Source organism: Labeo rohita, chromosome 19, assembly GCF_022985175.1.
Source record: "Labeo rohita strain BAU-BD-2019 chromosome 19, IGBB_LRoh.1.0, whole genome shotgun sequence".
In the NCBI taxonomy this organism is placed as follows: Eukaryota; Metazoa; Chordata; class Actinopteri; order Cypriniformes; family Cyprinidae; genus Labeo; species Labeo rohita.
The window spans coordinates 17,981,919-18,054,007 of NC_066887.1; the positions used below are offsets into that span (position 1 = coordinate 17,981,919).

The 72,089-nt window shown below is 36.1% G+C and overlaps 2 protein-coding genes and 1 long non-coding RNA gene across 3 annotated transcripts in view; 2 read left to right on the top strand and 1 right to left on the bottom strand.

Moving 5' to 3' along the window:
* The first annotated feature begins 673 nt into the window (after nucleotides 1-673).
* On the top strand, nucleotides 674-27,482 carry si:ch211-57n23.4 (immunoglobulin superfamily DCC subclass member 3). The gene is made up of 14 exons (XM_051136179.1): nucleotides 674-924; nucleotides 8,706-9,017; nucleotides 10,720-10,864; nucleotides 10,947-11,077; nucleotides 11,296-11,433; nucleotides 11,524-11,682; nucleotides 20,959-21,124; nucleotides 21,868-22,118; nucleotides 22,200-22,364; nucleotides 22,695-22,883; nucleotides 24,752-24,868; nucleotides 24,957-25,083; nucleotides 25,162-25,288; nucleotides 27,298-27,482. The coding sequence occupies exons 1-14, from the start codon at nucleotides 879-881 to the stop codon at nucleotides 27,391-27,393; spliced, it is 2,169 nt and encodes a 722-aa protein (XP_050992136.1). The 5' UTR covers nucleotides 674-878; the 3' UTR covers nucleotides 27,394-27,482.
* A 33,032-nt stretch (nucleotides 27,483-60,514) lies between these two features.
* The window catches only part of gnrhr1 (gonadotropin releasing hormone receptor 1), an 11,838-nt gene continuing 263 nt past the window's right edge, over nucleotides 60,515-72,089 (bottom strand). Inside the window, exons 1-4 of the mRNA XM_051136192.1 lie at nucleotides 71,799-72,089; nucleotides 66,118-66,649; nucleotides 62,015-62,222; nucleotides 60,515-61,658 (exon numbers count right to left, since the gene is read on the bottom strand). The exon at nucleotides 71,799-72,089 is cut by the window's right edge and continues 263 nt beyond it. Of these exons, the coding sequence (XP_050992149.1) occupies nucleotides 61,252-61,658; nucleotides 62,015-62,222; nucleotides 66,118-66,648 (1,146 nt within the window). The 5' untranslated portion in view covers nucleotide 66,649; nucleotides 71,799-72,089 and the 3' untranslated portion in view covers nucleotides 60,515-61,251. The remainder of the gene's footprint in view (nucleotides 61,659-62,014; nucleotides 62,223-66,117; nucleotides 66,650-71,798) is intronic.
* LOC127181443 (uncharacterized) lies at nucleotides 62,233-62,658 on the top strand. The gene is made up of 3 exons (XR_007829778.1): nucleotides 62,233-62,254; nucleotides 62,408-62,514; nucleotides 62,637-62,658. It is a non-coding gene; the product is annotated as an uncharacterized LOC127181443 (long non-coding RNA).

The following is a 72,089-nucleotide window of genomic DNA, read 5'->3' on the forward strand; positions in this document are numbered from 1 at the left end:
ACTCACTTTATTTAGCATGCAGATCCATTCATATACTGCTTCATATGCTAATCGCTACTAATTGAATCAGTTTGTTGGGTGTTTTCCTGGGTTTAATGGTCCTTTGGATCTGACCACACAGGGTGAGACTGGTTTACTCAAATAGCTGGACTTAAAATGCAGTGCTAATAAGGAGGGTTTGTTAATTCACACTGCCACAACAAACACTACCCACAAAGTTTCTGTGGATCTGTTTAATATAACAAACGAACCTGTGACCAACTGGATTGGGTATCTAAACAAATAATAGGCCTAGTATTAGAATCTGAATATTTAAATTCTGAATAATTAGTGACAACAGTTTGGCTAGAAAGAGCGACAGATGCAACTGTGATCATTATGAGCTAAACTTATGATGTTTCTGATTGTAACCCCTTGTGGTAAACCAATAAACCGGCAATTTGCTCAAATATATTGTCAGTCATAACGTACCTACCCAAAAACAGCGGTTGGTTTAACGATTGGCTCATCACAGAGCCACCTGTCACTGACGGCGAGAACGCGCGCGTCAACGTCCGTCCGTGCAGTGACCGCGCGTGTCACCGGCGACAACAATATCATGAATAATTAATGACCGCTGCTCTCACCGCTGTGCTGAAGACGCTCTCGGGATATTCTCAAAGTGGCCGTGGACGTGACCAGCAGCGCCCAGCTGGAGCGCCGTTAACGTGTAGAAATAACAATGTTATTCTAGGTTTACTTCGTTCAAGATTTGTATTTGAAAGCAAGACATTTGCACTAGAAAAGTAGCGTTTTTTCTTTAACTTTTTAAACTTTTTTTTACCCCAAAGAAGTAGCCTACCTGTTTTCATTTTTTAAAAAAGGATTTACACAGAAAAATGAAGCCACGGATTTTACTCACCTTCCTGACGTTTATTGGTTCATGTGAGTATAAACTTATTTGTTTTTACATGGTAAAGGTTTCATTTTTAGTCATTTTATTTTGTCATTGTCATTCATACGTTTTTATATAAGCATAATTAGACCAGAAAGATGTGAAGATCATATTTTGAGATGTGCTGTATCAAACTGTTTGTAAAGGAACTGGGGAACATATGTCGTAATATTAATATTTATTAATATTTTGGTAACACTTTACAATAAGGTTCATTAGTTAACTATATTAGTCTAGTTAACATGAGCTAATACTTGTAAAGCATTTATTAATATTAATGTGAATGTCAGCATTTACTAATGCATTATTAATTCATAAGTTGTGTTTGTTAACATTAGTTAATGCACTGTGAACTAACATGAACAATGAACGACTATTTTTTAACTAACATTAACAAAGATGAATAAATAGCGTAGTATTGTTCATTGTTCGTTCATGTTAGGTAACTAATGTTAAGAAATTACACCTTATTGAAAAGTGTTACTAATATTTTACTGCTTTGTCTTGAGTAACATCAAATACTCTTGTTGTAGAGTTTCTTTACCTTGACGCAGGATAAGCTATTGATACACAAAGATGTCATCTTAGACGTTAAACGTTCATAAAAAGTGATTTTACCTGTTACTACAAACCTTCCAGTCTTTGCTAATTGCTGATTTAAGTATTTGGTGTTTAAAGTTAAAAAAATAAGAAATAAATACAAATCAAACCCAAAAATGAGAAGAAATTAGAGAAATTATGACAAGTTAAATGGATGGTGACAAAGATGTTGCTATAATGTAAAAAAAAAAAAAATATATATATATATATATATATATATATAGGCCAAATATATAAGATATGAAATCTTGAAATTTTTGTTTGATATTATTAATTTATTCTTCCCATAAATGTTTAAGTTATCGAGGACATTTAAAAAAATAAGTCATCAGGGTAGAGGAATCATAAACTCAAACTATCCTGCATCAAATCCTTTTTATTCTCAATAATTTTTACTTTTCTCCTCAATAATTCTTATAAAACTCAAACATTTTCTTATCTACTTATAAAGAGATTAAACGGCTGGATTTGGGATCAAAACAGTTTGTTTTCAAACCAGATGTTATGGCTGTGAGTTTGGATCATGTGTGTTCTTTAGAATAAATCTCCAGTGGAATAATAAATAAACATAGTCAGAAAGTTGAACAGAAGGAGATGGTGAGTCTCAGGGAGGAGGGGGCTAGAAACAGATGACCTTATAGACAGAGGGACTGCGTTGACCTTGGGCGGTATTAACCTTTGGGGTCCCCCTCCTGGACAGCGGAGCGGTCCAAAGCGGGTGGAGCAAAAAGAGAGCGAGGGAGACAAAAGTGGCCACCTCTCCCCACCCCCTTTGACCTGACCCCAACACCCTGATCTCCATAACACTGCTCCTGCCTTATTGGGAAGCGGGGTAAATTTAAAATCGTCTTAAAGCTGTCGGAGGTTTATGAGTGTGCATGCCTGAATATGTTTATGCTGGAGTAATCCCTGCGCAGACTCCTCATCTGTGGAAAGTTCTTGCTCCAGAAGACATATCTGACAAGACACCCATCTAGCTAATCCACATACAGGGCACAGGCTGCAGTGGGTGGCCGATGTCTCAATCACTGCATGGATCTCCTTCTTGTTGACTTTGGCCATTTCTTATAATTATCAGTTAGGAAACCTTGATACATTTCCAATTTCAAATCCAAATTAAGCTTCAGTAGATGCTATTCAGTATATCCCCACAAAATGTTGTTGAGTGATCATGTTTACCTGATGCTATCAGGTTATAGCCACTTCAATCTAAACATTCATTGCTCTAACTGAAGCAGTACCCATTTTCCTCACTGTAATGAAGCTGCTGTAATAACCTGTAATACATTATACTGGCTAATCAGCCACAAAATGACTTTGTTTATAGAAGCCTTTAAATTTATAGTTAAAGAAAGTCATCAGGGTTCATAAAGCCAAAGAGGAACTAACAGTGGCATTAAAACTTACATGTTGCAGCAAAGGGACATTTTAACCCTTGGTTGCTCCATTAATGAGATTGGCTTAATGGAAGCCCTGGACCCCCTTCTGGTCCTTATCCCAATAATTAAAGACCTGAGGCCATAGTGATGGGGTGTCCTCCCCCTGCAATTGGAGCATATTGCTTATTGATTTTACCCAAAGGTTTTATGTCTGGAAAAGACTTTTTCATAAAAAGCTGTTGACCTACAGACACGATCTAATTAAATAGAAACACATATACCATTATAAGACTGGAAGTAGCGTCTTAAAACAAGTTTAAAGGTATTTTAGCTGAGTCAGATCTGAAAAGTGGTGGATGGATCAAAAGTAGAGCTTGGTGGGTGCTAATTGGTTAATGAGGAGGGTGGAGTGAATCAGCAGGGGATTGTTTCCTCTCTTAAGTGGAAATGCAAGTGTGTTTGCATGACTTTGAACTTGGCATATGCCACCTAATAACAATCAGTGTTTAAACAAAAGACAACTTTGCCTCAAATGACCCACACAAAGGAGTGTTTGTGCAGGCGGCTTGTGGCTGTTGTAGTCAGGAAGAATTTAACTCCCATTATGGAGTCAAAAGAAGCCCACCCGGAGCAGCGTGATCCCCCCGTTCCACCCAGCTTCTTTACAATTCCTCCCCCAAGTTTGCATTCAGCTATTGTTTATGTTAGATCTCCTGCTGCTGCCATGGATATAATGGGAGAAAAAGAGAGCGAGAGGAATTTGTGAATGTTCATATGCATTTAGAATTTCTTTCAAAGGCTTATATCACTTTTTCAAAGTGGCCAGTTTCAGTAATGCTAAAATCTCCTCTGGACAATGGAGAGACGCATATAGAAATTATATAATGAGCATTAAAATTTGAATATTTGGCCTAAGTCGTATAGCTCTGAGGTTTCAGTTCTTTTATTTTCCTTAGATTAGCCATAAAACATTGCAGATCTGTATACACTACTGTTCAAAAGTCTTTTCAAAAGTTCAAAAGGATGCATTCTGTTCTTTTGAATTTTCTATTCATCAAAGAATATGGATTGTAAAAAATACACATCATGGTTTGACATGCATCACAGGAATAATTACATTTTAAAATATTCTAAAATAGAAAACAGTTTTAAACTGTAATAATATTTCACAGTGTTGCTGTTTTCCCTCATTTTTTTTTTTAAACGCAGCCTTGCAGAGTATATATGTAAAGTAAGGTAAAGTGATGATGGTGGTTTTCGCCAATCTTAGCCACATTGACCATGAGACTCTGGTTGGAGATGAAGACCATTAGAATAATGTCTGGCTTCCGACAATAGTTTGTGAAGTTCAGGTCCAACCTTAGGTTTGGGACAATGGACCAAACTGGGGGCTGGGACTGTTTGTGTGACTGGACACAGGCTGTCTGCCTTAAGCCCCACGTTGTTCATCCACCCTTCACCAACTCTCTCATGACCCTTTAGGGACCGAGGTCACAGCTGAAGGGGTGGGGATGGGTGGGGGTCTCCTGCTGCTCAGAACACTATCTACAATCCCCCAAAACCCCATTTCTTTCCACCTCTCATCTGAATTATCAGAATTATCCTTAGACCTGAGCTCTTAATCACACTTCTGTTCGGGTCTCATGCAGGTTGGAATGGGTTATTAGCATAGACTTACTCTAATCGACGTACTTTATGCACCATCATCACTTTTGAAGCAACCATTGAGATCTGAGATTCTAGAGTGAAGTGGGCAGAAATAGAAAACCTCTTTGAGAAACCTTAGAAAACAGTATATTGATATGTTTAATTGTTCTCTACGATGGTTAGTGTTAAATATCCAGTCGATTGTTATCCCTGTCAACACATTCCATTATTTAATTGCATGTATCAAGCAAAAATTAACATTATATTGCTACAACCATACCTTTATTGCTTAGGCCCATGTGTTATTCTCTGTAGTTCTGAATCCAGCTTGTGTGACATAACCCCCCTTTCCCCTGGGACCTCTGAATTTCATTAACACTTCGGGTGGAGTAAGCCAGGAAAGGGTCAGATGTAAGCTAGCCCTCATAAAAATGAAAAAGGAAGAGACAGACTCGTCCCATCTACATTTGCTCAGTGTGTGACCTAACTGGGAGCAAAAGGTGCATCCCAGAAATTCCCTTTAGTGGAAGTATAGTTTATAGCGATGTATTTATGGACTGTGGTATTGATACTTTTCAACGTATATGAGTCTGAGAGTGAGACAATTGAGCTTATCTGGTCATATGTGACCCTGGACCACAAAACCAGTCATAAGTAGCACAGGTATATTTGTAGCAGTAGCCAACAATACATTGTATGGGTCAAAATTATTGATTTTTTCTTTTATCCCACAATTCATTAGTACATTAAGTAAAGATCATGTTCCATGAAGATATGTAAATATCCTACTGTAAATATATCAAAACTTGATTTTTTCACAACTTTAAAGGCAATTTGCTGAATATTTAGATTTTTTGCACCCTCAGATTCCAGATTTTCAAATAGTTTGTATCCTATCATAGCTTATTTATTCAACTTTGAGATAACGTATAAATATCAATATCAATATCAATTTCAAAAAAATTGACACTTATGACTGGTTTTGTGGCCATGGTCACATATTGTCATGTGTAATGTCAGATTTCGCAGCAGTGGTTTATGTGAAACAGATACCAATATTTTGTCTAAATAAATTTAAATTAACATCTAAAATCAGTTATTTTAAAATGTACAGTTAAAGTGTTCATCACATAATAATTACACAGTATGAAAAGTGTGTTCATTTTGAGATTTGCTAAAGGTAAATGTAACAGTGTCATTAAATTATTAGTGTTTCTTAATAACAAAATTTAAAAGAGCATTAGATGATGGTAAATGTTACCCAAATGCCCAATATTGGCATAACAATGAAAAAGTATCCCTACAAGTATAATACATTATCCACTGTTACTTCTCTAAATGGTCTATATGCAACTTAAAATGTCAGATAATGAGCAGCTGAATGCAGAGACCATAATTCTCTTTAAATGGATAATTCAAAAAATGAAACTCACCCTCAAGTCCAAACCTGTAAAAGTATCTTCTGCTGAACACAAAAGATATTATATTTTATATTTTGAAGAATGTTGGTAACCAAACAGCTGCTGGTAGCCACTGACATTTTGTTCCATATTATTGAAGTCAGCTACTACCAGCTAAAGTTTGGTTACCAACATGATTTAAAAATCTTCTGTATTTGAGTTCCCTCCTCATTTTTGTATACACAATGGGTGTCAGTATGTTCCAAAACAACACTGAACCCTTTGACTGTCATTCTATGGATAACAATACATTGAAACTTTTGTAATAACATCATATGTTGTGTTCCACAGAGTAAATGATGACACAATGTTTATTTTTTGGGTGGACTATACCTTTAAGACTCTTATTTACTCATGACTTTCATGCTACAGCTGTGACGATCAAATGCAGGTGGCATTTGAGGACCCCAATAGTCATGAGTATATTTTAGCAGCCAGATGAACAGAATTGCATATTAAAAGCGGGGTAGGTTATATCGGCCTAACAGATGCTAAAGGTATTTCACATCTCATCTAGTGCAAGTTCAAGAGCAGACTTAACATAACAGCTGCTGGAGACACCGGCCATCTCCAGAGGTCACATTAAGGGTGGCTTTAGGTCTGGAGTTCTCCATATGAAAAGCACAGAAGATGTATGGAACGGCCATGTAGCATGTTGACAATGAGAGAGGACCGGGGTGAACCAGTGGCATGGGAAAGTCACCCTGGAATCAGACTGAAAGGAAAATGTGACCGCTGGGGGGTTGGAATGGTGGGGGTTTGTATAAGTGGGGGGCAGATGGTCCAGACCGAGAGGGGTGCAGAAGGCTCCTGGTGGTTGCCGGGAGTTGTTTTTGGGAAAAGGGTGTCGTCACAAGGCTATTGTCATCAAGGGTGCGTTTACTCAAAAGAGATTCCTCTAACTTGACCCCATAACTCACCCTAATTCTCTATCCCTTCTACTCTGGCTTTGTCACGGCCCTCTATGGTTCACTGGCTGCGTTGCGTTTGTCTCTATTGTGACGACCCGGTTCGGTTTGGTGATATTGAGCAAATAGGCAGATATGCTTAGATGGTAAAGCTCACAATGACATCAGTAATGAGACACAAATGCAGTTTTGTGGATATGGAAAGTATGACCTCAGAGCTTTCATTTTCAAAGGCGTTTTCCTTTTGTTGGAGTCTTGAAACCAAGACATATGCAATAAACACAAAAACGTACATGTATATCATTACCTCAAAATCCATGAAAGTTGTGGATGAGACCAAAAAGGACTTTTAGCAATTTTAAAATGATTAATATTTCAAGGAAAGTAGCTATGTCTAATATCTTTTACAAGGCAAGTCACATTTATGTACATAGCGCTTTATACCAAAAAGATGTCAAATGAACATCACAGTAATAAATGAGAAAATAACAGTATTTTGAAAAGGACTTCAGTTATGAAATGAATCAAAAAAGATAATAGTGTCATTATTCAACTCACAGATTTTGTTCAGTGTTGAATACATTTAGTTCAGTAACAGTTCATAACAGAACAAAGTTCATCAATTATGAGACAAATTTAATTTAGTTATAAAGCAGCTCTACAGAAGACAGTTGTCATTATCCACTTCAAGTTTTGTTGTTCTTCAATAGCATCAGTGCAGTCAAATTAATTAAAAATAATATTAAAGGATTAGTTCACTGCCAGAAGTTTACAGAAAATGTACTCACCTCCTTGTTGTCCAAGATGTTTATGTCTTTCTTTCTTCAGTCATAAAGAAATTATGTTTTTTGAGGAAAACATTTCAGGATTCCTCTCCATATGATGGACTTCTGTGGTGCTTCTGAGTTTGAACTTACAAAATGTAGTTTAAATGCAGCTTCAAAAGGCTCTAAACAAGCCCAGCCAAGGAATAATGGTCTTATCTAGCGAAACAATCTGTTATTTTCTAAAAAAAATAACAATTTATAAACTTTTCAACCTCAAATGCTCATCTTGTCTATGTCTGCGTGAACTCTGTTTTTTCCGGTTCAATACAGTTAGGGTATGTCGAAAAACTCCCATCGCATTTTCTTTTCTCAAATCATCCTAAATCACTGCAGAAGAACCAACCCAGTGTTTACAAAGTGAACATGCAAAGAAGGCCAAACAGCCTTTACAAAAAAAGCTAAAACATTGAAGTTGGAGGAGAAAATAAGATGGGAGTTTTTCGACATACCCTAACTGTCTTGAACCAGAAAAAAACAGAGTTCACAAAGACCTAGACAAGACGAGTGTTTGAGGTTAAAAAGTATGTAAATTGTAATTTTCCAATCATTTCGCTAGATAAGACACTTCTTCCGCAGCTGTGATCATTTAGAGCCCTTTGAAACCTTATTTAAACTGCATTTTGGAAGTTCAAACTCAGGGGCACCATAGGTGTCCACTGTATGGACAGATATCCTGATATGTTTTCCTCAAAAAAACATAATTTCTTTACGACTGAAGAAAGAAAGACATGAACATCTTGGATGACAAAGGTAAATTATATGTAAATTTTTGTTCTGGGAGTGAACTACTCATCTTCATCACCATTCTTTTTACATATCATCATGTTTCATATGCATAACCTTTAATATAATCAGTTTGTATGGCAGACCATTAATTGTACACTAAGTCTTCACTTGTAGAGTTTGTTCCAGTTGTGTTCTGACCCATCTTCCATTTCTCTCACTATCAGGTTTGTGTAATGGATCTGAGCTGGCTTTCCTTACGGAGCCCAGTGATGTTATCGCAGTACGGGACAGGCCATTGATGCTGGACTGCAGAGTTGAAGGCGAGGGTCCCATTACGGTGACGTGGCATAAGAACGGCGCTCCTCTGCTTCCAGGAGTAGGCAGTCGGGCGAAGATCCTATCCAATGGCACGCTTCTGATCCGCAGCTTCCAGAAGAGACGAGATGGAGATGCTACGGATGCTGGAGAGTATTACTGCGCTGCACAGAACCACTACGGCATGCTGGTCAGCCGCAAGGCCCGTGTGCAGCTCGCATGTGAGTGACTGAAGAGAAAGCATTTCAAACGTGGTTGAAGTTATGAAATCGTATACTTTGCCTATAATCACCCGATTTGTTTATGTGGGAAATACAGTGATATTGTGGAGGAACCAATGTCTGTTTACTATCTGCTACTCTATCCTTTCCCATCTTGCTCTGGTTCTCCCTTTGGCCCAATAAAAGCAGTAGGGTGGGTGATAATCCTCTAGAATTATAGTTGTCACTACATGCTTCCCTAGAAGGTACTGTTACCATGGCAATGAACTCTCATTGGGAGCCCCCTTCTTCTAACACCCCTAACTATTGATTATATGAATGACCAGGCTATTTAGACCACAATACTCTTGGCACCTCATCCAACATCACCAATGAAAATCAACATTTTAGATGCCGATATCAATGTATCAGTAAATTCACATATGAGAAAGTACGAATAGTTGTTATAGTACATTAAGAGAGCCTGTTTCCACCATTGAATATAAATAAAAAAGGTAATTGTGAATTTTTATCTCACAATTCAGATTTTTTTTTCTTGCAGTTCCAAGTTTATATCTGACATATAAGATATAAGATATAAGATATATATCTTATATCTGACCTTTTTTCTCTGAATTAAGTGACACAAACTCACAATTCTGATTTTTTTTTTTAAATTGTAAGATATAAACTCACAGTTGTGAGATATAATGTCAGAATTACGGGATATAGACTCGCAGTTATCTATTTTTTTCTCAGAATTGTGAGATAAAAAGTCACAATTACCTTTTTTTAATTTTTATTCAATAGTGGAAATAGGCTTCCATACCACATAGTCCTTCTGCTAAAACATAATTTTCTTAATAAGTAAGTTTATCTTTTATTTCTGAATCTAGAAAACAATGTAATGTTATATCCAAATATTGTAACAAAACAGGATATATTTACTTGACATGCAAAATCATATAAAGATTATTTCTTGAAATAATCTTGAAATTAAACTTAAACTCAATAAGTTTGTTGATTTATGCTTAATATATGTGACCCTGGACCACAAAACCAGTCATAAGGGTCAGTTTTTTGAAACTAAACAACAATTTTTTGATTTATACATGAAGTTGAATAAATAAGCTTTCCACTGATGTATGGTTTGTTAGAATAGGACAAACTTTGGCTATTTGAAAATCTGGAATCTGAGGGTGCAAAAAAAAGAAAATCACCTTTAAAGTTGTCCAAATGTAGTTCTTAGCAATGCATATTACTAATCAAAAATTAAGTTTTGATATATTTACGGTAGGACATATCTTCATGGATAATCCTAATGATTTTTGGCATAAAAGAAAAATTGGTAATTTTGACCCATACAGTGTATTTTTGGCTATTACTACAAATATACCTGTGCGACTAAAGACTGGTTTTGTGGTCCAGGGTCACATATATTAATAAAAAGAAATGTATTAAATAGTTTTCAAGGAAGTCTCTTATGCTCAATCTGTTTATACAGTAAAATATATAATACTGTGCCGTTTTATTACAATTTTTATTACAATTTAAAATAACTGTTTTCTGTTTTAATAGATTTTAAAATGCACTTTATATTTGCTGAATTACAGCAGCCATTACTCCAGTCATCACTGTTAAAAAAAATCCTATAAAAATCATTATTATTATATTTGGTGTACAAATAACTACTAATTATATCTCAATTCTATATGTTCCACAGCTCTTCCTAAATTCCACACTCACCCAGAGTCCATGTCAGTAGATGAGGGAGGTGTTGCACGTTTCCAGTGTCAGGTCAGTGGTATTCCTGAGGCCAACATTACTTGGGAGAAGGACCGTGTTGTGCTCGGAACATCTGATGACAGGTAACACAGTTCTTACTGTCTTTTATACTCTTCCTCACAGTCTCCTCCAGAATTCTTCATTCGTGTTACTTGTTCTCCACAGGTACACACTTCTCCCAATGGGTATTCTGCAGATTACAGGAGTTAAGAAATCAGACGCTGGCGTCTATCGCTGTGTTGCCACCAATATCGCCAACACCCGCTACAGCCATGAAGCCTATCTGAACGTAACCGGTCAGTAGCCACCCTTGATCTGACAAACACCCTAGACTGCATGTACATAACCTTAACCTTAAACTCTATGCATCGTGTAAATAAGCAATGTGCTGTATTATGTTTGTATTGAACAACCACCGCATTGATTACCTCAAATGTCATGATGTTAAATGTCATTCTTATATTAGTGATTTAGCTCCAGTTTCATCATCTCTTTATTGGCCTTCTACTCTCAGGAGGTGTTCCCCGCACCTATAAGGAGCCAGTCATCCTGTCTGGCCCACAAAACCTCACCATCACGGTCCATCAGACTGCTATCCTGGAGTGTATCGCCACTGGAAACCCTCGCCCGATTGTGTCATGGAGCAGACTTGGTATGAATCATATACTTATATAACTGTCCAAGGATAACTAAATGTTCTCTATTAGTCATTTAATTCTGTCTCGTTTTTTTTTTCAATCAGACGGCAGATCTATCGGAGTGGAGGGCATACAAGTGCTTGGGACGGGGAACCTGATGATCTCAGATGTCTCCCTTCAGCACTCTGGAGTATATGTGTGTGCTGCCAACAGACCTGGTACCAGGATGAGGCGTACCGCATTGGGCAGGCTGGTAGTTCAAGGTAGGCCTAAACTTCCTGGATTTGTGCTGGAGATGGTTGGTGATATGTTCTAATTGATTTTCCACTCAAGTTTCAAAACAGTTTTTTCTATTTTTTCCCACATTTTGGCCTTTTGTCCCAGCTGACATTTGCAGTTTTTTGTAATATACAGTACCGTTCAAAAGTTTGCGGTTGGTATGATTTTTAAAATATTTTTGAAAAAAAAAAAAAAAAAGTTGTACACTCACCAAGGCTGCATTTTTCAAAGTCAAAACAGTAATATAATTAAATATTATTACAAGTTATTAAAAAAATGATTTCTGTTTTAATATATTTTAAAATGTAATTTATTCCTGTGGTGGTGAAGCTAAATTTTCAGCAGTCACTTTGACTTAAAATTCACAAAGCGTGTTATAACATCAGAAAAAAGTCAGAATTGTGAGTTTATTTCTCAAAATTGCAAGTTTATATTCCACAGTTCTGACTTTATTTCTCAGAATTGTGAGTTTGTCTCGAAATTCTCACTTTATAACTCACAATTGCAAGTTTATATCACACAATTCTGAGAAAAGTCAGAAATGCAAGTGTATTTCTTGCAGTTGTGAGTTAATGTTCTGCAGTTCTGGCTTTATTTCTCAGAATTGCACCAAGGCTGCATTTTTTTTTAAATCAAATACAGTCAAAACGGTAATATAATTAAATATTATTACTTTTTTTCTTTTTTTAAGTTTTCTCTTTTAATATATTTTAAAATGTGATTTATTCTGTGGTGGTGAAGCTAAATTTTCAGCAGTCATTTCTCCAATCATTCTGATTTGCTAGTCAGGAAACATTTCTTATCATTATCAATGTGGAAAACAGTTTGGCTGCTTAATATCTGTGGAAACTTTGACTTTTTTTAGGTTTCGTTTATTACTAAAAAACTCTCATTTATGTAACATTATAATTGTCTTTGTCACTTTTGATAAATTTATTGCATTATTGCTAAATAAAAGTATTATGTTTTGGAAAAGTAGTGTATTGAATCAGAAAATGATATTTTAGCTTCAGTATTTCGTAAATGGTCCTAACCCATGTGGCAAATAATAGCTGACCCCACACTGCTTAATCCTGATTTGTTGTGACAGACGTTCACAAAGCTGCACTATTACAGTAATTTTATTATTTGCACACTTCACTGAGCACAACAGAGCAAGTCTATTGTCTTGTGTCTGTGTGTGCTTGTAGCTGTGTATGTATTCATCAGGATATTAGGTATCTTTTGCCTGCTATGATGACCAGACATCAGGCAGAGCTGGTTTTGAACATGACCCTTGGAAGCTGACTGGTCAGCACAGCAGGAGAAGTCAATATTCAGGCCTTCCCTTCTCTCACCTTTGCCCTCCTTGTTTTTTTCCTCACTCTGAACTGGGTCTGATGGTGTGAGACTCTGACTAGCATTATGGTAATTAAGGCCTGCTGGTGCTGTCCAGCTGGGCTTGAGAGGAATAGCTTGGGTAATGAAGTCAGCTGTTAGGAGATATCCCCCCTTCAACACCCCAATGACACAACTCATCCATCACCCTGCTACTGTCCTTACATTCAACCTGATCATATATCCCTGAGGTATACATGCTACTTTCATTGGATTTCTTCAAAGTGGCTGCACAATGGGGGTCTTTAGGAAAGAACAACATGAGAACAAATGGGTAAATCATCCATGAGAGGTGTAGTACAAAAGTCATATTTAATATCACAGTTGGTCAGCTAAGCTTTTGATTCACATAAACATAATCCTAATCTTAAACTACACCTTAAACAGTAAAAGTGACGGCCAGGTGGCAAATATTTGATCAACTTATGCTGAATATAATGAAGATTATCCTCTTATCCCTTTTATGCATGCATTCATTTGTTAAATTGTTGTTGATATTGCACCCAGGTGTGCTTTCTCTATCTGTGTCCCAAATGTCCAGCTTAAGTCTGATCAATCAATAGTCACCCCTATCAGTCTTTTTACAACAGAATTGGCAGTGAAGCCATTTGGGGGAGGTAATCTTGAATGTATTGATTCATTTATTGATCCGCTTTTTGTGTAAGATGGGAACAAAGAGATTAGGTTAGGTTATTTCTCCAAAAAAGAAAGCAAAATCCTTCTGAGCAAACCCTGAGAAAAGCCTTATTAGGTAATTCAGTGCAGTGAAGCGAAATGAAATTTAGAGTAACACAGAAATGAAATTCATTATCAAGGAATTGCACAGGAATATGTTTGATTAGGAATACTTTATTGGTTTCTTTTGTTAACGTTAGTTAACACGTTCAGTATCATGATTTTACAATAAACAGCACAGTTACAGCATTTATTAATCTTGGTAAATGTTAATTTACTGTGTGAATTTCATATTGTTCATTATTTAGATTATGTATGATAAATTATGTTCATATACATTTGAACAGTAAGATTTTTAAAGGTAAAAGAAGTAAAACAGTACAATTTAATATGTTTACTATTACAGTACAATTAAATATGTTTACTATTCAAAACAACTGTTTTCTGTTTGAATTTATTTTAAAATGTAATTTATTCCTGTGATCGAAGCTGAATTTTTATCATCATTACTCCAGTCACATGATCCTTCAGGAATCATTATAATATTCTGATTACTATTACTCCTCAATTTTTTTATTATTATGAATATGTTGAAAACAGCTGAGTGTTTTTTTTTTCAGGTTTCTTTGATGAATAGAAAGTTCAGAAGAACAGCATTTATCTGAAATAGAAACCTCTTGTAACATATATGTCTTTATCATCATAATCATTATCTTTTGATCAATTTAAAATATCCTTGCTAAGTAGAAGTATTCATTTCTATAATAAAAAATAAAAAATACTGACTTCTAGATTTTGAATGATATAGTGTATAATGTTACAAAAGCCTTTTATTTCAGATAAATGCTGATCTTTGGATCTTGCTATTCCCTGAAAGTACTCAGCTGTTTTAAATATTGATAATAATAATAATACTAATAATAAATGTTTATTGAACAGCAAATCAGCATATAAGAATGATTTCTGAAGGATCATGTGACACTGAAGACAGGAGTAATAATGCTGAAAATTTGGCTTTGGTCACAGAAATAAATTACATTAAAAAAAATTCAAATAGAAAGCAGCTATTTTAAATAGTACAAACATTTCACAATATTACTGCTTTTGCTGTATTTTGGATCAAATAAATGCAGGCTTGGGAAGCAAAAGATCAAAACTCTTTAAAAAAACATTAAAAATCTTACTGTTTAAAACCTTTCGACTGGTAGTGTACACAACATAAAATTTTAAAATATATCAGTATACAGTACGGTTGTAAAGTTTGGGGTCAGTGAGATTTATAGTATTTTTTTAAGATATTAAAACTTGTATTTAGCAAGAATGCATTAAATCAATCAAAATTGACAATAAAGACATGTATTATGTTACAAAAGTTTTTTACACAAAGAAATATTAAGCAGCACAACTGTTTTCATTGATATTAATAAAAAAATATTATTGAGCACCAAATATTAGCATATTATTTCTGAAGGTTCATTCAGAAAGACACTCTAGACTGGAGTAATGACTGCTGAAAAGCTTAGCCATCAAAGTAATAAATGACATTTTAAAATATATTCAAATTGAAGAAGCAGTTATAGATGATAGCAGAAAGGGAAATTCTGATATTTAAGTCCTGGTGTGTGAACATTTGATAACTTCTAAGCTCAGTCTAAATCAGCACATCCCAGTCAAGTTCAAAGCTGAGGGGTTTGTTTAGGTCAGGTTATGTTCGTCCAGACTGCTCATTGTGGACGTGAGGTCTGCACTTTCACACAGTCATGAAGGTTCAGACAGATGCTGAGCCAAGATGTGGACAATAGAGAACAAAAAGGCAAGACAGACAGGCACAGAGCAGTTTTCCTAGTTGTGCATGTGTATGTTTTGGGAGGGGCGAGGTATCCCCTCTCACCTCTGCCCTCTCATTTCTCACCTTTGACATTGGCCTAGGAAGCTGTTTTTACGAGGGCAGGCAGCAGAGGGGGTGGAGCCTCCTCTGACAGACAGGTGATGAAGCAGAGAGGGAGGGGCCAGCAGAATTGATGGTCCTCAAATGAGGATGGCTGACAGGCCTTCATGACCCCTCCCCCATACTTTCCATAGCATTATGAGGTCAGTTGTTCTCGTCCCAGCTGGTGGTCAGGCAACGGGTGACGAAGTTAAAGAGGGGAGTCTGTGACGTTATAACAGCTTTGTGTTGAGAGTACCCCTTCTTTTAATTTCACCCTGGGCTGTTTTTAATATGAGAAATGAGAGGATATTGACATCTGGTTCAGCTGAAGTTAAATGTCCTCAATCTGAAAATGTATGCCTACACATCATAGCAGGTGCAGAAATAGCAATTCATATTAAAAATGTCATTGCATGTGACCAGTCTTATTCCAGATCAGGAGGCAGCCATGTTTTCCAATAATATTAATTGATTGCATAAGTCAAATAACAGAATTAATTGAATAAGGAATAGCCACCTGATCAGACTCAAGGTCAGGATCTGAGACCTTGCTAAAAGAATCACTGATCAATACATGAGATGGATTGGACACTGATGCTGTCAGTTGATCCTGGTTGTAAAGGCACAGCTGGTTAGTTGCTAAAGTGGAAAACAGACCTCCAAAAGCTGAAGCTGTTATTTAATTGTACTCTGTTTGCTTCCTGTTTGCAGGCAGGGGAAATTGCATGTCATGAAATTATAAATCCATCTGAATCAGTCACAGATCAACATGCGCATGTTTTTTAAATGTGCTTGTATTTATAGCTGAGCTTCACTGGGCCTTTACACTGAACTATTTAAGAAATTCTGTTTAAGTGATACTGAAACTTTTCTTTTTTTTTTTTACAATGCCATATAAATGCTTTTGTTTGACAGTAACAGAACCAATGCAGTTTTGATTAGTCTTTTTCAATAGTCTTTAATGATCAACATGATGAAAACATTTCACTAACGTTTCTAAAAGTGTAAATTGCATATAGAAATCAGGGCTAATATTAAATATTAACGGGTAAAAGTCGCAGTCCCACTTTAAATTAGTTAGCCCTAACTACTATGTACTTACATTTAAATTAATCATTTGATACAATGTACTTATTGTGTACATACATGTTTTACATTGTATTTATATTTTAAAAAAATACCTGCAGGTAATTACATTTGTGTTATTGTATTATTTTTACACTGTTGACCCATCCCTTACACCTTAACCCACTCTTAAACCTACCCATAACATCAAACCTGTCTTTAACTTACTTGTATCCCACCTCAATAGCAGCAAATGTGTTATGCAATATAATATGAACACAGTAGGTGCATTATATGATGTAAGTACATAGTAGTTAAGGCCACTTAGTATAAAGTGGGAACAAAGTTGATATAACATAGTAATACACAACCAGTCAACAGTTTAGAATTTTTAAAACGTTTTAGAAATAAGTCTCTTATTCTCACTGAATTAATTTGAAAAAATGCAGTAAAAACGGTAATATTGTGAAATATTATTACAATATAAAATAGCAGTTTTTATTTAAATATTTTTAAAAATGTAATTTATTCTTGTGGTGGCAAAGCTGAATTTTCAGCATCTTTACTCCAGTCCTAAATGTTGAAAACACTTGTGCTGCTTAATATTATTTACCATTCAAAAGTTTGGGAAAGTAAGTTTTTTGGTAACACTTTACAATAAGGGCACAAGTGGGTTAACATTAGTTAACCACATTAACATGACCTAAGAAAGAACAATACTTCTGCAGCATTTACAGTTTCAGCATTTACTAATGCGTTAATAAAATCACAAGTTGTTTGTTAACATTAGTTAATAAACTGTGAACTAACATGAACAAACAATAAACGACTATTTTTATTAACTGACATTAACAAAGATTAATAAAGAGTGTAATAAATGTAATGTTCATTGTTCAGTCATGTTAGTTAATACATCAACTAATGTTAACAAATAACAAATTGTAAATTTTTTTAGTAAAAGTAATTTTTTTAAAGAAATTAATATTTTATTCAGCAAGGATACATTAATGATTGATCAAAGGTATCATGGTTTACACAAAAATGTAAAGCAGAAAAAAAATGTTTTCAGCATTGCTAATAATTATGTCTGTCAAACAGTTAATCGCGATGAATCACATCCAAAATAAAAGTTTATGTTTACATGTTTACGCTGTATATTATATATATATATATATATATATATATATATAAAACATACATGGATATATTTGAAAAAAATATTTATATGTTTATATTTTTATAACTGTATACAATTTTGATTATAAATAAATGTAAATATTTTGCATACAAATCTAAAATGTTTTTTCTTAATATATACATGTATGTGTGTATTTATACATACATACATAAATATACACAGTACACACACATATAGTAACATTTATTTTGGATGCGATTAATCGCAATGAATCATTTGACATCTCTACTAATAATAAGAACCATTAATATTTAAGCACCAAATCATAGAGACTTCTTTGAAAACATTATAAAAATCTAAATATACACAGCCAGACATGCAGAATGTATCATCCATCAGCTCTTTCTCTCAGGGCCTTTATTTAGTCCCTCCTCAGTTTGAAACATTTCTATTCAAGGATGTCTATTCATCAGTAGTTCTACTCAGGTTCAAGTGTGAAGTGCTTCTTGGGAGAGAAGAGAACCACAATGACATGGCTGATGAATGACACCCCTCCTCATCCACACACGCACAAACACACACATTGTGTGACCGCCGTTCATTCAGATCGTGTCTGGAGGTCTGAAGTGACCTCTGTCCTATTGTGCCCTGCTATAGTTTCATTATACACACACCCCTCTAGCCCTTCCCAGTTTTCACTTTGACCCTAAAGCCTGAGCAGAACCCACTCAAGTGTTTTTAAAGGCTGTATTTTTCATTTCAGGCCTATGTGCACATATATGATGGATTTTGTGTTTTTATAGTGGTACTTGATGCCTTGTCATGGTATTGTAACCTCAGGTTATAAATATAAGCTGTTTGCTGTTTTAAAAAACTCAAATTAAAAAAAATTTAATACCAGTATACCATTTTATTCATATATACATATATACGTATATACATTTAAACTCACTTTGATTACAGAATTCATTCCGATGTACATTTTTAAAAAATCTTAGCATTTTTAATTCTCTTTAGAGATATTATTCAGGACACAATGATGAAAAACAGAACAATCAGCTGTGAAACCCAATTAAACAGCTTCTGTGCGGCTCATATTGATCTGGCAAATCTATATTTTTGTCCAACGGTTTAAAAAATTTTGACCTCATTTGAAGTGGAAGCTGCGCTGTTTTAAAGATCTGTGCCTGCATTGATTAATAGCTGTCTATTGAAATAGGGTTCCCTTTGACCTATGACCTCCCACACCTCCGCAGACCACTTCGGACCCTCTTCCCAGGGAGAAGGGGCTCTTTTGGGGGGTGTCTGGTAGTGGTGGGTGTCAGTAGATCAATGAGATGCATAGTCCTAGGGTCTGGAGAGCTCTACATATATGCATGGCCATTGTGTGGACACTGAAGGGGTGTCAAGCGGAACGGTGAACCTGCATCTGCGCTGCTGAGCCACAGGAGGGGCCGCAGGGGTCATTTAGGAAGACGTAGAGCGGTTAAAAAAGAGTTTAAGTTCAAGAACTGATGTTAGTGTTAGTGTAAATGAGTGTGTTTCAAAGAGCCATATGCTGGAAAACAAATGTATGTTTGGTTTTCATCTTACAGAAAAGTTAGCTTTGCCTCTCTATCATACTATCTGTACTGCGTAACTTTTTTATATAGTTACTGAAATGTAAATTTGGTAACACTTTAGATTAGGGAAGACATACTGTAAGAGTTTTCCCTCAGTAAACACCTAATTACCTAAATACTACTTATTGATAGTAAGTAAGATACATGTTGTAGTAGTTAAGTTTAGGTATGGGGATCTAAAATATAGTCATGTAGAATAAGGCTTTAATATGTGCTTGATGAGTATTAATAAAGTGCCAAAATATGCTAGTAATATGCTAAAGAGCAACTAATTAATAGTGAGTATGTGTTTCTTAATCAAAAGTGTTACCAAATTTTTTATTTTGGGAGATCAAAACAGGAGACACATTTAAAGTTATTAATATTAGTCAATTGGTTTTGATATATGTACATTGCTAAATTGTTTAAATAAATAAATAATGTGTTATTGTTATTTGTGTTTATTTTAGTCTCACTGAGACTGCATATATATATATATATATATAAAATAAGTTTTTTTGTAGTAAAATCTTATACAATAAGATTTTTAATGTTTTTAAAAGAAGTCTCTTATGCTCGTCAAAGTTCCATTTATTTGAAGAAAAAAATTTAGAAAAAAAATAGAAAAAAAATTAATCTTATAAAATTTTATTATAACAGTTTAAAATAACAGTTTTCTATTGTAATATACTTTAAAATACTATTTACTACTGTGATGCAAAGCTGAATTTTCATCAGCCATTACTTCAGTATTCAGTGTCACATGATCCTTCAGAAATCATTATAATATGCTGATTTATTATCATTATTTTTTTTGGAACCTGTGATTCTTTTTCAGGATTCTTTGATGAATAAAAAGTTAAAATGAACAGCATTTATTCAAAATAGAAATATATATATATATATATATATATATATATATATATATATATGCTGAATACAATTTTTTTTTTTTCAAAGAAAGAAAGAAAGGAAAAAAAAATACTGACCCCAAAATTTGAATGGTAGTGTATATTGTTACAAAGGATTTCTATTTTAAATAAATGCTGTTCTTTTTAATGTTTCATTCACCAAATTATCTTGAAAAAGTATCACAGAAAAACAAATTAAGCAGCACAGCTTTCCAACATTAATAATACATTTGCATATTATAATGATTTCTGAAGAATCATGTGACACTGAAGACTGAAGTAATGATGCTGAAAATTCAGCTTTGATCACAGGAAAAAATTCTATTTTAAAGTATATTAAAATAGAAAACCACGATTTTAATTAGCTGTTTTTTCAGTATTTTTTATCAAATAAACGCAGCCTTAATGAGCAGAAAAGACTTTTTAAGAAACATTAAAATCTTTCTAATCCCAAACTTTTGAACGGCAGTATATATTAAATGATTAACAAAACCGTTATGCCAGTTGTACATTTATTTAACTATAATAACCATGGTCTCACCCTGTTCCTTCTGTTTCCTCAGCTCCTCCAGAGTTCATCCAGTGGCCGCAGTCTGTGTCTAAACCAGCAGGAGGCAGTGCTGTGTTCACATGTGTGGCTCAGGGTGTTCCTGAACCTCATATCATTTGGCTGAAGAATGGAAAAATACTCACACCAGGCGATAATGTGAAGCTCACTAACAATAACAGGTACACACTTTTGCTATATGAGACTATATCAACAGAAATACACAAACGTACTGCTGAAATACACAGAGCTTAAATCCTTCAGGAAATTGTAGGCATCACAAAACCAGTCATAAGTAGCACGGGTATAGTTGTAGCAATAGCTAATAATTCATTGTATAGGTCAAAATTATTGATTTTTCTTTTAAAAATCAGTAGGATATTAAGTAAAGATAAGATATTTTGTAAATTTCCTGCTCTAAATATATCAAAACTTAATTTTTCATTAGTAATATGCATTGCTAAGGCGAAGGCAAAGGCGATTTTCTCAATATTTAGATTTTTTTGCACCCTCACATTACAGATTTTTAATTGTATCTTGGACAAATATTGTCCTATCCAAAAAAAACCAAACATACATCAACGGAAAGCTTATTTATTCAGCTTTTAGATAATGCATGAATCTCAATTTTAAAAAATCAACCCTTATGACTGGTTTTGTGGTCCATGGTCACAAATTAACAAATATTTTTGTAGTTTTAAAAATGTATATGTGTAAAATGTTTTAGCTGCTTTATTTACTTTCCATAATAATTCCTCTAGAGGCATTACCAACTTCTGTCCACCAGATGTCAGTGTTCACCTATTTAATATATTCAGTCATCCAACTTGTGAGATGTGCAATATCTGTGAATGCTGACAAGGTTATACCATCTTGCATTAAATTCAGAGCATAGATTTAAAATAATCATAATTAATGTTTTTAGCACCCTGGCCGTGACGCGCATCACGTCGGAGGATGAGGCCATATACCAGTGCATCGCTGAAAACTCTGCCGGCACTAACCAGGCCAGTGCTCGCCTGGCTGTGTCCCTAGCCAAAGAGCTGCCCGATTCGCCGCAGGGCCTGAAAGCCACAGCTCTGTCTAAAACCACCCTGCAGCTCTCCTGGACCCAGCCACCGGCTGAAATCACAGACGGGATCATCGGATACGTGCTGCATATCCGCAAATATGGCGGTCAGTGTCTCTGGAGTTCACTAAACTGGAACATATTGTGCTCTCTACTACACTTCATAACTGGTGCACTTTTGTTTTCAGAGCCTGAGAGTAAAGAACTACAGGAGGCCGTGAGTAAGACAACATTTCAGCATGACCTCACAAACCTTGAACCTGCGACCACCTACTCCATCTACCTGAAGGCTTACTCTCCACTGGGTGCTAGTGAACGGTCCAGTACTGTTGTTTCCACAACACTAGGGGGTGGTATGTATCTGTAAAACATCTAGATTACACATCACATGCTGTGTGCTTTTATGTTTTGCTTAGGTCACTACAATTTCAAACACTCCCTCTCTCTCCCTAACTGTCTCTTCTCTGTCCCCCATCAGCATTTTTGTGTCCCTTGTTCTTTAATACCAACCTTCCCTCTAATCAGACCTGCTTTGTCGCAGATGTTTGAGCATCTGTTTCTTTCTTTCTGTGGCTTCTCTGCCCATCAACCTTATGTTTTTTGCTTGAACAGAATGAACTCACAGTGTTCCTTGTTCCTCTGAGCTCATTATAATGGTTTTTCTCTCCTTGTACCTTTTCTAGTGCCCAGTCCACCTACATTTTTCACCAAAGCAATAAACACCACCGCAGTCCAGGTCCTGTGGGAGCTGCCCAATAAGCCTGGAAAAACTGAGGGTTTCCGATTGTCGTACCGCAGGGTCCCCCACGGAGAGATCCAGGGGCCGATTCAGTTGCCTTGCCATGTTAACGCTCACACGATTTCTCATCTCGGTGAGGGAAAATGGGTTTTTGATTGTATGAACTATATGAAACTATTGATGCAGCAATAGACTATAGATGCAATACATACACTACCAGTCAAAAGTTTTTGCACAGTAAGATTTTTTAATGTTTTGCTTACCAAACCTGTAAAAACAATGCATTTTTAAAATATTTTTACTATTTAAAATAACTGTTTTCTATATATTTAAAAATGTTTATTACGGTGATCAAAGCTGCATTTTCAGCATCATTACTCCAGTCTTCAGTGTCACATGATCCTTCAAAAATCATTCTAATATGATGATTTTCTGTTCAAGAAAAAATTTTTTATGCTTATTATTATCAATATTTAAAACAGTTGAGTACATGTTTTTAGGATTCTTTAATGAATAGAAAGATTCAAAGATCAGCATTTACATTATACACTATACCATTCAAAAGCTTGGAGTCAGTGTTTTTTTTTGGGGGGGGGATTATAGAAATTAATACTTTTAATTAGCAGGGATGCTTTAAATTGATCAAAAGTGATGACAAAGACATTTATAATGTTACAAAAGATTTATATTTTAGATAAATGTTGTTCTTCTGAACTTTCTATTCATCAAAGAAACCTGAAAAAATTCTACTCAGCTGTTTTCAACATAATAATAATAATAATTAGTTTTTTGAGCAGCAAATTAGAATATTAGATTGATTTTTGAAGGATCCTTTGACTAGAATAATGATAAAAATTAAACTTTGAAATAAATTACATTTATAAATATATTCAAATAGAAAACAGATATTTTTTTTATAAATAGTACCTAATATGTACTAATAAATGCAGGCTTGGTGAGCAGAAGAGACTTCTTTAAAAAAAATATTAAAAACCTTACTGTTCACAAACTTTTGACTGGTAGTGTATTTGCAGAAGGCAAATAGTTTGCTAATTTAGTGCAATTAAATGTTAATGTTAATACTTACAAATACATAGATTTTAAGTATATCTTAAGTTTGAGGTTTTTAAACTGGGTTCAAAGAATTGTATTTATTAAAAAATATGTTGTTAATGTGTCACTGCTTTGCAATGATATTTAGTGTGAAAAATGCAATACAATAGATCTAAAATTACTTTAATAGAAAAACATACATACATAGACATAAATGTTTAAATAATAATAATAAAAAGTAATTATATTTAAAATAATATTAATAAATTGCTGTAGATTCAGTATAGTTACAATACAAAACAGTTATTTATTTTAAAAAAAAAATGTTTCTTCACACATTTTTTGTTACGTTTTTTAGAAGGAGGCTTAAAAAGTTTAAAAATCTTTTATTTTGAACATATACTCTCAGTGCAAAAAGCCATCAGATTTCATCTAGCCCTGCTTATTTTAATGTTTTATGCTGAATACTCTCTCACTTCACTATTCTGTGGACAAGACCTGTTACAGCAGCTCTGAAAAAGCCATTATGTTTGTACATTGACAGCTGAAATGTTTTCTCGTTTGCCCACCTGAAACGCCGATCTGAAGTATACAATGAGCACTAGAAAACGAATGCTTCTCTAAGTATTTCCTAGTATTGTTATGTAACATGTGAATTCAGAGAACTCTGAAGAGAGTCTGAAAATTGAGATATTGACGAAAACGGATCCTACATCACGTAAAAAGAAAATTGCCCAAGTAACAGAACAGCCATAATAGCCAGGAGGTTTTAGACCGGACCTCAATCACCATGACTCAGCTGATCAATAGTTCTACTGTGACTGCAAAGTCAACAAAACCAGCTCGATGTATATGTATTAGATTGTGTATGTGTGAAGCGAATGCATGAGTAACTTTGATTGATTTGCAGCATGTGTGATACTGACTGTTTCCATTTTTTTTCTTAAGACCCTGGTGCTGTGTATGAAGTCAAACTGGTGGCATACAACGGCAATGGAGAGAGCGACTGCTCAAAGAAACTCGTGTCGCTGGCTGAGGACGGAACTAGTGCTAAAACCAGAGCTGGTAAATTAGCATTTGTTTTGTCATGCATAATTACATTGATTATTTATTATAAAAGTACAGTGTGTAATAATCATGTTTCTTGCTGCAGGAGAGGAAACTCAATGTAACTGTAGGGGTGTAGAGAGTTCGGTGAGCAGCATTGTGGTTGGCATCCACATTGGCATGGCCTGCATCATTTTCTGTGTGCTCTTCCTTATGTTTGGATATCGGCGCAGGTAATGGACCATTTGGAGAGATGTGCATAATATATGTGCAAATTGTACAAATTGTATAATAAATTCATTTTTCCCCAGTTTCCTTTGTAGGAAGGGGACTCAGGACAGCTGGTCTGTACCACAGGGCGAAGATGGAGGACATCCCAATGGCATCCCTAAAGCGGCAGTAACACGACCTGCTCAAGGCATTGAACTGGTTCCACAGGTAAGACTTACAGTCAGTCTTCTCAGCACTTTATAACTGAGAAAAAGCCATCTTTAGCAAACATAGCCCGCTCCCCCACCTTCATTTTTTTCTTCTACTGACAGAAAAAAACAATAGACACCATCACAGAATTTGTAATGGTTTTACTGGTTATAATGGGACTTGTATTGGTTGTAATGGAAACTGTGGGTTTCTACTGGTAATTGGTCACCTTCTATTGGTGACTTGTTAAAATCACTAAATCCTAATGAATTATGTCACAAAACACGCTACAGAAAACCATTTTTTATTGAATTTAATGGCTAAAAGTTGATGGTTTGTCACCTTCTATTGGTGGCTTGATAAAACCACTAAATCCTAATTGAAAATGTACAAAAACACACTACAGAAAAACATTTTTAATGGTTTTAATGGTTAAAAGTTGATGGTTTGTCACCTTCTATTGGTGGCTTGATAAAACCACTAAATCCTAATTGAAAATGTACAAAAACACACTACAGAAAACCATGTTTTGATGGTTTTAATGGTTAAAAGTTGGTGTTTTTTTGCCTTCTATTAGTGACTTGTTAAAACCACTAGATCCTAATTGAATGTCCCAAAATCTCACTACAGAAAAACATTTTAATGGTTAAAAGTTGATGGTTTGTCACCTTCTATTGGTGGCTTGCTAAAACCGCTAAATCCTAATTGAATATGTTCCAAAACATGCTACAGAAAACCATTTTTGAACAGTTTTAATGATTAAAAGTTGATAATTGTCACTTTCTATTGGTGGCTTGTTAAAACTATTAAATCCTAATTGAATGTGTCCATAAACACACTACAGAAAAACATTTTTTGATGGTTTTAATGGTTAAAAGTTGATGGTTTTTCACAGTCTATCGGTGGCTTATTAAAACCACTAGATCCTAATTGAATATGTCCCAAAATCTTACTACAGAAAAACATTTTGAATAGTTTTAATGGTTAAACATTTATGTTTTGTCGCCTTCTATTGGTGGCTTGTTAAAACCACTAAATCCTAATGAAATATGTCTAAAAACACACTACAGAAAACCATTTTTAATGGTTAAAAGTTGATGGGTTTTCGCCATCTTTTGGTAGCTTGTTAAAACAACTAAATCCTAATTGAATATGTCCCAAAATCTCACTACAGAAAAACATTTTTAATGGTTAAAAGTTGATAGTTTGTCACATTCTATTGGTGGCTTGTTAAAACCATTAAATTCTAATTGAATGTGTCCATAAACACACTACAGAAAAACATTTTTTGATGGTTTTAATGGTTAAAAGTTGATGGTTTTTCACAGTCTATCAGTGGCTTATTAAAACCACTAGATCCTAATTGAATATCTCCCAAAATCTCACTACAGAAAAACATTTTTAATGGTTAAAAGTTGATGGTTTGTCACATTCTATTGGTGGCTTGTTAAAACCATTAAATCCTAATTGAATGTGTCCAAAAACACACTACAGAAAAACATTTTTTGATGGTTTTAATGGTTAAAAGTTGGTGGTTTTTCACACTCTATCGGTGGCCTGTTAAAACCACTAAATCCTAATGAAATATGTCCAAAAACACACAACAGAAAACTATTTTTAATGGTTAAAAGTTGATGGGTTTTCGCCATCTTTTGGTAGCTTGTTAAAACCACTAAATCCTAATTGAATATGTCTAAAACACAATACAGAAAACCATTTTTAATGGTTTCAGTTGTTAAAAGTTGATGGTTTGTAATGTTTGTCATGGTATTTGTAGTGGAAACCACTGGAATTTCTGTGATGTTTCCATTGTTTTATTTTTCCAGCCGAGTTACTCTGCAGGATTGTTGCTTTACTCATTAGTCAATGCCAAAACATTTTTCTTTAAGCATTTTTCTCGTCTGCTAACAGAGTTTATGAACAGTTAGGAGATTTACAGAAACTGACATTGTGCTTTGATTATCAGGGTTTCGTAAAAAGGTAGCTTATCAAATTAACAGCAGTTTTTTTCTCTCTCTTTTTTTCAGGGTCATAATATAGATCGCCAGGCCCAGTGCCAGGTTCTTATCGAGCAGCACTCATCAAATCTGCCAGGCACAGGCCCAGGCACAGGCACTGGCTAGCATTAGCCTTTAGCTACCTTCTCCCTCCTTCTGGTTCCTCTGCCTAGCCTGCCCACCAAAGTCCCCTTTAGTCCATATTTATCACGCCCTGTCTGCCACCTAAACTGCTGCTACTGGTGTAAACGGGCCTGTTTTACCTACAAAAGTTTTGGTAACTGAAGATAACTGAGCTTTAGCCTATCCCATTTGTTTCCGTTCCCTCCTTTCCTTTAGAACCAAAGCTTGACTCCTTCTAAGTCAACGTGTCCACACAAAAACACCAAATGATAGCCTTAGGAGATACTATAGACATTTTATGCTAGAATGCTGAGTTACAAATAGTTACTGCACTCCTTCTGAGCATGAATACACAATGGAAAATGGAAGCAAAAACACTTTATATTTTGTTACCAAAGGGCTTTCTGCTAAAACCAAAACGTACTTTTGCAACGCGTCCTCTGGTAACAAAATGTAACCTTATGATGCCAAATATAAAGACCGACCTTTTTAATAACCTCTTATGTAAGATTTAGTGAACTACATGATTTACAAAACAAGCCATATTCTCAGCTGAAATGATTACAGGGAACAGAGGTCTGTTCCATTTGGTAGCCTTAGCCCGGATATACCGAGATGAATAACGTGGCCTTGCTTTTGCCTTCGCTTGTTGTTATGTGAGTTCAAATAAATTGATTGTTATATGTTTCACCGTACATGCCTCGAGGCAGGCTCTACCCCAGAGGAACCATAAAGGTGATGGATACTTCCCACCTTCCCCTCTTTCCTATTCTTTATAATACCCACCAAAAGCTGTATACCTCCAAAGATAGCTACCTCAGAATGTTATGTTGGGGTGACATTAGCCCCCTGCTAATAAAGCTTGCCTACCTCAGCCAAAAAAAAGCAGATACCTGCTACTCTTCCCACTGCCAGTGCCTGTGCCAGCTGCCTCCAGAACCTGCATTCAGGTGCCCATCTGGTCGACTGCCATGGAGAGTGTGACCGTGGCTGCCCATCCTCTGGCTCCAAATATTGCCTTAGCAGACAAAAAGCTGTATGGGAACCCCTCCCTAACTCCATTTAAGCCGTGGAGTACGTCAAAAACACCTTTGATGTGATTCCTTTCATCGTACATTTCTGATGTGATGATTAGGATCCTGCCAAGCCGCACTAAGGATTCCTTTCTGATGCTGCTAAACTCCAAAGAATAAGATGAAACAGCAGGTACAGAATGGGATTCGTTTTGTTCGGAGAATGTGATGTGAAAATTCCGCATGGAATGTTTTGGACCCTTGAGAATTGTACTGGGATATTTTTGGGCCTTTCCGTGCGGATAACACAAAAGCCTGTGAAACCAAAAGCTTAGGATTTTTTTGCTTTCCACCAAGGAATATGTGATGGCATCGAGAGGATGTTTATCCAAAGTGATTCTTTCCAGCCAAACCAACTGGTCTTTTCTCCAGATGCCAAATCGGTTGCCATGGGAACTTGAAGGAGCTGCGAGATGATGGTTGATTTTGGGTTTACAGAGAAACCGCTGCGTTCTCTCTTTCCCAAACAAACGGGCATGGCAGCAGGTTATCCAAAAATGTTTTTGATATGAAAACCAAGCTTTATGATATCCAAAGATGTAAAAATTTGAAAGGTTTTCATTTCCTCTTAAGCCATTGTGTTGACGTTTTCACAGTTCGTGTTAAAAAGGGAAGATGCAATAAACTGGATGTGTAACAAACCTTTTCACACAAATATCTGCAACAGTAATACTCTTCAACAGTCAAACATTTTCCATCTTCCCTCTTTTGATATTGAACTGCCAGATTTTTCTTTGAAAACCTTTTAACATTTAAATAATAACCAAATGAAAATGGGATATATTTTCAAGGAGATTTTATATGTTGATATAAGAGAAGGAACATTTGTGTCCTCTTTATGATGTTAGAGTTAAACTTGCCAAATAGTAGAATAATAATAAGAATAATACCAAATACCTCTTTCATATTTAACATTCATACCCTTTATCTTTTCTAACACTTCATTACCAAAGCACAGGAACATACGTTGAGTGTGTTTTGTGGTTGGCTAACAGTAGGTCCAACCTGGAGTCAGTAAACGTCAAAGATAACCTTTCAAAAAAAAAGTCAAGGGAACTATGTGTATACAGTAACATGAATGGAACCAAAGAACTTGATTTTTTATGTTGATCTCTCCTTTCTTGGATGATATCTTTGAAAACTGCTTTCCACGTTCTACTCTACTCCAGGTTGACCTTTTGAACGTGTGTTAAAGTGTTAAACGTTTACCCACAATCACTGCAGTTTGAACAGCCCCTCCATAACCTAAAACTCCCATCCTCATGTTAATTTGAAAGAACTAAAACGTTTGGAGAAAGAAAAAAGGGAGATTTTAGATTTGTAGCTGTGTAGAGTGATTCGTATAGAGGTAAACATTAGATTACTCATATTTTAAATACAATATTTGGTTCTTTTTGTAGAACTTCTTTTCTATTCTCTTTCACAAAGTTGTCATGGTACCTACCTTGGTTTGGAAAGATGGCATTTTGATGTTCATTTTGTAATGTTATTATTATTGATATTTTAATTATTGCTATTTTGCTTTTCGTCCATTTTGATACGTTTTTGTTTTTCATTTTTCAAGAAGAATGTGAAAGTGTTTGTTAGGAACCTAAAAAACAGTGGGTCGAATGCAGCAGGTTGGCAAAGATATGAGTTGGGATTCATGTTTATTTGCCTTTATATTCTACACTTCAATTTGTGTTGAAATAGTACGCATTAATGAGTGAATCCCCCATCTGTTTGGATTATGACCCACTGGTTAGAAAAAAAGAGAAAAAAAATAGTTGAGAACTAGAGTTTGAGGGCTAGAACCAATGAGGAAAAATGCTTTAATGTACTTCCTTTTGAGTTATTTTAACCTGAAAACCCAAAAGCTTTAAACATTTTGAGACTTTGATGTCTTCAACCAAAAAGATTAAAGATAGAGATTGGTGTCTAGTGAATGGACAGTTACAGAGCCACTATAAACAAAGCGACCAAGTAATGAATGCACTTTCACATTTATCATGTTGCTATTTAGATCTTACTGCATTTCTCTAATTGGCTTGTTGGTCTTTACCAGATCACAGAACAAAAATGTCAAGATCCTTCAACATGCTGCACGTTCCTTCCAGTATTGCATCATTAACTTGTGTAGTAATGAATTCTTGAGAATGAATTCCTTTCTTGTTTGAAGAGATAATGATGTCTGCCATTACCTAGCAGCCATTGGGAATGTGTTTAGAAATGCTCCAAGATTTCATTGCTGAGCTCTGTCTTGTTTAAGGGTGGTTGTAATAGCACAGTCACTGATCTCTGCTTTTCCTAATTTGTTCAAATTCCAGGGCGCCTGAAACCAAATAAAAACAAATAATGAGAATTTGTGTGATTACTTATTGCTTTTATTGAGGTATGGAACAATCAGACACACACAAATGCAATAGCCATCTGAATAAAAGACACTGAAATCATGTTATACTACCCTGTCAATGGAATGGAAACTCATCTATGATTAAGTGGCATGAAACAGTCATCTGGACAAGATTTACCTCCTCTTTCACATCTTTTAAGTCCTTCCTTACAAACTCTCTCCTTATCTCTGTTTACGTCATTGCCTAAAGCCTGCTATCATTCAGGTGTGTAGAAATGCTTGCTGTCATTCTAAATAACCTGCTTTCAATAGGCATCACATTAGAAAGCTGCTTGATCATTCACTGCCCTGTGCCTCATGAATAAAAGGAAATACAGCCCTTCCTCAGCCAGTACTCTACCGTTATCCATCTCCTTAAACAAGCTATAGTCATGCATCAGCAGTAACATCCTGCATTTCTATTAGTAGCAGAGTGTTGGCAAAAATAGAATTTTATTTGCTATTTTGAAGGGTTTAGCTATGTTTTTAAGCAAGACTAATTGACAACAGACCATTGAATTACTAAAAAATAATGCACATCCAAGGTGTTGATGCCTTATTATTCCACTTATACTATGGTTACCCCACCTCACATATTATTCAAATGTTGTATTTCAAGACAATTGGCAGGTTTTTATCCTTAAAACGCTCTTGTGAGTAGGATTCATTTCTTACTCATCTCATCTCGTTGCTAATTCCAAAGCTTCATTTTAGATCTAGTAACGAAGGCTTGAGCTGTTGATTAGCAAAATAATGCAGTTAATAATTCATTTATTATACAGAGAGAGAGGGAGAGAGAGATTGTTAATGTGAGTGAATTACCTGAGTATGCACGTCTCTCAACAAATTTCGGCTGCAGCGTTTCTACTAATAGCAAAACTTCAAGTTTATTACCTTCAAGAACAGCACTGTTATTAGTGAGACATGACATAGTTGCTAAGTTCTTTTGCTGTTGTAGGCTGTAAGGACCTTTAAAGAGAACCCGGGAATTAAGACTTGTATGGCTTAGTATAACATAAATGTCTCTTACTGTAGTAGAAAACCCATGCCAAAACCACGCCACCTGTTGTGACTTTTACCACAACACAACTCAGAAAATAAAACACTGATACAATGCAACATTGTGGGGCTTTTGATTGTAATTTTTAGTTGAAGGGCAACAAGATTAGCAAGTCTTCACTGCTTTTCCTAGCGATAAGAAGAGGTGAAAACAGACCTGTGGATGAATTAAATTTCCTAGACCCGCGTCTTTGCTCTGTCCACTTTAGCCCTGATCCCTTTGAGGCTTTTAGTAGATCACAGCTACTGAAAGAGCTTACAAAAAGCAGAGACAAGAAATGCTAGATGCCATTCTGGCAGGATGTAAACATGCCGACGCTTGTCATGACGCCGCAGCCACTGAAGAAGTTTCTCAGCGCAGATTTCACTCGATATCCGGGGGCATTTAGACTCCTTGTGGGGAAAATTAATATTTATATTAAGATATACAAGTTTTAAAGAAGAACTTCCAGAACAAAAATTGACAGATAATTTACTCACTCCCTTGTCATCCAAGATGTTCATGTCTTTCTTTCTTCAGTCGTAAAGAAATAGTTTTTTAAGGAAAATATTTCAGGATTTCTCTCCATATAGTGGACTTCTGTGGTGCCCACGAGTTTGAACTTCCAAAATGCAGTTTAAATGCAGCTTCAAATGGCTTTAAACAATCCCAACCAAGGAAGAAGGGTCTTATCTAACAAAATGATCGGTTATTTTCTAAAAAAATTATTATTTATATACTTTTTAACCTCAAATGCTCATCGTCTAGTTCTGCATGAACTCTGTGTATTCTGGTTCAAGACAGTTAGGGTAGGTTGGAAAACTTCCATCTCATTTTCTCCTGCAAGTCCTACATCGCTGCAGAAGTACCGACCCAGTGTTTACAAAGTGAACGTGCAAATCAGATTCAAGAATTCAACAGGGTAGTATAGTACAAAAATAATTTTGCAATATTTTACAGTAAAAATACATCATCAAAACGAGATTAATTTACTTGAAAAGCGATACCAACAATATCCAGCAGCTACTGAACTGTCCCTATAGCAATGCTTTCGATCAAACATTTTTGTATAACCACTGTCTTGTGGTTTCTATTGAATTTTATTTTATTTTATTTTATGATATTTTATTTATTCTATTTTAATTTATTAAACTAGGTATACAATTAAAAATGAAAATTAAATTTAAGAAACATTTGAGCGTTTAAAGTTTGCATGTGCTCGTGTGCAACGTTCGCGTGTGTACGAAATCTCTAAGCACGAAATGCCTTAAGGTAATTGTTCTTGTGCTCGTTTCCTTATAAAGTTTTTCCCCATGTGTATTTACAGTTTTCCCCTTCGCAAGCAAAACGTTTTCGTGTGTTGAAAAACGAAGATTATCATGTACGCGGGAAACTTTGGTCTGGTATGTACGCAAAAGTTTTAGCTGTTTCTGGTAAATGTTCCCTCAAGGGAACATTTACCTACAACAAGATTTACGACGAGGTAAGAAAATACACTTAAACATTTCCAAGATATATTCTTTGAAAACAAGTCTCATTATCATACATATTTTGTAGCATGCATAGATCAAGGTAAGTGCTATACTGCACAACAACCAGCTGTTGTATTATATTAGAACTTTGTCTAGGAGCCATAAATTGTTCTCTTTACAAATGTCCTTATTATGATAACGTTGGAGCAAGATAAAGAACCTCAATGAAAAATCTGACACCCATTTATCCAAATCCCAAGGCCATTCCCATTACAGCAAATCACCAAAGACTTGCCAAGTGCTCGAGCATACCTAGAGAGAATACCTAAAGGACATGCGCGCAGATCTTTAGGGCAGATAAATTGTACAAATCACTTACTCAGGATTAAATGGAGGCTTACGTTACGCTTGGGGAAAAGCTAATGATCCTCAGGTTTTAGGTGCTGTGCCCCGTTCTGGTTTTTAATTCACATAGAATAAGTTGGCACAGCAGAGTCAAAATTTCAAAATCATTTTTAATGCACTTTTTGTTTTTATCCGTATTTCTCTTGCTTGCTCTTATATGAGTGTTTTAGTCTCTTCTTTTCATGACTGAATGACCGATACAATGTCACATTCTTTTGAACCCGCCTGTACATACACACTCATACATGCAGACAAAGCCTCTCGACCCTTTTGCTGTTGCCATGGAAACCTCACCCTGCAAACCCTTCTTGTCTTCACCCTAGAGATGTCTCTTGATGTGACACCACATGTTTTAGTCCCGCCAAATACCTATTAGTAGAAGATTTACCTCCCGTATGTAGTTTATTTCCGGGTAATGCAATAAAGGGCAACGACTCATAATTTTCAGGATCTTGAATTGAAACAACAAATCATTAAGTGAATGGCTCGGTGACTCATACATTCATAACACATTTGTGTCTGCTTTACTGCTATTATTTTATTGTGTTTTATTATTGCTTCCAGTATTTGCGCAAACCGGTGTCTATTTCAGTATTTTGTAACAGTTTGTGTCTTCTCTCCTGTCTGCCAGGTCGACGCTGTCTGTGATTGGTGTGTTGTTTTGCCCTATACAGTTATAGAGCCACAACTGAATGACGAACAAGCTGTTCCTGCAGCTGTGAGGTGTAGATGCAACGTCAGACTGGTGAGAATCAAAAGCACAAACCTAAATTTAATTTAATTAGAAATGTGGTACATTTAGGTGCTTATAATAGGCACATTTACATGGCCTGATCACACATGTAGATAAAGGGGAAGTGTTAAGGATCATTTTGATTGATTGTGTAATGCACATGCCACCTTAAACTATTTAGAGGCTTTTGATGTTCACACAGTGAGCCTGATTCAGAGCAATAGAGCATCTAAAGAAGATTAGATTAATGGTAATTTAACCAAGACCCAATTAACATCTTATCAGATCATTTATAGCGGCTTGGCTTTTAAAGTGTAAACTAAACAACTCTGTGTATGTTTGTATCACAGCATTACTAAACTTTTATTCTGTAAATTCTGCTTTTATTCTTTTAAAATATATATCAGTATAAATATATATATATATATGCAAGTCACATTATCATATTCTCTCTATATATACATATGCATACTATATATATAACTGAACTGCTTCAAATTAGAAACGTAGAAGTTAGAAAAAATATTTTCATGATAGAAATATATTTATTTCTTCTTTATTTTGACTTTGTAAAGTCAGTTCAGCTTTCATTTTCTTACACTCTTTCAATACAATATGTTCCTGGTGGATTTATATCTGTCAGATATATGAATCAAAAGCTCAGCTCATACAAGTATAGTGTCTTGGTTTATTGCTTTATTACAGGCATTGAAGTAAATGTTATTTGTGATGTTGGTTTAATGGCGAAGGAATAGATTAGACTTTCCATTCTTGGCAGTCTTAATTTATTTTTGTGTGTAAACTTCCATCTGAAGTCAAGTAGTTTTTTTAAAATTCAATTTCATCTCAAGGGTCCCATTTTCTCTGTATGCATCTAAGAGAAAGAGAAATTGTTTTAGATTTTATGAAAGTGCAGTTGTACTGACTGGCAAACCTAAACAGTGCCGTTGTCATGGGTAGAACTGAGGAGATCTGTATGTTATCTTCTGCAGTCTCCTGGAAAGTCCATTGTGACTGTATTGCAGTGAACACATTAGCACACCTGCATTGCATTTGTCACTGGCAGATTAATGTTTGGAGCTCTGTTCCAAAATCTAGTGCCAAGTTAACAGTGCAATACTCTACCAAAAAAAAATAAATAATAAAATAATATATATATATATATATATATATATATATATATATATATATATAAAGAGTTCAGATGCAAAACCCCCTAAAGCCATCTTGGTCAAAAATGAGATGATGATACTGAGTGTATGCTCTCGACACATATTATACGTCCATCAAATACTTTTACTTCAAACTCGCTAAAATCCCAGCCTCAGCCCAATCAGAAGTACTGGTACTTAGGTAGAAACCTATACATCAGAGCCTGATAAAAAAGTATTTTTTAAAGGAAGACGTCAGATGGATTTAGAGGCTTTTGCATCTGAACTCTTTATATATATATATATATATATATATATATATATATAAATTTCTAAACTATTTTATTTTATATTGCAGAGGACAGATTGCAGTGCATTATGGGATTGCCTTTACCACAAATGATACAACTGAATGCATAAAGTGCATATGCAATAGCTACATTTGGCTGGATTCTTATTTCCCTTTCATGGTATTGTGGTGTTGAACTGATGAATGGGGCTGGTCTTCAGCTCCTGATGTATTGCTGGCTGTAGAGTTGCACTGCCCCAATCAATAACAACCCCTTTCTCCTCTTTTGTCTTCCCTTTGTTGTACTTGCATTGATTTAATACACTAAAATTCACACTGTTCATGAGCAGGATCAAGGACAGTGCAGCTGTCTTACATTGGTAATAGCAGCCTGCATCATTGTACATAATTTCTGTAATGATTAACAAGTGGCATTTATTTTTGCAAATAATTATACCTGACAATGTTAAATGAGAGACTTTCACACTGATTTTCTTTGCCTATTCTTTCTGAACACAGAAGTCTTGCCCGACTGGAATGATGCTTTACATTTCCGGTCTCTGGTATTTCTAGTCAAATTAATATATTTTCCAAGCTGATAATATAAAGTTAAACCTATGAAAATGCTTTTAAAAAGCACATGGTGTCATAGTCTTTACATCACTTTACTCATCACTTTACAGTGTTGCTGTTACTGTCATTTTGCAGTAACTCACCTGGCATAGTTTAAGTAGTGGGTAGATGACATGAAGTGACACAAAGTTAGAAGGACACATTATTATTTCACGCACAGTATTTTAACTTTAGTGTTGCAAGCCATGCTTGTTTTCTTTTGTCATCGCTTATGCAAGGCATACAGTGCCGGGCACGGACAGATTTGCTGGTAGGTAAAATGTCTCCGGATGTAACCTTGGGCTACTTTGCTGTCTGTGGCGCCTTTTCCCTGGACCTGGCCACACTTTCCTCCTTGCGTCTGGTTCCCGCAGAGGGTCCGTGGCAGTTGCTGTGGGTTTTTCCTCCCTCCTCTTGGGTGGGCGGGTCGTCGAAGAGGCTCTGGAACTGGACGGTGGCTGGAATGAGCACCTCGGCATGACATGACTCAAGGCTTTGCCATGCTTTCAAGCCTCCGAAAAACGCTCAGTGATTGACTTCACGGCCTCGCCAAAGAGTCCAGAAGGGAGTGATCGGTGCGTTCAAGAGCACCTTGCGGTCTGCGTCCCCGAGGTCAGCAAAGTTTAGCCATAGGTGCCTCTGCTGAACTACCATGAATCCCATTGCTCGGACAATCGCCTGGGCGGTGTGCTTCGTTGCCATCAGCATGAAGTCCGTTGCATGCCCAGATTGTTCACCGTGTCCGGTGTGACGGCACCGCCCTCTAGGGACTGCAGGAGCTTGGCCTGGAAGATTTGAAGCACGGACGTTCCCTCCCCAGCCAAGGAGTAAGCCTTGCTGGCCAGAAGAGCTGTCATCATGACTTGGAGGGCAGGCTGATAGCCTGCGTAGCTGAATGGACACGCACTGATTGGGGCACAGGCCACGTCTTGACAAGCTGATCGTGGACATCAGGAAAGAACGGCTCTGATGTTCTTGAGTCTACTTGGTGGCAGCTGGACCCGAAGAACCAGGAGTAACACTTGCTTTGGGCGGGCTACTCTGGAGGATTCTAAGAAAGCTTCAGCTCCTGGACAGCCTTACTCATGACACTTATGGGCTCCTCTTGGTCCACAGGTCCTTCGCTGTCGGGGTGATCCCGTTCCGATTTTGCCCAGTCCTCCTTCATCGAGTCCATCGAGTCCTCCTCACCTTCCTGGGTGAAGGAAAGTCTGCGGTGGAAACACTCGTCAGAGAAGGTGACTGGGGATCAAGGTGCCCGTTGAGAACAGTGGCTTCATGCCAAATCGTCGCTCACACCATCGGGTGGGGGAGAGGGGTCCACCACTGGCTCACTGGCGGCAGTGGGCCTCACCCCGAAGAGGCCACAAGCCACATCCTGGCTTGTCCTCAGCACGCACATGCATAGTTGCATATCTTGCAACAGTTGGCCGGTTAATTGGACTGGCGGGAGCCAATTAGCTTCTGACGTCAAGCGTCACCTCTTCCGTGACTTCCGGGTCCAAACGCTTTATCAGATGACACAAGTAAACAACAAACGGTACTTATTATACACGCACAATGTGATATAATACTACCAAAAAATTATAATCCTACCCTTTGACTCCATACCGAAATCCCAAATAGCCAGACAATGAAAATACAAATATAAATAAATAAATATAAAACTTATTTGTGTTTGGTATGCTGTGAGACTGTAGTGTACACCGTGAATTTGAAAACGTTTTGCTTACATGTTTAATATGAATGAACAGTGCTCATAAACGGCTGCTGAGATAGTATTCTCAAGTGAAATGAGTTGGGATTCGGACCCTTAAACATTGTTCCTTGGTGCGTTCATTGGACGCATTACGTCATCACTTAACAAGCCCATAGGACTTCAGGAAAGTTTGGAAGAAGACCAATTCCCATATACAGAGCCCTGCAATGTCGAGAGAAAGCTTAAAGTGGAACAAGTACTTTACAGGAATTCCTTAAGCTTGTTGCTGTTATTGTGGCAGGCACAGGTTAAGTCTGCATGCATTTTTATATTTGGTTATATTGAAAGTTTCAGTTGAATTAATTCAGTCGATCATTTTTACCTTGTTTTAACATGGATTTCTATGAAAAATGAAACAGCATCCAAGTAGAAGTTAGAATCCATCATGGTGGCGCTTTTTGCTTACTCAGGAAAAAGGTGGATATAAAAGCTAAAAAGTAAGGTACTAAATCCTACAGTTTCGTTCCACTAGACTGAATGCCTTTGATACTTTTGTTGTATTAGGATACTATAAGGACAACCACAGATCAGAGAATACACTCCAGTCCAGTGATCCATTCGGCCTACTTTAGCTGTCAGAATAAAAGGGAATGCAAGCTTATCTCTGAGGAATATATCAAGAATGCTCTCTAAACCTCAGTTCGAAGACCTCATAATAAATAACGCCAGAGACTTCAAGCTGATGAAGTATGTGTGGGAGTGTATTGTGTGTGAAGAGGAAGGGGAGGTTTGCATATGGCATGCTACCACCCCTTTTTTCCTAATTTATCCCTCCATCTGCATTTTTTTTTTTTTGCATTTTATGTCTGATTATGCATGCACTTTCCTTTCCCATTTAGTTCTCATTATCCTCTTCCAGACCTCCAGTGTGTGACGCAGAGCTCTAGTCCTGCTGTTTTGTGCCTTACCTAGGCACTATAAATCCTCGCTGCTCTCTCTACTCAGGGTCTTTGTCTTTGTACCTTTGCCCTTTCTCATCGTCTGACATCTATTCTGTCCTGCAGCGGTTGTTATCATCATCCTCTGTCTTCCTGAGACACACCTTCCTTCTTCATAATGAGCCCCTGAGCTGTAATTACACTCATGTTTATACAAAGATCAGGCAGACTGAGGCAAGCTTCTCCGGTAAGCTGTCTTAAGATGCAGCAAAGTGCCAAGTGTCTCTTTATTGTTGTCTTTTCTTTGTATTATTTACAAAGCTGCTGTCTTTATTTTTTTTTGCGTCCTATGAGCGCTCCTTCTCCACATGATTGCTCTCTCGCTGTTTGCACTCATGCTGTCTATCAAAGCACACAGTTTTCTCTCCACTCTCCTAAGTTCGATCATGTGGATTGGTTATTCGTGGAAAGTTGCAGTATTTTGACCTTCCATATACCCTTTGCTTTATTTCTTATTTTTATGTCTGTGCAATCCTGTATAATTTATGAAGCACTGTAAATACAGTACCAAATTTTAATTTGTTACACGCTTATAATCTCTTCCTCTTACTAGGTCTTGAATCTTTCATTAAAAAGTTAGCATATTAAAGTTTGCATGTCATCATAAGTGAGAAGACGCATAAGAAGCAGTGAAATTTGACCTGGATCCATGTTTGAATATATATTTTTAACATAAATATATATATTTATATATAATAAAAATCACATAGGCATCTCTCAAAATGTCATCATGTACTGTATGTCACTGATATATACATGGAAATGAATAAAATAATACAATTTTTATTTTCAAATAAAAATTAAATTAATTGGAGATTAGCAGTAGCACAAAATTGGAAATCTGAAAAGCTAAAAGTCATGAGACAGAGCTAAAACAGTAAATCAATGATCATTAAGTTATGTATTTAATTATTACTATCATTTTCATCTATCTGCGTAATTTCTGCTTGTCTCCAGGTGCTGGTTTGAAAGATGTTCTCAATATAAGGGCCAAGGATTGATGCGATTAAATTAACTTATCAGCATGTGTTTACATTTCACCCTACATGATACGTGTTCTCATTATTTGACTTCACATTATTCACATGAGCAATGTCAGCTCAATGTCATCATGTAGTACTATGAAGATTTTGTCCAAATAATGTGATGCACAAACAAGCCTGTATCTCAGGTACAGGTATGTCACTGTATTCCTTCCATGGGCTACACAGCTGTAAACTTGTGTGGCTTTGTTTTCCTCTCTTCCTTCAAAAGTTCAAAGCTGCTTTGTTTTTGAGCATTTATAGATTGAAATGCAATTATTTACCTCAGGAAGACTGATCTCTTGTCATAAAGCTGTTTTGCTAATGAGAACATTCTCTAGCAGTAGCAGTAGCTGGGGAATATAATATGGGAGGTGAAACTGTTTAAGTGCGCATGCCACTAAAGATACTCCCACATGCCTTCATTTGTGGTTATGGAGTTCCCTTGTGCTTTCTTTAGTCTCTTAAATACATGAGCCAATACTTGATGCTCTCTATCCACCTGATTTTTCAGTACGTAAGTAAGCAGTTTTCTGTGAATGTGCGAGACTTACACTTCATTAGCTGTGGTACCTGGAAGAATAATAAAGTGCAATAAATGGTAAGATTGTTTCTGCTGGAACCCAGTGTGTTTATAATTAAGACAATACATTTAAATAATATGGTAAGAAACACCATTTTATGATACCAGGCAGCAAAACGAGACACTTTGTCCAGCTAAAAATAGCTGGACGTGGATTAAGCCAAACCCTTTAAATTTAACAAATGGCTGTGCCGGTCTTATGTGAAAAATAAGGTGGAGGGGCTCAAATTAATGCAGTAGAACTGGGTTAGACAGCAGTTTTACACACCTAAAGTATACTCTAACAAATGAACATAAATGACTGAAATCGATTGAAATGCTGTAGTCAAAGTAATAGCGTTCGATCCTAAAATGCTGATACTGTATAGTAAAAATTTACTCTATTCTTGGATCTTTCTTCGGATTGCCTCATAAAGCCAGCAGATGGCGACAAGTGACTGTCTTTATGAATGAGTAGTTGACTTCTTGTATTCAGTGGATCTGATAAAATTCACTGATTCATTCAGGAACTAAATGAGTGATTGTTTTTATGATTGAGTCTTTGATTCATACAATCAATTTTTATTGAAACACTGATTTATTCAGGTGCTAAACAAGTTTATGAGTCTTTAAGAGTGAGCTGTTGACTCACTCTTAAAGTTGAGCTGTTACATCCAATCTATTTGTCCAATCACTGATTAATTCAGGAAAGAAGCAAATCTTTATTAGTGAGTCACTGAATCATTTACTCAACCGATTCATTCAAACACATCATTTAGAAACGAAACACTGCTAGTTTATTCAACTTTGACTTTGTTTTGGAATTGTATTCATTGGCAGAGTGAAAATAGACAAAGGAACTGTCAATATTATGTCTAAAATAAAGTTATTAAAAAGTAAGTTACGCAAGGTTCTTGTGGATTGAACAGTTGTATAAAAGCAGCATCTGCTGTGCCTTGAATATAGAGGGTTTGCACTTACGCCATGATTTGGTCAGTTATCCGGATGCACGGCCATATTGTCGATACTCGGATGTAAACGATAGCATTGATTGCATGGTCAATGTACCACTGAATATGTTGTTTTGCTAATTTATGCTGTCTAAACTACGGAAAAATTGTGTGGAAGCTGCTTAATCATATAGAGAAGGACTTCGTAGGACTCAGTATTAATTAAAATATTTGCCTAATATTTCATTTTTTGCACTCTTCTCCTTGATAAGTTATAACTTTTGGCAGTCTATAGTACTCCAAATGTTTTTCCCAGTCCAACCGATTAGTACAGCCCAAAACATGACAGTAATTGACCATTTTCAGTAGCAGTAATCAGCAAAATATGCAAGTTTCGTTCGGTTCAGTGGCGTTGTTTATGTTCAGTGCTGTCAGTATGGCCGATTGATGACACGTCGTGAAAACACTCTATTAGTTTGTGTACCTTACATGCGCCTCATGCATATGGCTGAATCACAATCTGCTGATATTCACATACTCTCTTGCTTGTGTAATATTGCTAATATACATCACAAATTTGCTTGCTTTTCTTAGCTGCAGGTTATCAGGGCAATGTTGCCTGGGGGCTTGTCTACATACATAAAAAATAATCAGTGCTGTGACCCATCTGCGTTAATTTCAGCCGTCACCCAACCTTTATTAGGAGCTATTTATAGATCCAATTATTTGCAGATGTGTTTAGTGGCCTTTCAAAGTCACATGGGAAAAAATATGCATCATCTGAGAGTGTGGCCACTGGCTGATTCATTTTCTGTCTGGCATTTCTCCCAAAGCTTGAGCTCAGCAGAAATGGCAGATGATATTTCTCTTCGGCTCATTAATAAATGCTCTGTTGTGTCATCAGTGCCGGTGACCCATTACTGCAGAGGACATATAAGACGGTCAAGATATCTGAATATCTTACTTCAAACACCAGAATGTCTACCTAAAACCCCACTGCAAGCCTCCAGCTTTCTCTTCAAGGGTAAGTAATTCATAAATCACTAATTAAGCCATAAGCCTGCTAAATTTAGGAAATAATGATTTCTCTTAAACCCTGAGGAATGCAACATTGACTAGACAATTAACCTTGGTGTTATTGCTGCACTGTAAAAGGTTGTTATCAGCTAACCTACAAAGGTGATTTTAAAAGACAAAAACATATTGAATTTGACTAAATCACTCTCCATTAGCTACCTCCAACTTTTTAAGGATCATTATAAATACCTTCTAAGGTAACGACAACCTATTTTCATTTTCTACAGTGTATTGTAGTAAAAAGAAATCTGATGCACTGGCTCTGGATATTAGCAAATGTTACATGTAAGTTGAAACACTATTTTATCTTTATCATAGATGTGTGAAGATTGTTTGTGAGATGATATTCATGTGTGAGACTCCAGTCATGTTGTGTTAAAAGTCACTGTTATTGACTTTTTTTATTGTTATTGAGTCATAATGTGCTTGTTCACTTAGTTTGAACTTGCTGTTTCTAGTTTTTATCTTGAGACCTGATGTTCGTATCTGAAAGAAGTCTTTTATGTTCACCAAGGAGGCATTTGTTTGATCAAATTAATAATATGGGGAAATATTATTACAATTTTAAATGACTGTCTGTTTTAATGTTTTAAAATGTAATTTATTCCTGTGATGGAAAAACATACAGCCATTTTTACCATTTATACTGTGTGTGTGTATATATGTATATGTATGCATAATCACTATTCTCTTTATTTTCCTATGTAATAAATGTCATATAATATATTACAGAGAGCAATATTGGACACAGCTTGTTCTACACTGGATATGTGTAGTGCGACATAGCAATGGTTGTAAAAAAAAACCAAAAAAAAAAAAACCTGTATTTGCTGTAACAACTCAACTGGCCCCCAGTGGAGAAAATCACCTGACTAGCAGCCCCCAGGTAATTTAAATTTAAACCCCCTGCTGACTGAGCTGAGCTGTTAAATGGACGGCTGAATGCTGCCTAATGTGCCATGCCTCCTTGTTTTCATTAAATCATGTTTGTTAATATCCTGAGAGAACAGAATTACATTGTCACACAATCAACTTTAGGCCAGCATGTTTATCAATTATGTGCAGGTAAACACATTGGTGAGATACATTGCACAGCCTAATTAATGTAATCACTTTGAAATAGCTGTAGAGCCCAACGCTACATCTCGCCTGAGTTATGTGATTTGTGCAGCTTCAACACATTTTGCTTCAGGAGAATATTTCAATTTGTATTCAGGCACTATGAGATAATTATGTTACATCATGCTAAAAATATTTACATTAGAAGCTGTTTTAAAATAAGGAAGCAAATAAGCAGCCATAATCATCTTTTTTCTATCCAGTAGCACAATATGCATTATATGACATTCATATAAAACTTTGAATTTGTGTGTACTGTGTGTGATTATTATGTATATATAAATACAAACACATTCATGTATATATTTAAGAAATATTTACAAGTATATGTAATATATAATTTTGTATATATAATATATGTAATTATCATTTTTATAAAATTTATATTATACATAACATATTTCTCTTAAATATACACATTCATTTGTGTTTATTTATATATACATAATAATTACACACATATATTAGGCAAACTCAAACTTTTATTTTGTATGCGATTAATTGCGATTAATTGTTTGACAGCCCTAATATATATATATATATATATATATATATATATCTCTCAGAAAACTCTTCCAATAGCAGATGTTTTGGTATTCACATGCTTATTGTTTTTGTTTGCACTGCAAAACACACACAAAAAAAAGTCAAACTTGATAAAATTTCAAACAGAACTCAAAAATGGACTGGACATAATTATTGGCACATTGTCAAAATTGTAAGAAATAATTGCTTTTCAAGCATGTGATGCTCCTGTAATTTGTATTTAGACACACCTGTGGCAAGTAACAGGTGTGGGCAATACGTAATCACACTTGCAACCAGTTAAAATGGAAAAAAGTTGACTCAACCTTTGTGTTGTGTGTCACACTGAGCATGGAGAAAAGAAAGAAGTGTGAAGAGGTTTACAGCCCATGGCACTGTAGCTAACCTCCCTGGACGTAGACGGAAGAGCAAAATTAATGAAAAATTACAACAAAGGATTGTTCGAATGGTGGATAAAGAACCCTAATTAACTTCCAAACAAATTCAAGCTGATCTGCAGACACAGGGTACAAAAGTGTCAACTCGCACTATCCGTCACCATCTGAATGAAAAGAGACGCTATGGTAGGAGACCCAGGAGGACACCACTGCTGACAAAGGCATAAACAAGCAAGACTGGAGTTTGCCAAAACTTGTATGACAAAACCACAATCCTTCTGGGAGAACATACTGTGGACAGATGAGACAAAAGTAGAGCTTTTTTGGTAAAGGACATCATGGCACTGTTTACAGAAAAAGAAATGAGGCCTTCAAAGAAAAGAACACAGTCCCTACAGTCAAACATGGTGGAGGTTCAAAGATGTTTTGGGGTTGTTTTGCTGCTTCTGGCACTGGATGCCTTGACTGTGTGAACAGTATCATGAAATCTGATGATTACCAAAGAATTTTGGGGCACAACGTAGTGGCCAGTGTCAGAAAGGTGCATCTCCACTAGAGGTCACGGGTGTTCCAGCAGGACAGTGCCCCGAAACACACCCGAAAAGCACTCAGAAATGGTTACAAACAAAGTGCTGGAGAGTTCTGAAATGGCAAGCAATGAGTTCAAATCTGAATCCCATAGAACACCTGTGGAGAGATCTCAAAACAGCAGTTGGGAGAAGGCATCCTTCAAATCTGAATGACCTGGAGCAGTTTGCAAAAGGTGTAAGAAACTTATTCATGGTTACAGGAAGCGACTAATTTCCGTTATTATTTCCAAAGGGGGTGCTACCAAATATTAAAGTCCACTTCCAAAACAAAGATTCACATATAATGTACTCACCCCCTTGTCATCCAAGATGTTCATGTCTTTCTTTCTTCAGTCATAAAGAAATTATGTTTTTTGAGGAAAACATTTCTGTATTTTTCCCCATATAATGGACTTATATGGTGCCCCGATTTTGAACTTCCAAAATGCAGCTTAAATGCGGCTTCAGATGATCCCAAACAATCCCAGCCGAGGAAGAAGGGTCTTATGTAGCGAAATGATTGGTTATTTTCATTAAAAAAAATACAATTTAAATACTTTTTAATCTCAAACGCTCGTCTTGCCTTTCTCTCCATGAACTCTGTGTATTCTGACTCAAGACAGTTAGGGTATGTCGAAAAACTCCAATCGTATTTTCTCCCTCAACTTCAAAAATCATTTCAAAATCATCCTACATCGCTGCAGAAGTTCCGACCCAGTCTTTGCAATGTGAGCATGCAAACAAGATCAAACACCCTCAACAAAAAAGGTAAAACAGCGATACAGGACGATTCTGAAGTTGAGGGAGAACATGAGATGGTATTTTTTTGTCATACCGTAACATAACTGTCACGAACCGGAACAAAAACAGTTTAAGCAGAGTAAGACAAGATGAGCTATGACATTAAAAAGTATATAAATTGTATTATTTTTTATTAAAATAACTTTTCTTCTCTGTTTTTTTGTATTGTTCCAATGCAAACCAAAAAAACAAAATAAACATAGGAGTACCAAAACATTTGCAACTCCAACAATTTTCTGAGAGAAGGGTTGCATTTTCTGACAGAATTGCAAGGGTGCCGATATTTTTGGCCATGACTGTGTGTACACAATATAAAATATATAATACATGTATATGTATATATATATATAAACACACACATTAATATGTATATTATATACTGGGCATATACTGTATGACACAAGTAACTTGCTATTCTGACTTGGTTACATGTAGTTTTTATGTGTCAGTGGAGCATATATGAAAGTGAAAGACTAACGCTAGAAAGCTTCTTACATTCTTCAGCTCAACTCCAAAATAGATCTGTGAAAACAGTGAGAGAAAAACAGAACAAGTAGAGAATGAAAGTGAGAAAGAGATGGCATGAATTGGGCTAGAGAGAGGTGAGAATTTTTATGAGGCAGGAGCAAACAAATGGTGAGAATTAATGACATGCAGAATCAATGGAGAGTGATAATCAGATCTGAATACAAATGAAAGCCGGAAAAAACACCAATCCAAATAGGATGCAGCTGGCAGAACACATTCTAGGCCAATTGCTTTCTCATGTAGTTTGGTTTCTGTCAATCAGGTGTGTGCGGTCCATCTTGTGAACGTAAATAGTCTGTCAGTTATGTCTGAATGTGCAGCCAGAGCATTCATTCACTCATCAATCATGGAGGCTGTTATAGTCTACCATGTGGAAAATCTTTCAATGAAATGCACTTTCTTTTTTTTTTAAATCTACATATGCAATAGATTTCTTTAAGGTAAATATATTTTAGGATGACTTATGCATTAGTCATTAGATGAATGCAAATGTTCATGTTACAGATAAATCTACTGCATATGTGAGGTGTATATTTCAGTTGAGTTGAGTGGGTGAAACATTTGCCTACTTTGTATTTCCTAAAAATTAAACTAAATAATAGCATCTCAGTTTTGTTGTTTTGAGCCACTGGATCCAAAAAAACTCTAATTAAATCATAATGTGTAGGCACTCACACCTGCATTGAATAATTGCTGTCTCCTAATGTTATAGTTGAGCTCATTTATGTCATTTGCGCCTTTGTTCGTTCTTAATTTCAAATAATTACGCTTGTCTGATTTTTAGTCTGTAAGCAGGTGGCTGATTGAACACACTGGGATCACAAATTATGAAGGCTTCCCCGGTACACTATGACATTTGTTGTAAATGTCAGCCCACTGTTATCACTGTAGATGGGGAAGCCCATCATAGAGGCGAAGTTAGGTACCAAATAGGCACCTTCTAAAGAATAACCTTTAGGTTCATATTATTCTGCATGATTTGTGTCATATTGATGATTACTGATAATTTGGTTTGTTATAGTATTTATCCCCTTTTTACATTTAGAGACATTTAAAATTCACAAACAAACTTTAGTATTACAATGCAAACTTTTTAGAAGTTGAAGAGATGAGCAGTACACCAAAACATCATTCTTGTTCTGTGTTTTTTTTTTTTTTTCTTCCTCCAGTGTCACTCTGCTATTGTGTTCATTTTGGAGGATTCCATTGCTGAATGGCAATTGTCATAGTTTGCTTGTTCCTTTGTTGTTTACTTTTCATTTTATATTTTCTGTGGGGCACAGAAAAGGTTTTTATTGTTTTGTAGTTGTAGTTTTGTAGACTAAAGTGCCATAAAAGCATCATAAATGTAGTTGTTTTTTGTCTTTGACACTCTTAAAGATTCCAATAGGGAGGTTGATGTCACAGAAGAATCGTTTTTGGTTCCCCAAGAACCTTTCAATGTACAGTTCTTAAAAGAGAGCTATTATTTTTTTAAGTGTGAAGAATGTTTTAAAAATTAAAAAATTTTCCAATACAAAGATGTTTTGTGTAATAGAAAGGTTGAATTTTAAAGAATTGTTAAAGGGATAGTTCACTCAAACATGAAAATTCTGTCATTAATTACTCTGCCTCATGTTGTTCCAAACCTGTAAGACCTTCGTTCATCTTCGGAGCACAAAGTAAGATATTTTTAATAAAATCCGACAGCTTTCTGACCCTGCATAGACAGCAACACAACTACCACATTCAAGGATGTTGTTAAAATAGTCCATGAGACATCCTTAATTTTTATGAAACTACAAGAATACTTTTTGTGCGCAAAGAAAACAAAAATAACAACTTTATTCACAATTTCTTCTCTTCTGTGTCAGTCTCTGCCATGCATTCACAAGAGTGCCATAACGCTTGCGTGTGGTGTTGCTGACGCAGGAGCCGGCGTTCTGAAATTGTTAAATAAAGTCGTAACTTTTGTTTTCTTTGCACACAAAAAGTATTCTCATAGCATCTAAAATGATCCACTAATGTCACATTTTATCGATGTCCTTACAAGCTTTCTGGGCCTTGAACGTGGTAGTTACTTTGCTGTCTGTGCAGGGTCAGAAAGCTCTCGGATTTCACCAAAAATACCTATATCATCCGAAGATGAAGGTCTTATAGGTCCGGAATGACATGAGGGTGAGTAATTAATAACAGAATGTTAAATTTTGGGTGCACCTGATCTAATGACGAAAACTTACCCGTGGGAACTTTTTCACAAGACGGAAAATGTCCACTGAGCGGCACTAAAAATGTGTTCATTTTTTTCTTCCGTAACAGATGAGCGTACATATGGTACATTTTATGTGACGTTGGTGTTGTACATGTCACCGCAGTTCTGACTAGAAATGTCAGTTGAGTGGTGCTATATAACTCTAATGCTCCATGACGTTTTAAAATAATGTACCATCTGCACTACACCTAAACTGTAAAAATGCAATCGAAAGCATGCCTTTTTAGTCACGAATCGTTCAGCTCTTTCATCATGTCATGTTTTTCATAGGATTCGTACCCAAGGATTCCACATCCTAAGTCCAGTTTTGTGCCGGCTGAGCTACCGAGCAAGCTTGTTGCATCCAGAAAGCGAAACATATGGAGCTGTAATCATAACTGTGTACAACTGTGCTCGCTGTTTTACCACCTCTAGTGTTCATTTCTGTTGGAAACTGCAGTGATGTGTATTTATTGGTACGTATTTTGCGTCTTGCAAAATAGTTCCCACAGGTACATTTTCGTCATGAGATCAGGTAGGAACTATCCCTTTAATGGAACCACTGATGCCTTTCTTTTTCTTTTTTTTTTTTTTGGTTAAGCTTTCAGCTTGTATGTTTATGTTCGATATCTGAATACAATATCCCTCTGGATTATGTAAGACGTTCCTTCCCCATACAGTACATCTATTTTTTAGCTGTGTACACTTGACCTCTATCAGATCTCACTCTGTGTATATGGTTATGTTTCCCTTAGGAAGGCCAGTCTGAGAAAAACAGCATAAGTAACTATGTTTTTCTGGTCCACTCACTGCTAATCTTTAGCATTCAAACCTGCTTCCTTAAATCTAAATGAAAGCTGGCTTTTTATGTTTCTCCTTTAGAAGGAGCAATAAAAGGATGTCTGTTTTAAGACCCTATAGACATGAGTGACCTTGCCTTTCCTTTTTTCTCTCAAGCTCTGTTTGTTCAGATGAAGACGTTACATATATTCAGGGTCATGTCTTGGCAAACCGAGACTGATTAACGTAGTCTGCACATGCTGAAAGACCACAGTGAGTGCGAATGATTCACTCAGCCGTTATGTTTAAAGCGTAGGAAAAACTGTAATCACACACTCCTAAATCAGACAAGCGTTGGTGAATTAATAAATAGTTACACCTCACGAATCTTGCAGGTATCTGCAGTTGCAGGGAATTTGCTAGTTTTGATTATACACTTAATGACAGTAGCTTTACAGTTTTCCTATTTTTATATTTAAAAATTCTAAACCTCACAATTAAATCATCAAACATTTGTCCAGTGCAAATTTGTTCACATTTATTTTAAAAAACGCCTTTTTTCTCTTTTTTATTCTATTTGCTTTTTATCTTTGTAATAAAAGTACTTGGTTCTCTGTCTCACAGGAAATAAAAGCCATGCTGTTCTCTTGCTTTGTTGTCCCACATCAAATTAGACTGATGAAAGAGGACGCAGTCAAAAAGAGCAGCACTCGAAACTCTTTGACACTTTATTTCAAAATTTACTCATTCCATTCAGATGCATATAGAGCATCCTGGAAACTAAAAAGTCCCTACTCAGTTTCTGTTAAAGGGACAGTTCACCCAAAAATTAAAATTCTGTCATTAATTACTCCTCCTTTTGCTCATCTTTGGAACACAAATTAAGATATTTTTGATGAAATCTTTCTGACCCTGCATAGACAGCAATGCAACTGACACATTCAAGGCCCAGAAAGGTAGTATAGATTTCAATAAAATAGTCCATGTGACATCGGTGGTTCAACTGTAATGTTATGAAGCTACAAGAATACTTTTTGTGCACAAAGAAAACTAAAATAATGACTTTATTCAACCATTTCTTCTCTTCCCTGTCAGTGTTTGACACATGAATATTCTTGTGAAATGAGTGTGTCATTTCTGAATAAAATATGTAATTTCTAATCAAAAATATTACAGACCACAAACTTTAGAATGATAGTGCATATGCAAATTGTATTACCCATGGTTTTACACACTTTTGTAAAACTTGCAGTTTTAGGTGTATTTTCCCTCTCTTTATTCTCTTGTGAGCTGAAACTTTAGTTCTTAGTTTCGTTGCCGAAACATGCCCACTCACCATCCTTAACAAAAACACAAGTTATGTGGCTATAAAAATAAACGTGCTGATATGCATTTTGTACAAATAGGGCTTTGGTTTCACTCTGCAAGATTTTTTTTCTTCAAAAATCTGCCTTGCATCTGCTCACAAAACTGGATGATGATTTTTGCGCCTCATTAAAATGAAGATATGATCTGTCAACGTAAATTGTTCTTTGCGGCTTGTTGCTCGTGTTATATCTGTTATCATGAACAGCAGTGTCATCGCCAGAGTTATTGAGACAGATTTACAGAAGAGAGGCGATAAATGACTCATTGCAGGAAGAGAAGTGAGAAGGGCAGGTACCGCTGGGAATGACATCACATCTCATATTCCCATAAACGTGTGCACACTCACACAGGCCATTCAGTGATCATTCATCGCGTGATTGGATGATCTTCACATACCGTTGACGCACAAGTCGGCATCGCAGTAGGCAGTGTATTTGTTCGCTGTCAGTAACATTTGCTTGTGTGGTGTCTATGACGGAATGACTCATTTTTGAGCAAGTACTGTTATGAAAAAACTTCCAGCTTTCCTGCTTTTTCTTCATTATTTTTTCTCACGTTGAAATGGAATCTCATATGGAGTCTAACGCAATTAAAACAGTGCTGCAAACATGTGTAACTTGCAGAAACACATACAGAGCTGCTGCATGTACGGCGCTTAAAGTTTTGTTTGGATTTGACAGTATTATAATAGACAATATGGCACTGAAAAGATGTTTTCTTGTCAAGAAAATTAGAAAAACATTTTTAAAGAAAATTGGACCACAAATTTAGATATTAATCTTCTGGTATGCTCGTGAACGAGCATCAAAGACTGACACTGAAAAGAAGAAATTGTTGAATAAAGTCATTTATAACAGTTATTAGTTATTTTTGTTTTCATGTACAAAAAGTATTCTCGTAGCTTCATTAAATCATGGTTGAACCACTGATGTTACATGAACTATTTTAATGATGTCCTTACTACTTTTCTGCTTCTTGAACATGTCAGTTGCGTTGCTGTCTATGCGGAATCAGAAAGCTCTTGGATTTCATCAAAAATATCTTAAATATAATCTGTGTTCGGAGAATGAACAAAGGTCTTGCGGGTTTGGAGCGACATGAGGGTGAGTAATAAATGACAGAATTTAAATTTTTGTGGGAATTATCCCTTTAAATTGTTAAATTATTTTACCCATTTACCTACTGTAATGCATTCGGTATTGTCTTTCTCATTTTTTTAATGATGCTTCTTTTTATTGCAGTGCACTCTTTTTTTTTTGACTATATTAGCGTAATTTAACTTTAATTTAATTAAATTTTTTTATTATTATAATAGTTTTATTTAATTTTATATTTGATTATTTATTCATTTATTTTTGATCCTTGTTGATCTTTTATTCGGGGTTCAAGCACGTAGTTTGAATGGTCACGGATCAGGGATCTCTGTTTAAAACTGATTGTAAAGACCAAACTGTAAGTTGTAGAGATGTGAATCTTGGAGGGATGGTAATACTCACATGGCTGACAATGTGACCCAGACTCGCCCAATCGGCCTGACGGGGTCGCTACAGCGATCAAAAGTACAAAATCACTCATAACTCCTAAACTGTCAAAGGCTTGAGTGTCTTATTTCATTTGAATCCTCACCCCGGACAAAACGCATGCCTCAGATTTGATCGTGACCTAGTGAAATTTTTGTGTATTTCGCATTTTCTGAAAAACCTTTTGCGAACTAGTCCTAGGTTTTTCGCCCGATCGGATCCAAACCGGTGCAGTACGGATTCTCTGGAGAGTGAATATAAATAATTATCAAAAACATGTTGACATTTCGACCGACCCCCGTAAATGGAAGCCAAAACGTTTGAAAAGGGCAGGGCTCTGTTACTAAAATGCCTATAACTCCTGAACAGAATGAGATATCTGCGCCAAACTCGAAACATTTAAGCAAGAGCTCAATCTGAGGCCACAATGGGAAAAAAATTGCAGAGCTTGGCATAAAAATGGCTATAACTGCGCAACCATTTGTCCTATCAACATGAAAAACGGTGTACACAGTCTTGGTCCAAAGTGCCACAAGTGTCTACAAGGAAATTTGCATATTTGCAATGGGCCGACGAAGTTTGAGCACCTGTTAGATAAGGTTAACGGAGGCCGATCAGAATGAAACTCAGCGGGCTTATTCGACTCTCCCCAAAGGTCTGAGAGAAATTTGGAAGAAATCAGCCACTGAGGGGGTGATATGGCATTTTCCAAGGGTGCAAACGATTATACGTTGCAGTTTTTCGCACATACTCGCGATATTCGTATCATACAACAGAACACCTCATTCTAGACAACTTTGCCTCTAGAACCACTGCTGTCAATCAAACTGTTTCTTAAATGATTGAGAAGATGTAAAAAACCTACTTTTGTGAAGTAGTCCTTGATTTTTCGCTCAGTCAGGAAAAACACACTGCATTACAATTCTCTTGACTCTCTAGACCAATAATTATCAAAAAAAGCTTAAATTTACCCTTTGGGAAGCTATAATGGGGTCGTTTAGAAAGGGGACCTGTCCAAATTTACCCCAGATCTTATAAAGCCTAAAGGAAAACTCAAAACTTCACAAAACCTGCTGAGCACATGCGACAGGTGATTCTAAAAAACAAGCTTGCTAAATAATATCTTTTTTCATGTGCTTAATTGCCTTAAAGTGCTTGAACCCTGATAATCACTGCTTGCAGCTACATTTTGATTTATTTTTTGATAATTCTTTCAATTTTGCAGTAGTGGAAAGTAAAAATTGGACATTAATGAGAATTGGGATAGTAAAATTGTTGTAAAAATCATGTCACAGAGTTATGCATTTTTTTCCCCTTTGATTTATGGAGTAAAATGTGACCTAGGCATCTCTTTGTAAAATTCACTTTATGTTGCTCCTTCATTTTCACCTAACCGTTCCTGGATAAAAGTTAAATTCCATTTCATCTGAAGCACCTTGTACCTTATTTACAGGGCTGATCCTCTGGAGCTTTAACGCGTTGCTCAAAGGCTCAGTGGTAATAAAGCAGTGCTGTGATTGCGAGTGGGACTCAACCTGCAACTATTCTATTAGTAGTCTAAATCCTAAACCATTAATCGCTACCTGACTCCCATCATGTTTTAATAAATATGCATGAGAATCAATTCAAATGTAAAACTTAATTTTAACATTGCCATCTGATTTTAAGAGAACTGCAATCCTCAGATGAATGCATTTTAGGCCACAGATAGGAATTTTCAGTGACTTCGATGAATTATTAATAGAGGCTGCAGCTTATTGTGGGGCTGTCTAGGACTTTCCTCAAGCAAACTCAATTTAGCACATATCTTGAGGGAAGAGAGCTATTTTTTGCAAGAGAGAAATGTGTTAGTATGTGAATCTCTTGCAGCTCACTGAATTCAGATAATGGCTTAGTCAGGCATTTCAAGGATTTATTGTCTGAATATTGGAAATCTTTTGGAAAGGAATCAGAATTTGGAGTGTTCCATTGAAGGCTGATTTATTGATTTTCAACCCAGACACAGATGTGACTAAAAACATGAGGACCAAGAGCTTTTCTATTTTTAATAGCCAATAGTGTTTTGTTTTCGTCACAGCTCTGACAAAGTCACACTTGACAGCTTGTGACAGCTACAGCTGTAATTAAACGGATCTACATGCTAGTCATTATTTTGATTTCACAGACAATGAGAATAACGTTCTTTAAAACCAGAGTGATTAAAAATAAAGCTAGCAATAACAAACAATTCATTAAAGAACCCATGGGAACTCATTCTACGGTTATTAGAAATTGGTTTTCATCAAACTAAAGCCCTGAAGGATTAAGAATGTAAGCAAATCTCATGAGCTCACGAGTCGCTTTCAAACTTTCCTTTTATTGTTTGTTTGCTTTTGTTTGGTTTATTTTAATTATTCAAACAGTACTCTAAGACACATACAAATAGATGCCAATTATATAGTCATCAAATGTAATCAGATTACTTTAATAAAGTAATTGAAAATTACATTACTTATTGCATTTTTAATAGGGTAACTTGTAATCTGTAACCTATTACATTTCCGAAGTAACCTTCCTAACACTAAAAATAAATTACTGCAATGTCACAGGTGGTAATGTTTAGCATGTTCTATACGCTTTAACAACGTATCTACAGTAATTAGCCTGGGATATGTTGCCATAATTACACTTACAGTTGAGGTCCTAAGTTTACATACACCTTACAGAATCTGCAAATTGTTTAATTATTTTACTAAAATAAGAGGGATCATACAAAATGCATGTTATTTTTATTTAGTACTGACCTGAATAAGATATTTCACATAAAAGACATTTACATATAGTCCATAACAGAAAATAATAGAATTTTTAAAAAATGACCCGTTCAAAAGTTTACATGCACTTGATTTTTAATACTGTGTTGCTACCTGAATGATCTAAAGATGTGGTTTTGGTTTAGTGATAGTTGTTCATAAGTCCCTTGTTTGTCCTGAACAGTTAAACTGACCGCTGCTCTTCAGAAAAATCCTTCAGGTCCCACAAATACTTTGGTTTTTCAGTATTTTTGAGGATTTGAACCCTTTCCAACAATGACTGTATGATTTTGAGACCCATTTTTTGACACTGAGGACAACTGAGGGACTCATATGCAACTATTACAGAAGGTTCAAACACTCACCGATGCTTCAGAAGGAAAAACGATGCATTAAGAGCCGGGGGGTGAAAACTTTTAAATTTAACTTTTTTGGTCTTCTGGGAAACATGTAAGCATCTTCTGGAGCTCCAGAAGGGCAGAATTAAATTACAAAAATATGATATTTAAGCAAAATAAGAGAAATGTACACATCTTCATTCTGTTCAAAAGTTTTCACCCCCGGCTCTTAATGCATTGTTTTTCCTTCTGGAGCATCAGTGAGCGTTTGAACCTTCTGTAATAGTTGCATATGAGTCCCTCAGTTATTCTCAGTATGAACAGACGGATCTCCAAATCATACAGTCATTGTTGGAAAGGGTTCAAATATACAAAAATGCTGAAAAACCAAAGAATTTGTGGGGAATGTGTGAAGGATTTTTCTGAAGAACAACAGGCAGTTTAACTGTTCAACAAAGGACTCATGAACAACTATCACTAAACAAAAAAACACATCTGTGGATCATTCAGGTAACAACGTGGTATTAAAAATCAAGCGTATGTAAATTTTTGAACGGGGTCATTGTTATAAATTCAACTATTATTTTCTCTATATGTAAATGTCTTTTATTTGAAATATCTTATTCAGGTCAGTACTAAATAGAAAAATAACATGCATTTTGTATAGTCCCTTATATTTTGCTAAAATAGTTAGCATTTTGGAGATTCTGCAAGGTGTGCGTAAACTTGTGGCCTCAACTGTAAAGTCTTTTTAATGTTGTTGGATGAGGCTGTGTCCTGTATCAAGTGTGCAGTTAAAGAACGGCCTGTGTGGGCAGACGACTGAAAACTGTTTTCGTTTGCGGTTTTCTTTTAAGTTAATTAAACACTGTCTAATCACTCTGAGGAACACATGCAACTGTTTTTGTCTAACAGTGGGTCATGGCAGAGACAAAAGCTGTGACGTGTGAGCATTGTGCTTGTGCTCTCGTTCTCACAGAGACAATAGTGTGAAGGACTCTCTTGCAGAGATAAGGCTGGGATCGCTGTAGTGATGTGATTAGGGTGGGTTTACTGCAGAGCCACCTGTCAGAGCTGTCAGCGGAGAGAACATATCACACACACTGCAACACAAGTCACACTGATTTATGTGCACACCTACAAACAGCACCACTGCACTGCATCCATTTTGAGTTTTTGTCAAATTATGTTTGAAATTGATGCTCTCCCCTGGCAGTCACTTCTCAGTGTCAAAATGTTAAAACTACTTAAAAATAGCAGACCTGTTTATAGTGAATACATTTTCTCATTCTTGTTACTTTCTTCTCACACTTTACAGCTTAAAATGGTTTAATCAATATGCGCTCTTCATATTCATTATTTTTCTGTCTGGATGCCAGATTTATTTAGATGTTAGATGCTTAGCAAAGGGTTATTCTACAGTGACACCACTTGCAGAAAACCGGAATCACAATTATGGTCTCAGTAACCCTTTTTTTTTCTCGATCACCATAATTTATCACTTAATTTGCACCATTGTGTAGAGAGCTTGGGTGTTCTAGCTCCTCAGAAACCTCTCAGTTAATGAAAATCTTACTAAAAGAACTTTTTAAAGGTGCTGTAATCAGTGGAATAACATGAATGAAATCTGTCTACAACCTGAAAAATATCACTAAAATAGAGAAGGGAGGAATCCCGTTTGTGCTTGTGACAGCGCTGGGCTCTGTAAACACCACTGATAGAATTTACATTAATCTCAATGGCAGTTGCTCGGCTGGAAACAGGACCCCTATTAATCATTTGTATTGCTAAATGGATGACAATGTAAAGATATTACAGTCTGTTGTGTTGTTTTTGCCATCCAGGTGCTGTGCTACATGGATTTGGAGTTAGCAGCTAATTTTATGGCGGATTGAAAAGTAAGTTGAATACAAAAAGCTTCATAAAATTATAATGATGTCCTTACTACTTTTCTGGACCTTGAACGTGGTAGTTGCTTTGCTGTGTATGCAGCATCAGAAAGCTCTTGTATTTCATTAAAAGGTATCTTAATTTTTGTTCCGAAGATGAATGAAAGTCTTACAGGTTTGGAACGACATGAGGGTGAGTAATTAATGACAGAATTTTCATTTTTGGGTGAGCTATTCCTTCAAGATGAATTGTGAGTATGAGTAGTTTCATCCCCACAACATCTGAAGACAGAGCCCTTTTTAAACGTCACTCTTTTTAACAAGAATCCCCAGTACTGCTTTTCAAAAGATGAAGGACACACAACATAATTGTCTGGTGAATTGCCTAGACACAGTCCAGCTCCTCATAGAAACTTACTTCATGAATCAATCTCTTCAAGCACATGTGAACAGCCATCGATGACTTCCATTTGATTTTCCTTCTCTGTATTTTGAGTTTACCTTTCGTAATTATTATGACCTCTGATGATGGGTCAATTCAATAAGGGACACACAAGGTGTTTTGTTTTTCTGTACTTATATACTCTAGACGTGCACATTGAAACAGCAATCACATTCATACAGATCCTTATTTCAATGGATGTGTTCACCCAAAAAGGTTCATTATCCACATTTTCCCCCATAAGACTTCCGGTCTCATCCATGTCCAGCTATTTTTAACTGTACAAAACTGCTCATTTTGCTGCTTGATATTGCAAGTTGGTGTCCTACCATGTTATTTTAACGTATTGTCTTAATTAGGAACACAGTGGTTTTACCATTTACTGCACGTTGTTATTCTTCTCTTTATTTCCCTATAGTGGATAATGATCTGGAAGTCTTACCCATTGGGATTACTTATGCACTGAAGATAAAGGTGAATATATGGATATTGTTAAGTTGTTCCAAACCTGTATGCTGTTGTTGGAACAAAAAATGAGAATTTTGAAGATAAATAATGACTTAATTTCATTGTTCTTATGTGGAAAACATAAAACAAAATTGAAATTAGAGCATTATTGTCTTGAATGAAAAACATCCAATGACAATAAATAGTGCTGTTATTTATTCTTAAATTTATTCTGTTCCTTACACAAAGCTATTGCAAGGCTCAGTCCACACCGAAACGGCGTTTTTGTCAATGAAAATGAAGCTTTTTTTTAAAAAAAAGTTCTTCAAAGAGGATAAATTTGAAAATGCTGTTTTCGCATTGTAGTGTAGACTGTGAAAAGGGAGGTATTTGAAAACGATGATGCATGTTTAGTCATGTGACACGCATTATACTGATATATATCTATGTTTGTACCTGTTATTTGCTGTTCACTTTCACACTGTTGCTACAGATTTGTTACTTTGTACACTCTTAATATCACAATCCTGCAAAAAATTACTTGCGATCAATTCGTGAGGTTGTATTTTAGATCAACATAAACCTGGACCTGGATAGAAAAAACTATAGAAACCATCACAGAAATTCTAACAAACATTTTTTACCACTACCAAATTTTTACAAAACCATTAAAAATGATTTCCTGTAGTGTGTTTTGGGTTTTAACAAGACACCAATAGAAGGCGTCTGATTACCAGTAGAGACCAATAGGCACCATTACAGTTTCCATTAAAACCAATACAATTCTAATAAAACAATTACAAAATCTGTGATAGTTTCTGTTGTTCTTTGTTTGTTTTTTTTTCAGTAGAGAACTTATGTCTGTTCCATCTGTATTCTCTCAGTGAGCTTTCACGAGATTTTACACGTGCGCAATAAAGTTAATTTAACGTTTTCCGATGTTTCGGTGTGGATGAGAAAATTTTGTAAAACACTAATGTGGTTGCGTTTCCAAACAAAAATGCGTTTTCAAAACAAAAATGCGTTTTCAAAAAAACGTTGTCAAATGTACCCAGATTTAAGTCCACTTCCAGAACAAAAATTGACAGTTATATACTCACCCCTTGTCATCTGAGATGTTCATGTCTTTCTTTCTTCAGTCGTAAAGAAATTATGTTTTTTGAGGAAAACATTTCAGCATTTTTCTCCATATAGTGGACTTCTATGGTGCCCTGAGTTTGAACTTTCAAAATGCAGTTTAAATGCGGCTTCAAATGATCCCAGATGCGGTTGTAAATAATCCCAGCCGAGGAAGATGGATCTTATCTAGCAAAACGATCAGTTATTTTTATAAAAATAATACAGTTTATATACTTTTTATCAAATGCTGGTCTTGTCTTATTCTGCCTAAACTGTTTTTTTTCCGGTTCATGACAGTTAGGGTATGTCGAAAAATTCCCATCTCATATTCTCCCTCAACTTGAAAATTGAGATTAAAAAGTATTTAAATAGTATTTTATTAAATGAAAATAACCAATTGTTTCGCTAGTTAAGACCCTTCTTCTTCAGTTGGGATCGTTTACAACCGCATTTGGGATTGTTTGAAGCCGCATTTAAACTGCATTTTGGAAGTTCAAAATCGGGGCACCATATCAGTCCATTATATGGACTTATATGGACTAATATGGACTTAAAAAACATAATTTCTTTACGACTGAGGAAAGAAAGACATGAACATCTTGGATGACAAGGGGGTGAGTACATTATTTATAAATTGTAGTTCTGGAAGTGGACTTCTCCTTTAATGTTAACATAGCCACAAACTGTAAGCCTTTTTGGAGCTTGACAGCTTGTGACTGAGTTGAATATTTGTTAAAAATTCTCTCAATTTTTCCTCAAAGAATAACAACATATGAATGCAACAATATGGGTAAGTAGGCTAAATAATAACATTTTTATTTTTAAGTGAACTATCCCTTTAAGGCTGGATTGTCCATCCACATTAATTTTTAATCACAAGCACACACCACAGAGATGGCATATCATGCATATCATCATAAACACAATATACTGCAAACACGACTGAATGAATTCTGTGAAGAATATTTATGGTGATTCCACAGATAAACACAGTGTGAAAAGCCTGAACATTCACGACAGCATTTCATTTAAATGAATGACTCATGTGCTAAGGCCATTGTAAAACATTAAGTGGCATTCCTAATCAGGATGTAGAGAGGAAATGTTAGATAAGCAACGCGTCAGTGAAGCTTTTAGCTGGGGTTGTCGCTCTGAACTCTGAAATATAATTAATTAGAGATCCTCATTAACTGATTCCAGACACGTAAGCTGTTATACACGAGGCACTGTATATTTATAACCCTGTTCCAGACAGGCAAACATCTCACGTTCAAGGTATTGCCTGAGGCATTGTGCTGTCATTTGGTCCTTTACATTCATATTTACCTGTAGATACGTCTTTCCAGAAGCTTGAAACCACAATGTGATACTGCAAATGTGATTCAAGCAAACGGATACTTGCTCATACTATAAATACCAAGACACCATCAGCAGCATATACATGTAGATGTCTGGACATGGGGTAAAAGTTCTGTATTTCATGTTTACAAGGCAAAACCACACCCCAAATAGTATCTCTATCTCATTGAGGTGTCTTGACCCTCTACGCTTGTTGTCCGCTAGGCTGGTCGCCGCTTCCTAGATCCGACTCGGCTTCTCCGCTTGCGCCCCCTCTCCTTGCGGAGAGTCGGTCCAGTGATTTGGGAGAAGAGTTTTGATTCCTTCTGCAGAAGCAGCTGGCTATGTCCGCTCTAAACGAGGGTGTGAAGAAACCATAGATCACCGGATCGCAGCACGTGTTGAGGTTACCGAAGACGAAGAGAGCGTGATGGATGTATTCCGGCATCACCTGCAGCATACGAGGCTGGAACCAGTACCAGATGCCGAGCAGGTAGTACGGCGTCCAGCACACCACAAATGATGCCACAATGATGATGGTCATCTTGAGGGTCTTCATGCGTGCTTTGGGAATCATGTCGGTTCCACTGCGTCTCAGACAAGGTTCCCCACCTACAAAAGCCAGTGCAAGTTAGAAAGAGATTAGAGAATAGTGCTCTGTGACCTGCTTTATCATTTTGACCCAGAAACCATTTGTAAGGAAATCTCTGCTTTCTAGTGATGTAACACTGGAACACTTAAACTCTGTACTGAGGTTTGAATTTGAATCTGTCATATAACAGGAGAGGGCCTCAAATGTTTTGATCAAATATAACACATTAAAAGTTCACATTCAAGGCAGGCCTAAAACATGTATCATCAACTGTGGAGAAGCAAGTTCTTCATCAGACTCAGTATGGAAATTTGGATGCACCCATGCTGTTTATCAATGACAGGTACCATGTCAGAAGAGAGCAAAAGTCAATTACCCTTCCCTTTACCACGAGGCATCTGGCGGTTGATTTCCACGAGGATTCGCGTATAGCAGAAGCTCATTACCAGCAGAGGGAACACATACAGGGTGACAAAGTGGAACATGTTGTAGGCTGTTTCCTGCCAGCGCTGCTGGAAGCTTCCATGAGTTACACACTGTACAAAGTCAACTCCTTCAGCCTTAATTGCCCTGAAAATAAATAACTGAAAAGATAAAAAGCAATTTATAAAGAAAAGTAAGAAACAGGATTTTTTTCCTGGTTATCTGAGCATTTGCATTATCTTTCCTACAGTAGACAAAAAGATCATTTTTGGTTTCTCATGCAGAGCTATTGTGTGGCATGAAGAATGCTTTTAAAATGTTCATGATGCTTTTGTGTCTTTTATAGAAACTTGAAAGCGCCAGTCTTCATTTATTGTAATTGCATGGAAAAGAGCAACCAGCACAAATGTCATCTTTTATGTGAGGAAAAAAGTCATACATGTTGACATGAGGGTGAGTAAATGATTTTTTTTTAAAGGATTAGTTCACTTCCAGAATAAAAATTTAATAAAAAAATTAATAAAAAGTTATTCCCCCTCATGTTATACAAGATGTTCATGTCTTTCTTTCCTCAGTTGAAAAGAAACTAAGGTTTTTGAAGAAAACATTCCAGGATTTGTCTCCATATAGTGGTCCACACTGCAGTTTCAGTGCAGCTTCAAAGGGCTCTACATGATCCCTGCAGAGGAATAAGTATCTGTCATTTTCTCTAAAAAAAAAAAAAAAAAGTATACTTTTTAACTACAAATGCTGGTCTTGCGCTAACCTGACCTCATGTATTACGTAGTCATGTTGGGAAGGTCACGCGTGGCGTTATCTTTTACTAAAAAGATAAAATGGCATTGGATGTTTTTGAAGTTGGAGGAGAAAGTAAGATGGCCCTACCCTGCCTTTTTGAACCAAAGTAAACAGACGAAGAACTAACCATGTGACCTTTCCAAAGTGATTACGAGTGAAGTTGTGGGTGTGCATAACAGAGCTGCTGCAAGATAAGCATTTACGGTTTCTTTCTTTTTTTCCCATTTTTCTTTGATAGGACAGGGGGGGTGAGACAGGAAGTGAGTGGGAGAGAGAGGGGGGGTGGGATCCGGAAAGGTCCACAAGATGGGATTCGAACTCGGGACACCCAAGGCGTAACTGCACCATATGTCGGCACACTGTCACTAAAGCCACCGGCACTGACATGTAGAGTCTTTTGAAGCTGCACTGAAACTGCAGATTGGCCCCTTAACTTGTTGACTCCCATTTACTGTCCACTATATGAAGAAAAATCATAGAATGTTTTCCTCAAAAATGAATTTCTTTTCGACTGAAGAAAGAAAGAAATGAACATCTTGGATGACATGGGGGTGAGTAAATTATCAGAAAATTTTTATTCTGGAAGTGAACTAATCTTTAATCACTGTAATACCAACACAGGCTCATGAAAATCTCTCTATATATTTCTGCAACATCGCAATTATGTACCTTACTGCACGTTTCATGGCAGTTTCAAAGTAAAATGTCCAGAGATTGGTGCTTAAACACGCATTCAATACGTGAGCATGGCACGATTTTATTATGTTGGTACAAGCATGTATTGCTGCGTTTTTATTACATTGCTTGAGGTACATATTGCAGCTGTTCAAAACTCAGATATATAGGTAGTGTCACTAAAGATTAATGCTCTGTTGTATTGGAAATATCCCTATACTGAACCCAACCCTAAACCTACCTTATAGTGTTAACAAATGCAAAAGTGATATAAAAATACATTACTGGAGCTCCTCATCACTTAAATGCAACGGCATATTGTGTGAGCTACCGAGAAAACCTAATTAATTAGAAAACTCATGCATATGAAGCTGTATATGTGATGACGACATTCAAAAGTATCAGTTTTGAAATCGTGCAAGGTGTTAAAATTGTAAAGTCATAACATAATATTATAACTGTGTGAAAATTAGGCTTTATTAATGAAAACTCTGTACCTGTAACAGTGTTAATTTCATTGCCAAATAATTTTCGTCAACATTTTTTTCAGTCTGGTTTTCTGAGCACACAAGTACTCTTTCGCGTTTCATGAACAGAGGAATACACACAAAATTATGTAGAATTGTTCGTATTGACGAGTATTCACATAAACACACTCGGTTACATCTTGGGTGAACAGTTGGGAGAATATGAGATGTGTATCAGCAATGTTACACTACATCCGTGCATTCAGTTTTAATGGGACAGCAGCCTAATTTATTTGTTATTGTCTGTGGTGTTGATGTTAGTGAAGCAACAAATGAAAGACAGAAAATAACTCACTGCTGTTGACTGAATCCCTTTAGTAGCCCTAATACAGATTAATCTAAATTTATTTATATAAAAAAATACATCTGCTAGAAAGAATGAAGAATGTGGTAAACAAGTGGTTATAAAAAAAATCCATAATTAGGTATTTAATTGAAAAGTAGACCGTTTCTATATGAGAAATGGTTAAATCTGTGGCTATCATGATAAAACCTTAATATCAATGCTATACAATAAGTTATTTTAGAGAAATGCTTAATAAATGCTTTACAGTAGATTTTAGCCGACTAAATCTACTGTAGATTTAGTCGACTAAAATCTTACAATATTTAGTCGACTAAAACTAGACTAAAACCAAAAACAATTCAGATGACTAAAATATGACTAAAACTAAATGGCATTTTAGTCAGAAGACTATGACTAAGAATAAATCAAAATTTGCTGTCAAAATTAACACCGACCTCTCAATCACACTTTGTGTGAAAAGGAATAAAAGTTTTTTAAGTTTTACTGCCTCTAGTGTTCTTTTCAGCTGGAAACTGCAGGGATTCATACAGGTTCGTATAGGTACGTTTTTTTCAATTTTGCAGAAATGTATATAAAGGCACGTATTTTTAATGAGCCTATGTTGCGTAATACACTTACACTTTTAGCTGCAAGCCAAAAGGTTTTCATGTCATGAATACTTGCATTGTGATGTCAAAGCGCTCCATAGTGTGGCTGTTGCTCTATTGTAGGTGTTTACTTCTATTACTTCTATCTATTTTTAGGTCACTATATGACTTTAGAGATGGGGAAGAAGCACATTTTACTATCTCTGTTGACCTTGAATAAAATATTGTACTTTCTGATTAAAAAAAAAAAAATCCATTTGACACACTTCTCTATTTTGTGCTACATAATATATCAGACAGCACACAGTGTGACAGAGGAAAACCCTTTTTCTTCCTCTGGGGGAGGTGCGTGTGCAGAATACAGGTGCTGAAAATAAAGATGTATTGATATCTACAATTCACCACCCACTATCTTGTCTTCAGAATTGTATCTCTTTCCCATTATCCATGGCTGCCTAACTGACCTTGTCTTAGACAGGCTTCTTTATCTCTCTTTTAATGATTTTAAAAGCCATGGTCACATCCACAAGCTGTTAAAAAAACAACATTACTGGAATTAAGTGTGTGGAGAGAAACAGCTCTATAAGAGGGAAAGATGGGCACACTGACAAGATTCAGTCAGGCATTTCAAAGGTTACAGAAAATGCCCTGGGACTAGTGTAGCTTGACAAATAGAATCTATAATCAATGCCGCAAGTGCTCACTGATCCAGGGTCAGTTACTGCACCACTTTAAGCCACAACTAATTACTTAAAAGAAATGCTCAAGCTTAGATGGCTTTCAGGAAATTTGTGTGTAGACAGAAAGTGGGATTTCCCTGACGCTTTCACCGTTTTAATTTAAATTCTATTTGAAACTTTGAAACAAAGCTAAACTCTGTTCAGTTTGGCTGTGTGCCACTTTTCTTCCTCAGAGAAAACAAGTTTCCAAAACACTTTTTCCATCTTCAGGAGTTTTTTAGTATGGTGATCTGTTTATAGTTCCTCTCCTCATATTAAGCTGAAATAGGACACAGTATTTTAATGAAAACCGACACATATTTCCTTCAAACATCAACATTATCATTCATCTATAAATCCTCAGAGGCAATTTTGTGCTATTTCATAACAAGTCAAGTCCTGCAGATGACAACTCCAATTAAAATAACATCTCTTTCACTTACCTGTGGAGAGGCGAGCAGGATGCTAAGGATCCAGGCGGCCAGAAGCATCCTCCTATTCCTGCGGCCGGCATCCAGAGCTTCCAACGGGTGCAGGATTGCATGGTGCCTGTCCAGACTCACCACCACCAGGATGAACGCTGCCGAATGCATGGCAAAAAGCTTGAGGAAGCAGAGGATCTTGCACATGGCGTCACCGGCATACCACTGCACTGTGATATTCCATATAGCGTCGAGTGGCATCACCACGAAAGTCATGACCAGGTCAGCGGAGGCCAGGCTGGCAATGAGAGGCCGCAGGTGGGAGGCCAGATGCCGTCCTCGTCCCCTGGTCACGCTGATCAGCACTGAGAGGTTACTGATAGCAGCGAAGACAAAGAGCACCAGGGTGGCCACCACACGGAAGCGAGCAGCCACAGTGAATGTGGGCGTCTCCCAGTCAGAAGGAAAGCGAGGAGGGGTCGCATTTAGGAGAGAGGAGTTTTCCCAAATGCTTGTGAGATTCACTGACAGAAGAGACATGTTTCCTGACATCCTGTGAAAGGGGACAAAAGACTTGTTTTGTTATATGATAAAGGCTTTTTCTATTACACAAATGTATAATTATAATATTTTACAAGATTTCAGTATCATGTAATTTCAATAGCTACAGAAATGGCCATAAAATTACTAGAACAACTTTACCGGTAAATACAAAAATGCTCTGTTCACACAGGAAATTCAGTTTACCGGTAAAGCACCATTCACACATCAGTTTCAAAATACTGGTAAATTCTGTGACATCATTATTTGGAAATAACCTCTAAACAACTGCACCTCCCAGTGTTGTATTTGTAAACATGGAAGAGTGTACAAGGTCTGTCATTTTGTTGTTATCGTTCACATTCATGCAGCTGGTTTTGGCCCAGAGACATCATAATAAATGACTACAAACTACTAATTTTAAAAAAAAATGAAAATAGTATTTTTTTGTTTTGTTTTGTTTTGTTTTGTTTTTTTGTTTGTTTGTTTTTTGTTTTGTTTTTTTTACGATTTTAAACTAGTCAACTTGAAAATGTATGAACTACAACTACATCTTGTACAAACTTGTCCTACACATATTATGTTAAGAATAACACAAGGAAAATGTTTGAACAGCAGCATTTGCAATGCAATGAACAGCAGCATTTGAGCCTGTCACCATGCAAACATGAAATATCAGACATACAGTAGTTCTGCATATGCATTTTATTCGTTTGTACTGCTTTTCCATTCTTTTTTCTATGCAAACATGGATGCATTTGACTGTTGCACTCGTGTCTCTTGCAGCGTCTCATGCATGAAACAGCATTTTAAAAGGTGGCAACACCAAAGCAATTAACTTTTGGGGAAAAATGATTTCCCTTTTTACTACTGTAAAAAAAATCTTGCAGTAAATAAAAAGCACTAGAAAAATTCAAATATCAAAGAATTGTATATGAACTTGGTATGCCACAATACAGTCCAGAAAATAATAATAATAATAATCATAATTTAGCATCCTCTGCAGACATTTCTTCACAGTATACAGTACTTTCTTGGTCTCCTGAAACAAGACTACCTATATCTCTAGGCATTCATTTCTCAGTTCTGCAAAAATGCAGTACACATACTGTAAAAATGGTTACAAATCAAAATTTGACAGTGACACGTTTGAAGCTGTACAACGTGCTCACTCTAAAAACAAATGGTGCTATATAGCACTAAAAGTGGTTCTTTGGCTCGTAATCATAGGGGAACCACTTTTAGTGCTATATAGCACCTATTTTAAAAGGTGCTATATGGCACCTTTGTCAAATTCAGAGGCTTAACAGGTTCTTTGTATGGCAGTGGTGCTATATAGCACCTTAACGACCCCAAAGAACCACTGAAGAACCGCTGAAGAACCAGACAGGGGCTTGACCGGTTCTTTATACACTAACGGTGCTATATAGCACCACAATCACACCAAAGAACCGCTGAAGAACCGCTGAAGCACCATTTTTGTCTGTACATATAGAGTAGTGAAATTTCTATAATCTGATGTACTGGTACTGTATACTGTAAATATACTGTATGTGTAAGTATAAATTCCTGTGTTGATTCGTTCAGCCCTCTCCTCTCTCAGTTGTTAGGATGCAGAGATTCTGATTGGTGTGTCATCAGTTTTGCTCATGTTTACCTCATTGTTAAATTTTTTGAGAACTGAATAAATGGTTCGGGAAAATGTGGCAACTAAAATCTGTTAGATTATGTTAACAATCGAGAAAACTGCAATACGACTAGATTCTTACCCATCTCTGCTACCAGTTTCCATGATCGGCATCTTCTTATTGATTTCATGTTATTGTTTCGTCAGATTTGGCAAAAAGGTCTATATCCATGATGAAAGTGGAGCGAGCGGTCGGAGAATCGATTAGCAAACAATGAATCTCAGACATATCCAGATGGTATTGGATTTCTCAAAGGACGAGTTAGTTGAGAAGCAGCAATTAGTATCTGATTTACGAACAAATGTAAGAACAATTATTTAATTAACTGGACCGCGCTTTGTGTTTTTGACTGAAAAAGAACCGGTTCATAAGAGTCATTTGTTAATGAAGCCGACTACACTGGGCACGCTGCGTGCAACCATCGTGAACAGTTTTTGAAAGACGTGTTTTTGCCATTGATCTCGTAGGTATCTGTTCTACTTCGAGAGAACAAATTTACTAGTATTTTTAAAAAAGGTCCTGTTCACACATGATCTCTTAGCGGTAATTTAGCGGTAATTTGCCAGTAAAGACTGTATGTTTGAAGGGGGCTAATGTGAATATTAGGGTTGGATAGCATTCAGAATTTAGGAATTGGCTCCTTTTTAATTCATGAGTTGGAATTTGAATTAGAAGAGGAATTTACTAAACTACAATTCACAGAAATCCAACAAGCAACAATATTTTAGATAAAGAAGAACTCTTTGATTTTTGTCCATGAATTTGTTTAAAATATTTAAATTAAAAAAAATACTAAGTTTGGGGTCTCTTGTTCATCAAGGTTGTATTTATTTGATAAAAAATACAAACTGCAATATTTTAAAATATTATTACAATTTAAAATAGCGGTTTTATGTTTTATTATATTTTAAAATTTAAGGTAAAAATACCAACAATGTTGTAAACAGTTATGCTGTTTAATATGTTTGTGGGAACCATAAAATCTTTTTTTTTGGATGATAGTTGAATATAAAGTTCAAAAGAACAGTATTTATTTAATTGTAACATTCCAAATGAATTAAATTAATGAATTAAATTAATTATTCAAAAATAAGTAACTAACTAAATAAAAATTGGTTATTAAGTTACATTTTAAATTACGTTAAATAAAAAAAGACCAAGCAAGCCTTTAAAGCAATTCTGCATGTTCATGACCTTTGAAGGTTTAGAGGCAAGACAGACAGATTCACACTAATGAGGTAATTGAAAGAGAGCCAATTCTTCAATTTTGATTTTTGCTCAACTGTAGATTCCTGGCATCTCTTCATGCACTTTTCTGAATAATGCTTTCTAAAATTCCTCAGAATGTTCATCAAAACATGAATATTCCCATCACATAATCTAAAAAGCCTGATTACCATTACATTAAAGTAACCACACAGACATTTTTCACCCTTACGACTTTTCAAAATGTCCATCTCCTCTGCAGTGTAACATCCTCTGCATTTATAGCACCCATCTGCCAGCTCATCTTCCACAGATAGAAAACTCTTGCCACAGGCATTTTATTTTCACTCCGGGTCTCCTCTAGCAAATAGGGGGACCTTGGTTAAGTGGCAGGGAGATAGATTACACCTCAGAAGTTCTTTAAAGATCTATATATAAACCTCCAAGACAGCACTGCGCTGAGATTATGCACAGCAGACTGAGATTTACAATTACAAGTAATTCATGCATACAGTAGTACATATGCTCTAATGGCCATGTTCATCATGCTTGCAGATATTTTATTGGTTATACTCTTAATGAACTTCTAATGAATGGATTTCTAATTGAGTGATTATGTGATAAGATTAATAGACGTATAGTATATGTTCTTGATAACATCATGCTGCCCGGGAGACAAAAGATGCTTTGATGTTTTAATGGTGAAGGGATCCCACACTGGCTCTGGTTCAGATATAAATGCCCTATCATGCTGACAAATGGCTGTTGTCAGTATTTCCCTTCGCTCTCAAAGTGATATGGTCTTTTGTATAGCTGTAGTCAGGTAAACAGCATGGAGGTGATAGATAGAGAGAACCCTAGTGAACACGACCGGTGCGCCAGCCTCCCTTGTATCTGCACCCCCCGCACCAAATTGCACAGCGCTCCTGTACTACATCTCTGTCTTTTCCGGCGCAATTGTTCTTCATGCTTGACATGAAATTTATTCTCGAAAGAGTAGCAATGTCTTGACCTGGAGAAACTTACTTTGTATTTTTCCATCTAGTGAAATCAATATGCATTTAAAAATCCATTACATTAAGGATATTAGTTTTTGTTGTTTTGTTTGTGTGATTAATCAAGTGAGCCTGTGTGTATCTGCTCAATGAATTAGCATTATACAGCTGTATAATAGATGACGTCCTTGGCTTTACAGTCATCTTGTTTTTTTGACAGATCAGTTGAATGATTGCTGGACATCTGCCCCACTGGAAACATGACTGATTTGCACCGCTGCCTCTTAATGTAGGTAAACATTATGCAAATATATGCAAAGCAGAGTGTCAGCCGTCATAACTCTTTGTGATGTGGCACAAGTGAGGTCATGAAGCTGAAAATCTTACTAAAGCGCTGTTAGAAATGCACGATCACAAAACTACTTGGCTTGTACACAGAATGGGTATGTTTTCTTTGGTGGACCCATTCATTCAGTGCAGTTTTTAGGGATCATTGTCATCATAATCTCCGAAACTTTGCATGTGAATTTGCGTAATTATATTCATATCCCTGCTCACATGACTAATGACTTAGAGCCAGCTAATTAAGATAGGAGTGATGAGAATATTAAGATTTCATGGCAAATGATTGTGTGAGTGGGGTGATATTTGCCAGAGTGGCCTGAAATAAGACTTTATAGCTTATAAATTCTTATTCTGACCCACAAAAGAGAAAATAAAAGAATTTTTTTTATGGCGTTCAGTTTTCCCATTGACCATATCTATTAGACATTTTGGTTGGGTGTTTATCAGTTAGTTTTTCAGATTTTATATTTCATGAATCACATATTTAATAGCAGAAAATATGCACATGTGGTTCATAAGCATCACTTTCGCAGGTTTTACCTATTACTTTATGCCAGATATTGGTGTAAAATGGTTAGATCTTTGGTTTTCTTTGGTTCAAGTCAAAAAGCTTTCATGGAAAAACTGATTTAGGATTCATCAGGTTTTAGGTTCATTTACATTAGTTTCTGAAATCAGTTCCAAACTTAGATCCTTTATTTGTCTCTCCAGAGCTATGGTAAGCTGTTTACCTACTTAAAAGCATTTCTGAGCGTCATATGGTCTGATTTGATGATCGTAAAACAATCATGCACTCAATGCCCAGAAATACTTTCTAGGTAGGCTGTTTAGAGTAGTTAGGAAAAACCTTCCATTATTTTCTAATCTCCTCAGTAAGCGAATTACAGTAGTTAGTGCACAACTGGAGCAGAAACAGAGATAGACTTACCTGTATGCTGCAATGTGTGATTTGTAGACTAATCCATGAATATTTCTCTCATTTCCACTAATACGCGGACAGTCATTTACATCTAGACATGCTGCACTCGAGAAATTAAATGCAAATCATTATCAGATCAAAATAAGTGCCGTGTTGATACGCTGGCAAATCCACGAGGAGTCTTGTTCTCCTCCCATCCCCGCATGAGCTTGACGGCACCGTGGACTCCTGTAGGGAACAGTTTGCCGCAGTCAACCGTAATTCACTCATCAGGGTGGTAACGATGATATCCCGGTGCAA

Excerpts from the sequence above, each read along its gene's own strand:
- si:ch211-57n23.4 (XM_051136179.1), top strand. The coding sequence starts at position 879 with ATGAAGCCACGGATTTTACTCACCTTCCTGACGTTTATTGGTTCAT. Across the intron at positions 9,018-10,719 it reads GGCCCGTGTGCAGCTCGCAT|CTCTTCCTAAATTCCACACT; the intron begins GTGAGTGACTGA and ends TATGTTCCACAG. Across the intron at positions 25,084-25,161 it reads ATGTTTGGATATCGGCGCAG|TTTCCTTTGTAGGAAGGGGA; the intron begins GTAATGGACCAT and ends ATTTTTCCCCAG.